Raw genomic sequence first — 72,089 nt, 5'->3', positions numbered from 1 at the left:
AATAGAAGAGGGAAGGAAGCCATCTGTCTGTTGGGGCCGAGGCCCCAGGACGTCTCGCAGGAGCTGCCTGGAGAGAAGCCCGTGCCTGTGGGAAGCAGCAGGAGCGCTCCCACCAGGAGTCAGCTGCAGGGAACCCACGTGGGTCCTGGTCACCTGGGAGGCTTTTGTGGTCCTGGGCCATCTTTTGGTACCAGGACCTGCGCTCTTCCTTCCTGAGTCCCCTATGCCCCAGTCTATGGCTCTCAACTCACAGCCACACTGATGTTTTCAGCCACACTGGCCAGTCCCATCCCAATGGGTTCAAGCAGAACCTCCCCCCACCCCTTTTTTTTTCATTCAGTCCACAAATCTGTGTGGATGCTGCTGTGTGCTGGGAGAGACGTAGGGATGAAACTGAGACAGACCCTCATGTCCTCTAGTCAATGAGATGTGGCAAATGCACAAATAAACCCAAGTCGTGTCAATCCATCATGTCACTCTTCTGCTGGAAAGTCTTCAGGGGCTCCCTGTGGCCTGCATGACAGTGTCCAAAGGCCTGAACTTAGCAGCTGAATCCTCTCCCCATCATCCATAACTAATCCGCTCCTTCTCAACTCCAGCCCATTCCTCCTCATCCCCTCATCACTCTGCCTCCTCTATTCCAGCCTTGCTGAACGCCAACTTGGCCATGCCTCTGGGTCTTTGCCCAGGCTCTACTCCTCTCCATTTGACAAACTTCTACACCTCCTTCAATATCTTGTTCAAATGCTCACTCCTCCACCTGTCTTCTCAAGCAACCCCAGGAATTATGGTCCCTTTTATGTTTGTGTTTCCAGAATACTGGATGCAAATGTTTATTTCAGCACTTATCATCTATTTTTTTATGTTCATCTTCCCCACTAAGCTGTGTGCTCTTTAAGGGCAAGGTCCATGTCTTATTATGTCTTAACTAGAGGCCCGATGCATGAAATTCGTGCAAGGGGCTCGGCCCCCCGCTGCTGCCGCGGCCACCTCTGCCTCAGCCCCCACCACCGCGGCTTCAACCAGAAGGTCGTCTGGAAGGACGTCCAGAAGGATGTCCGGAAGGATGTCCAGTCTAATTAGCATATTATGCTTTTATTATTATAGATAATATAACAGCACCTGGCACACATTAGGGGTTCAGTAAATATTTATCTAATGAAATACATATACACAATAAATATAAGAAAAAATGCTCAACTTCTTTAGTAAGGGAAATGCAAACTATAACAAAAACATGAGATGCCATTTTCACCTACTGGAGTAGCAAAAATTGTAAAAGATTGATAATAATCAGTTTTGATGAAGATGTGAGAGCATGGGCTGATGGAAAGGGCATTGCTACAATATTTTAGAAATATAGCTCCATCTGCTAACAATTAAAATGTGTACACCTGTTTGCTCTTTAATAATGCTATTATACATTTATCCTATAGAAATAAAAGTGCCAGCATGTAAGATGTGTTAGTTTTCTATTGCCATGTAACAAATTGCCCCAAAGCCCAGCAGGTTGGAACAACACCCAGTTTCTGTGGGTCAGGAACCCAGGTACTGCTTAGCTGGGTCCTCAGGCTCAGGGTCTCCTGTGGGGCTGTAATCAAGGTGTCTGCTGGGGTTGCAGTCATCCGAAGGTTTGACTGTGGAAGGATTGTGTCCAAGCTCACTTACGTGGTTGTTGGAAGGATTAAGTTCCTCCAGGGCTTTTGGACAGAGGTCCTCAACTCCTCAGTGGTGATTGGCCAGGGGCTGCCACAACCTTCGAGGCAGGGTTCAGGGTCTGAAGGAGGGGATGACGCACAAATGAACATGCTATACAAGAAATATGAATTTAGAAGGCATTGGGGGCCAGGTGGAGACCTCTTTCTTAAAAAGGCACACCGACTTCTCAGTACTGTTTGTTTTTTATTCACTTGAATACACATTCACCCTTTAGCAATGCATACAGGCATATCAAAGGTAAAATTTGATAAACAGTAAAAGGATTATCAGGTAAAGGAATTGCCTTGAACCACCACTATCTCAACACGAACAATCGGTGCTTAGCGTCAGCCCTGCTAACACCCAAGGTCCATCGGTCTTCCACGTTCCTTGGTGCACTGACAGTATTGGCAAGTGGTGGCTTCCCACAAGGGGCCACCCTCAGTTCCTCACCAGGTGACCCTCTCTGTCAGAGCAAACACATGAGAAGAGTTATAGAGAATACCAAGAAGGCAAAAGTTACGGTCTTTTGTGACTTATTCATGGAAGTGACATCCTATCAATTGTGTCGTATTCTATTCATTAGAAACAAGTAACTAGGTCCAGCTCCCACTCAAGGGGAGGAATACACCAGGGCAAGACTACACAAAGTGGGGTCATTGGGAGCCATGTCAGAAGCTGTCTCCCACAGTGTGTGTGTGTGTGTGTGTGTGTGTGTGTGTGTGTGTGTGTGCATCAACCATGAAGAAAGCTATAAAAAGAACACTCCAAACCCTTAAAAGGGTTTACTGGGAAAGGGGCAGGATTGCAGAGGAAGGAAAAGTAGAAGAAGCAAATTCTTGATTTTTTAAAATAAATCCCTTTTTTGTTTGACTTTTTTAAAAAGTAGGTATTTGCTTGGTAACTTAAAAATTAAATAAATATTAAAATGAGACAGTCAATGCCAAAAGAGCCATGGGAATTAAAAGAGAAAATCCATCCTAGCTTGGAGAGAGAGGGGGAGGATCAAGGAACTCTTCATGGAGGAGATAGTGTTTGGAATGAGTCTTGAAATTTGAGTTGGGTCAGGATGTACAAAACCAGCAGAATGACAGGAAGGGAAGAGGACAACAGAAGGCAACTTAACTGTCCCAGGGCCAGTTCAAACTACTTCTAAACTCTAGAGTCACGAGCACCAGTCCCATTGTAAGAGGTGCATGGGTAAGCGGCCCTTAGGAGCCTGAAGCCTGGCCAATCAAGTCTCCCCAGGACACAGCCAGGGGAGGAGAAATACCAGCATTGCCTTTCTCTCTCCGTTTGTCCCAGAGATGGAGTCCACGCTCTGGTTGTTCTGTAGAGCAAACCCATTTATACCTCCCCAGCCATTAACTTCATTAAACTCACCCAGCCTTCCCCAGGGAGCACTGGCTCCATCAGAACCGCAGGGCTAGGGCCGGCCTTAGCTCCACGGTTCCTTCGACAAAAGGGAAATTGGAAGCACGGGGCTGGACCTGGGGCAAGGGTTTTGGTTAGAATGTAAATGTAAACCACAAGAAAATCTGCCCCAGATCACCTGCTGGGCCCCGGGGAAGAGAAGAGATTGAGACCCAGCTCCCTGCCCTGGTGCAGCCCTGGTCCAGGTGGGGGGTGTGGACCTATATCAGATTATTCTCAGCAAGGTAATGTGACACATAAGGAACAATGGCAATCAAGGAGGGTTTCACAATGGGCAATCAAGGAGGGTTTCACAAAGAGGAGGAGACACGTGGACTGGGTTTTGAAGAGTGAGTAGGAGTTCGATGAGAAGTAAGGGAGGACAGGCACTTCCAGCAGAGGAAATAGCACTGGCAAAGACAGGGCATCTGGATTAGCAGTTCAGTGTAGCTGGAACTTGAAGGAGGATGGGGACGGAGGGGCAGGATTGGCAAGAAGTGAAAGAGGAAAGGTAGGCTAGGGCCAGCGGGTGAGGGACTTTATAAGGCAAAGTATAGCAAGGTTTCTTGACTGTAACCTTGGAGCTGATGGCTCATTAAAGATGATTTTAAGAAGTGCAACCTCTGGAGTGAGATATGGAGGTGGGTGGAGAAGGGATTACAACAGGAGGAAGAGACTTTTATATCCTTCAGGGTTTTTTATAGCAAGTCTGTATTACAATACATTGCTTAGTATTTTAAACTTTCTCTCTTGGCTAGGATCACAAATAATTGACAATAGCTGCCATTTATTAAGGACTTATTCTAGGGTTTTAGCACATTATCTTGCTTAATCCTAATGCCAACCCTCTGAGAAGGTACTATTGTCTGCATTTCCCAGATGAGAAACTGAAGGCCTAGGAGAGGAAGTAGCACTGAAGGTCACACACACAAATGAGTGAGCTGGAGGTCACACAACAGGCGGATGCGCTGGGTGAGCTGGGATTTGAATGTGAATCTGGTGAGACCAAGCCCATACTCCCAACACTCCACTCCACAGCCTCCTGATAGCACACACATGACAAGAAGGCAAGGTCATCACGTTCACAGATGCCCTGAGGCCAGGAGACAGAGCAAATACTTGGGACAATAGAGCTGGCTTCAAACCATCTGGATGGGCTGGGGCCCTGGGCTGGGGGCCAGTGTGCCAGGATGGAATGTATCAGGCACAGATGTGAAGTCCTGGACTTGGGAGCAAAGTCCTGCCCAAGGACAGGTGGGAAATGTGTGTCTGACCCTGCTGATCCCAGAGGCTGTCTCTGTCCACCCGGACCCTGGGCCAGCAGAGTCAGGCTAAGAAGCCCTCATCCCATTCAGAGCAGAGGGCAGTTGGTTGGCTTCAGCCTATAGTCTCAGGGGACTCTTGGGCTCTCTGTCTCTACTGTCCTTATCCCCATCCCTGCTGGTGTCTTCGCTGGTGTCTCAGATGAAGCTGGAGCCCAGGCCTAAGCCACCCCAACCAAGAGACAAGCTGACACAAGGTGAGGCTCCTGGGGACGTGAAAGAACCCACTGTGTTACTTCAGGGAATTGCCCTAGGTCGATGGTGCTTACATGTTTGTTTGTTTTTAAGCTGCAGATCCCTCTCTTCCATGGAATCTTATCTAGAACCCCGTCTGTAAACTGGCTAAGGTAGGAGTGCCTCTGGTTGAAACTCCCCACCCCCAGGGGTCCCTGAGAGGTCAGAAGGGGTCAGCTGAACACAGTGTGAAATCCACTGATCCAGATCATTCCAAAGGCCCCAGCCCAGAAATGCTCTGACCTTCCAATTCCAAGTGAATAATCATAGAACAAACACATATTGAGCACTAACAATGCACCAGGCACTAATCTACGGATTTTACACAAGTCCTCTCATTTAATCCTCATCACAAACCTATGAATTAGGTTCTATTACATGTCAGAGACTGCCAGCTATCCACCAAACTCTACTCTCCCTTTCCTTCAATTCCTTAGAATTGAAGCCAGGGGCATTGCTAAACTACATTTCCCAGCTTCCCTGCAGTGAGATAAGGTCATGTGACCAAGTTCTGTCCAATAGCATGTGAGCAAGGGCCAAGAGGGCCACTTCCAGGCCAGGTTAAGGGAGGGAGTGAACTCCCCACACTCTCTACTTCCTGCCCTCTGGCAGGGATCAAGCTCCCTGAGTGACGGGAAGCCTGGTGTTGAAATGGTGGGTTTGATCGCTTCTCAGCCTTTTGGCTACGATCAAGTGTAGTATCTGTTCTTAATCAGTTTACTATCTGATATGTCCTCTATTCGAGGACAATATATTAAGTGGATTTTTGGAATTAGGAGATGGAATAAGGAGCTTGCTCCATCCACTCCACGCATCGACCTGGTACTGCAGTACCTCCAGAAAGGGTGCACCAAAAAAGAAAAGAAATGGTGGGCTCGGGTCCCTGAATTACCCAGTGTGGCAGTTGACTTGGAGCCCACCCGACCTGTACTATTACTGAGAGAAATTTCTATTCCATTTGAGCCATCGCAGTGTAGCCTTTCATATCCCCATTTCTCGGAGAAGGAAAGTGAAAGAGATTAAATAACTTTACAAGATCACCCAGCTGGTGGCAGAATCTGGAGCCACTCAGGCTGATTCTAAAGTCCCTGCCCTCAAACCATGACACCTCCCAGGCATTATGAAGTTAGTAAATGCCAAAACCCAGAGCGCCCAAGATGTCCTTCAGTAGGTGAATGAATAAGTAAACTGTAGTACATCCAGACAATGGAATACTATTCCGTGATAAAGCGAAATGAGCTATCGAGCCAGGAAAAGACATGGAGGAACCTTAAATGCATGTTACTAAGTGAAGACGCCAACCTGCAAAGGCTACATACTGTATGATCCTATGCATAGGACATTCCGGAAAGGGCAGGACCCAGAGCCAGTGGTTGCCTGGTGACCAGGGGGGCGGAGGATGGGACACATAAGAGGCTCACAGAGGATTTTGAGGACAATAAAACTACTCTGGATGATACTGTAATGATGACATTTGTCAAAAACCACACATTGTCCAACACCAAGAGTGAACCCTAATGCACACAAAGAACTTTAGTTAATGATAGTGTATCAGTTTTGGTTCATCAGCTGTAATAAATGTACGCCACTCATTCACACAAATGTAAATGATAGGGAAAACTGTGGGAGCAGCTATATGGGAACCCTCTGTACTTTCTGATCTATTTTTCCATAAACCTAAAACTTCTCTAAAATAAAGTCTCAACTATACAGACACACAGCTTCAAGAGAAATTCATGTAGCCCTAGCCAGTTTGGCTCAGTGGATAGAGTGTCGGCCTGTAGACCAAAGTGTCCCAGATTTGATTCCGGGTAAAGGCATGTACTTTGGTTGCGGGCTCCTCCCTGGCCCGGGCCCTGGTTGGGGCGCATGCAGGAGGCAACCAACCGATGTGTTTCTCTCTCACACATTGATATTTCTCACTGTCTTTCCCTCTCTCTTCCACTCTCCCTAAAAATCAATGGGAAAATATCCTCAGATGAAGATTAACAAAACAAAAAAAAGAAAGAAAGCTTGTGTATGAAAAGAATTAATAAGATTTGCCATGCGCCATACACTTCCATTAGCACTCGTTTTATCTTCCCACCAATCTATGATGTAGGTACTGTTACTACCCCGTTTTTCAGGTGAGGCACAGAGAGGCCAAGCAACTTGCCCGAGCCAAGACAAACTATTTGCTTGGCTTCCTACCATCTTCCCTCCCCAAGACCTGCTCCCTCTACCTTCCAGGGACAGTTGCCCTCACCAAGGCAGGTGCCAGGTCCCCAGCCCAGAAGGGCCTACAGGTACCACTGTGCCAGGCTTCTTTCCAGGTGAGCCATGTTGATGGAAGCTCACAACAGCCCAGTGAGGGGGCTCCAAGGTCACCTCCAGACTCCCTGTTCAGTGCTCTTCCTCTGCAGAGCACTCGCTCAGAATAGAGCAGTCCCAGTGCCCCTACCCCCCCCCACACACACACACCCCGCAATAGGCACGCGCGCGCGCGCGCACACACACACACACACACACACACACACACACGCCCTTCCACTTTGTCATTTGACCCCCAGACAGACAGACTTTGGATATCCAGGGGACAGGACTTACACAAGTCCTGAAGCATTTCTCACCAAGAACTGAGGGTCATTCAGGGACGTCTTTTTTTTCCTGGAGATTGTCAAGCTCTCCTTCAAAATGCAAAACCACACCTCACATTAGCACAAGGCATCACTTTCCCTGCTCTCTGTAACCCCTGGAGGGGAGCTGAAGGAATGGATCAAATTCTTAATTTAAAAAAAAATCCCCGGCGCCTGCGTGCGGTGGAAGGGCCATTTCGTATGTTGAAGGTGTCATGAAGAAAGTGCTGCCTGGGAAAATTCCGATTTGACTCCAGTTTCTGAGATGCTGGGCCTCCCCCGTGGGGGGAAAAAAAAATAGGACCTGATCCAGCTTTGGCATTTAAAGGACATAAATGCAACCCAGGGACAGAGTGACGTCTGACGGTGAGGGCTGAGGACTATCCATTACCTTACACAGGGGAAGATGATTCAAATCCTGCCAGGCTGTATTAAACATACTGATTCCATCCCACTGTCTGAGGTGAGGACAGCGGCGGGGTCCAGAGAGCAGCCTCAAAAGCTAGCAACGCTTACCAGAATGAGACGGCCCCAGGCTGCAGCCTCCTTTTTCTAGAAGGGCCCGCCAAGGCTCTGGCCTCAAACAAGCCTCACCATTTCCTGGCTGTGTGATCCCAGACATGTTACTAGCATCTCTGAGCCTTCATTTCCTCCTCTGAAAAAGATTGTCGAATACTTATAGGTTTCAATGAGAGAATGCAGGTAAAACACATGGAAACATTCAATAAGCATAAGTGGTTTTGTGACAACAATGACTACTTGAGAGCTAGCCAGATTCTTACAGTTTATCTCATCCAATCCTCTCATTATACAGATGGGGAAATGGAGGCCCAGCATGAGGAAGGGACTTGCCCAAGTGCACACAGCAAGTTAGAAGATCTAGGACCAGAACCCATGTCCCTGTTGCTTAGACCAAGGCTTTCTCTACTGCACACACTAGTCGTGTTCTGCAAGCATGTTAGAAATATAAAGAATATCCTAACAGCCCAGCCGCCATGGCTCAGTGGGTGAGCATTGACCTGTGAACCAGGAGGTCACGGTTTGATTCCAGGTCAGGGCACATGCCCGGGTTGCGGGCTTGATCCACAGTACGGGGCATGCGGGAGGCAGCTGATCAATGAGTCTCTGTCATCATTGATGTTTCTGTCTCTCTCCCTTCTCCTCTGAAATCAATAAAAATATATATTTTTTTTTAAATTATATCCTAGCCCTAACCAGTTTGGCTCAGTGGATAGAGTGTTGGCCTGCGGACTCAAGGGTCCCATGTTCGATTCTGGTCAAGGGCATGTACCTTGGTTGCAGGCACATACCCAGTAGGGAGTGTGCAGGAGGCAGCTGATCGATGTTCCTAACTCTCTATCCCACTCCCTTCCTCTCTGTAAAAAAATCAATAAAATATTTTTAAAATACTCCTTTACATTATATATATATATATATATATATATATATATATATATATATATATGTAATGTAAAGGAGTATTTTTAAAATATTTATTTGTTAATAAATATTTTAAAATATTTATTTATTAAAATATTTATTTTTAAAATATTTATAAATATATATATCCTAACAGCCACGTGAGTTCTACAGCAGAAAGACTAGAGGTCCTATTCCACCAGCCAACCTGGAGTTCCCATTCAGCTGCCCCAGGGCTGGACCTGCCGTGGCCCCTCTGCGGGAGGCGATGGTTGGTAGAAAGTGAGGAGCGTAGTAGGGAATCATTTCTGCCTCATGTCACAGGTCCCCACTCCTGGAGAGGCCAGCAAGAGGACATGCAGGTGGGCCGTTGACTCTCAGCCCAACCCCACTCAACAAATCAGTCACCACTTTCTTACACTGCATTCCAGAAGTCAGCCCTTTTCTGCCGGACCCCCAGTGGGCAGCTCCAGTTTTCAGAACTAAACCACGCCTTGAACCTCTGCAGGTCTCTGCATAGACACGGAAAGACCAGTCTCAAGCCTACCAGGAAGGCCCTGTCTGCAGCGGTGACATCACTCAGGGTCTCCCCAGATCACTCCTTCATGTCCCCTTCTGAGCTCTGGGCGTGGGCCCTGATCCTTCTGAGCGGCAGCTGGCTACTCAGCTCTCCTCCTGTTTTATGTTGGGAGCACAGAATCGTTAAATGTCACAGATCCTGTCCCCGTGAGTATGAAAGGGAAGGGACCCAGGCACGTGCCCTGCTGGGTTGGGTGGGGTTTGGAGAAAACAATTGGCCTTGGTTCCTTTACTGAAGATATCCATCATTATTGCCCCCCCCCCATGGCCCCTACTGAAGGGGACCAGCCACGTTCTGTACCATGTGACCCCATCACCCCCCGCCCAGCTAATTGTTGAGAAGGGAACGCCAGGCCCAAAGGCAGCCTATTCACTCATTGGCTTGTCAGCCGTCCTAGGAGCTGGTCACAGTCCAATATGGGGGAATTTGACCTAAGAGATTACAAGGCGTATTTCGAGGTGGGCACTGGAGCCAAAGGCTATGTGGATGGGGGGAAGGGTAATGGAGAGGTGGGCAGCTTAGAGTCATTGAGCTCAGATGGCTGGAAGAAGTATTTACACGAGTGGAGTGTTGGTGTTGACGAAGGTGCTGAGTGAGAGTCCCAGAGGGACCCCTGGGGAACACTGAGCCGGAGGCAGCCAGGTGCTCAGATTAACAGGAGGCAATAGGAGCTAGAGTTCCTCTCCCTGGGGGGTGGGAGGACTCCCAAAACAGTCCAGAAAGAGACTCCAGAAAGAGAAGCAATAAGGCCTTGATGGCATCCACAGAGCAAGGAAAGCTAAGGGTGTTTATAAAGAGCGTGGCGGTAATCCCCAGGAGAGGACATTCCCACCAGGCAAAAAGGCATAAGGAGCGGTTCCCGAGATTGAGAATGGATGGATACAAGAGAAATTCTCTGAAACCCTGACCGCGGTTCATCCCCAGGCTAAGGCACTTCCTCCTCGCCGGTGGCAGCTGCTTTCAAGCACCTGAGTGGGTTGTGTGTTTTTCCTGCAGAGAGAAGCCGAGACTTGGAAGTTAAATTTCTGAAAATGAATCAAATGGCAGGAGAAACCCTACTGCACCCTTCCTGTGTTCAGAATGAAGGCAGGCAGAAGCAAGAGAGAACAGGAACTTTTCACAATGAAAAGGGAGAGGAAGAGAGAGATAGAAACATAAATAATGAGAAAGATTCATTGACTGGCTGCCTCCTGCATGCCCCCCTCCTGCATATGCTCTGACCAGGAATCGAACTGTGATCTCCTGGTTCCTAGGTCGAAGCTCAGGAACACTGAGCCGGAGGCAGCCAGGTGCTCAGATTAACAGGAGGCAATAGGAGCTAGAGTTCCTCTCCCTAAGCATTTCTCACCAAGAACTGAGGGTCATTCGGGGACATCTTTCTTTTTTCCTGGAGACTGTCAAGATCTCCTTCAAAATGCAAAACCACACCTCACATTAGCACAAGGCATCACTTTCCCTGCTCCCTGTAACCCCTGGAGGTTACAGGCTGAAGCAAGAGAGAACAGGGGCTTTTCACAATGAAAAGCTGCTGTGGATGATCAGGCTGCACAGAAGGCTAGAGGGAGCCCGGAATTCTCACTGCTGATGAAGCTAAGTGGGGAGGAGGGCAGGAAGGAGGTGGCGTGATGGCTCAGAGAAGACACGTTGGCTGCAGAGTCGGAGGTGAAGGTCTGGCTTAGGCCCTGGAATAGGGGTCGTGCTCAGCAAATTGAGGTCATACCCCACAGCACTCCAGGGTTCTGGGACTAAAATAGCTCAGCCCCAACCCCCAAAACTAAGCCCCAGGGTCTAAACAGAGTAGGACCAGTCAGCATGGGGAAAATGGAGAACTGTTCTCTGAGCCACTGTTGAAGAATCTACTCAGATGGGCAGCCTGGTTACTAGTCCCCCGGGCGTGGTAGGGGGCCCCAAGAAAATTGGGAGATCAGCACGGAAGGGAGGCTGAGCTCTGCAGGCCAGAGAAGAGGTTCATGTGAACATATTGGTTTGATACAAACACCTGCTCCTCCTGCCTCTATAAGAGAGTCTGGGGCAGGAGGTGGGAACCAGGGAAGAGCAGGGCACAGCTGTTGACAGCTGGAAGGGTCTATGAGAATATGGAGCAAGGATAGACTCCTGCAGAGTTCATGAGCTTAGGGAATAGTCTGGACTCCAGGATCTTCCTCCTCTCTAAAACAGTAGGTGTCTGCCCAGCTGGCATGGCTCAGTGGTTGAGCTTCAACCTAGGAACCAGGAGATCACAGTTCAATTCCTGGTCAGGGCATATGCCCAGGTTGTGGGCTTGATTCCCAGTGTGGGGCGTGCAGGAGGCAGCCAGTCAATGAATCTCTCTCATTATTTATGTTTCCATCTCTTTCTTCCTCTCCCTTCCTCTCTGAAATCTAATAAAAACATTAAAATAAATCAAACAGTAGGTATCACACTCTAGAGAAGGTCACCCCAGAAGAAAAGAGGACAAGCCTTTTTTACTCAAGAGTGGGTCTCGAAGTATGCCTGAGCCAAGCACCTACTTGGACTGGGCACGGGAGATTGCATCATTACAGATTAGTGACCAGCAGGAGAAGATTAAGAAGCAGTTGATCAATAGGATTAGCCCTGAACTCATTGTCCATTAGCCATTCCAGCTGTGTTAGAGGGAAAGTGATCTAGAGAGGCCCAGAAAGGTCCAGATGGTGAGGGCTGCTGCACACCGTGGTCCACTGAGCAGCGTGGACAGGTGATCAAAGACACTTGACAGACGTACCCCATGGCAGATACTTGGGACCACACCCTGCAGGCACTCCTGACACCGTGAGGTCAACCCCCATCATGTGGTCAGAATCCCATTCTTGTCCACCACCCTCTCCCTCAATCCGTCTCCCTCTACATGCTCAAGCCTTGGGTTCACCTGTGACTTGAGCACCCTCCTACGCCCAGGAAGACTGACCTTCCCCATTCCAGGAGCCACTATGACTCCTTCACATTTATTCAAGGTTTAGGCCTTTCTACCTCACCAATTCTACTCATCTGGGCTGGAATTAGACCCAAGGTTGCAGTTCTTCCTGGCCACCCTCTCTCCCCTTGGAGAAAAAGAAAACATGCAAATCTCACTGGGACCTCTCTGTCCAAACAATCAAGAAGCCAGCAAGGACCCAGGGCACTGCAGTTTTCCTCTCTACGTGGCCCACCTTTGGGAGAAGCTACTAATCAGTCACTTGGAGAAGCCAAGCGCATCCCAAGTGGGACTGTGAAGGGGAAACTGGTGGAGAGGCCCATGAGAGCCAGTGAGCCTACGTGGCTCCAACTCCAGAGTCTGCAGCCACGTCCGGTAGTGGGCCTGGGCTGCCATTGGGCAGGCATCCAGAGAGAAGAGCTGAAACCTGCCAGGCATCTCTACATCTGTCACTCCTTCTGACTATGATGACCTTCCAAGAGTAATGGCTGCTGTGTCCAATCCCATATAGTTTCGTCTTTAGCCAACCCTAATGGTGGTCCCCATAGAAAGGGGGTTCCAGACTAACCAAGTGGACTCAGTGCAGACCACAACCGATGCATTTATGGGGAGAACAGTCAGGAGACAAAGCCAGGGCTATCCCGGAAAGGCTTGGAAGTATGCCCACCAGACGTGGCAGGGGGCCTTCTCCTATAGGGCAGACTTGGTTTAAATAGCTCCAAAAAAGTTCGACTAAGGAAGACAGTGTGGGCCCTAGAAAGTCAGACAGACCCGGTTTGATCCCAGTCCCTCAACTTTACAACTGTGTGAGTTTGAACAAGATGCTCAAGTTCTCGGAACCTTAATTTCCCTCTCTTTAAACTATGGGACAATAACCCCGGCTTCATGGAGCTGTAGCTGGTGTGGTGCCTGGCACCAGGGTTGGTACTCATTACACTCAATTTCTTTTTCCCTCAACTCCAATTGGTGACTGTGCCTAACGTAGAGATAAGCCAGGTGCCTAATGGAGTCGCACAGAAAATATCTGCTTAATTGTGCCAATTACAGGGAAGCAGATTTTGGCTGAACTGAAGGAGAGCTAGCACCAAAGCCATCCAGTCCTGGCAAAGGTTCCCCTTGGGGTAGGGAGCTTCCCATCACAAGAGGTGTGCAAGCCTATTGGGAAATCAGTGGGACTGGGTGAGTTCCAAGAAGTCCTATAGCTCTAGTAAGTTATGGAACTCTACAAAAAGCTCAATAGGTTTATGGAGAAGCACTCTCGCCGTCAATTTCAGAAATGCTGTATGTTCATTATAAAGTGCCACCTTCGTTCACTCCTGACGGGATTATAAACTGACGCAAACTTTCTGAAGGGCAATTTGGCACAATGTATTGAGACCCTTTAAAATATCCACACCATTTGACCCTGTGGGAATTGGTCCCAAGGAAGTAATCTGCAACGTGCCCAGAGATATAAGTACTAGAATGTGGCTTATCATTTATAATAGCATACAAAGTGGAAATAATTGAACTGTCCAACAATAGAAGAATGATTAAATAAATTAGGGCACAGCCAAAAGATGTAAAACCACGCTTCTATTAATCTTGTCTTAAAAAAAAATCATATGTCCAAACATAACATGAGGATTTCTCTCACAATTATCCTTTAGAAAAGAGAAAATCTCTTTAAGTTCAAGTTCTGACAAAGAGTCTCCTATTAAGCACACTCTCTCTTTGTTATTTTATTTTAAACAACAAAGTACTGTTTGGGGAAATCACATTAGTCCTCCCTGACCTCAATCAATGCTAGTTTTGGAGGTCACCTGCTGGAATTGACCAAAAAAAAAAAAAAAGAATTTAACAGGGATTTAGTAATTATTCTTGGGGTTACAACCTCACAATTGCAAGTGTCGGCTGTCATTGTAAACAAGCCTTTAAAGATCATTTTCAAAAGCAACACAGTGAGTGGTTATGCTGTAAAGATCACTAATACACGCTTATGGGACAAATGAAAAGACTGCCCTGTTATGCAAATAGGTACTTGTGGCTTGGAATACATTTTCAGAGACAACATCATACACAGATGTTGCAAGTGTTGCATCTCCATCTCAAGATGGAGTGCCGTGCTCAGGACCGCCACGGTGGGCAATTCTCAAGGCAGCTCCAGGGATGAGGAACCCGTCAAAGGTTCGGGTCTAGTCCATTATAATGTGACAGTGGAAAAACTCATCTAGCTAAATTTAACATATTTCATGTTAGCTGTGACTTTGAATATTTATATGTACCCAAATTTATAAATTAAACATCACAAGTAAGCATTTGATGATTTTTATAAGTATCTGTATATTGAAGTTGGCCCCAAAACTTTTTATTGAATCTTCCATTTGGGAAAACTGGGACTTATGGTCTTGGCTACCCTATACTTAGACCCATATGATATATAGTGATGAGAGATAACATCTATGAAATAATATTAAATAAAAAACATACATTGAAAATGTTCCAGTGTGGTTCTAATTTTGTTCAAACATACATACACACACCAAAAAACAACAACAACAAAAACCTGAGGACATAGAAAAAAGACCAGAAAGAACTATACCGAAATGTTAACTATTTATATCTGGTGGCAAGATATGTGGCTTTTTCAAGGTGGTTTTTGTGTGTGTGTGTTTTTTAAAGATAAATGAATGTTTTAACCAAGGGAAATCTTTTTTTTTTTTTTTTTTTTTTGTCTTTTGTAAAAGTTCCTCCTTTCTTAGGCTCTCCCTTGGGGCTATTAGACTATCTTTTGTCCCTTTCATTCCCTACATCTTCTGGGAACAGCACTATCTGACACGGTGGGGGTTGTGATGGAAATCTATGACTGACAGGGAAAGATGTGCCTGACACAATAATGAGGGGGAGGCAGACTACTAAGCGATGTCAACAATGTGTACAATAATGTGTGTGTAGTACGGGTCCCCTCTGAAAGAAGAAAGGTGGGAAATATAAAATATAAAGAGTGTGTGTGTGTGTGTGTGTGAGAGAGAGAGAGAGAGAGAGAGAGAGAGAGAGAGAGAGAGAGAGAGAGAGAGATTGCATAGGCATAGAAGGAAACCACCAAATTGCTGAGCAGCCACCCCGGGCGGAGCAATCCTATCTCTTTTGTAGCATTCCGTTTTCCTTTGGGCGGTACATGTTTATAACAGAATGCAATCACTTTTTGCTGATTCCACTGAAATGGTGGGAAGGCTGAGGGCGAGACCCATTCATGTGCATGGCTTCACTGCTCTGCACGAGAGGGTACAACCAGTATTTCTTAGAGCCCCAAGTCTGTGGGGCCCAACGGAGTTTAGTCACAGAGGCATCTCCAAGGCTCGAACCCCCATCCGCTATTGTAGGACTTTTAGTCCCAGAGAGGACTCAGAGACACAATTGAGCATGAGGAGCTGTTGGCTGACGGTTTCCTACATGCCGGGACTGTGCCAAGTGCTTTGCATGCCTTAGCTGGTTAACACACACCACAACCTTCTATCCATTTTGCAGGTGGAGAAACTGAGGCATTGAGAGGAAGCGGTTGCATAGCTGGTCAGTGACAGCTGAGACTTGACCCCAGGCACCCAGTGAGTGACTCCTATGTGTCACAAACACATCCTCTGCCGTGTTAATGTCTTTTGTTTCTCCCCTCTTGTGATCTGTTCCCATCAATCACCAAGGCCTTAGCTGCCCAGTGAGCCAAAGGAATAAGCCACACCCCTGTGATGGCAGCCCATATCCACCAGGGAGGGCACCAATATGGCGGGGGGGGGGGGGGCGCGCAAAGGTCTTATTTCCCAAGGCCCCAAGGCTTCCAGCACCCTCCACCACCACTGGGCTGGGGCTATGTGACTAGAGTGTGGCTGCAACTGGGCCAGTCCCAGAATTTCCAAATCCAGTCTTGGCCCAGCCACCTGCCTCCACCTCAGAGGCCTACCAAGAAGTGACACAGGGCCAACACCTTTTTGCTCACTGGTCTCCAGTCCTGACCCCGGTGCCAGCATGCGAGGCTGGGCCCAGAACTCCTTTTCCCAAACTAAGCTGAGCCACCCCCTTCCCCAACCTCATCTCAGACCTCACTGCTCAGAGGCAAAACCAGAGCCAGACCCACCTTACCCCCTGGCCACCAAGGGCAAGAGAAAGAAAACCACCGAGAGGCAGATGCTAAAAGAGAGCCACAGCCCCAAAGCCTGGCCCCACGAGCCCTTAGCTGGGCTGCCCAGCTGGGGAAGGAGGAGAGAAACAGAGGCAGAGAATTCGACATTCTCCCATTTCAAAAAGCACCACCCCAGGGCCCATTCTGTCTCCTGCAGGGGGTGGAAAAGAGAAGGAGGAGCACACCCACAAGCCCTAGAAGTGGCCTCCTGGAGTCCTTAACTCAGGCAGCAAGCATCCTTCTTCCTTTGGGAGTGGGCAAGGGGCACCGTGTCTTGCCCTTCATGCTGACCCATCCTTGGCAGTCAGGGGAGAGGGGAACCCCACCTCAGCCACCTCAGGGTTCCCGTACTCCTGCAGGTGGCCCTGTCACTGCGGAGCCATCAATGGGACAGCAGGGCCTTCAGCACACTGAGACCACTCTGCATCCTCTGAAGCCCCCGTGCCAACCTTGGCACAATCGCCCCCCCCTCCCTTTTGTGCCACACAATCTAATACAGATGACACAAGCTGGACCCTAAAAACAAAACACCTCCTTGTAGACTTCCACTCCCGTCCCTTTCCCAGGACTGAGACAGGAGCCCAGAGGAGGACAGAACGGCAAAGCTACTGGATCCGCTCACCTCCCTAAAGACACTTTTCCACCTTGTTATGTCCACAGATGCCCTCCAGCCAGCTCCCCGTACCCTCCAGCCCCGCCAGCCCTTGCCTGAACATACCTAATCCCAGGTGAGCTCAGGCTGGAACAGCCCTTCCGCCCACCTGCCTCACAGCTGTAACCGCTTTCTCCGTGACATTGGAAAAGGTCAGAGAAGCACGCAGTCACGTGCTCTGCAAGGGCTGGGCTTGCAGTCTGCAACCCCTTTGGAAATATGAGAAGGACCTCAGTGTCTCTCTGGAAACCAGCATCCATTTCTGCCTTTCAGACTCTATCTCCTCCACGGTCTTCCTTTTGATCTTGTTTTCAAGCCCGAGATGAGCATTTCCACGTTGACTCCGGCTTGATTATAACTGACTCTGAACCTTTCTAGTGATTAAAGTAGCCGCGAGGCAATGTTCTCCAGAGATCTGTACTGCAGGTTGAATAATTCAAGGCATCCCTTCCAGAGGCTGAGAAACCTGGGAGGGGAAAAAAAACAGACAGCAAAAAAGTTTTCGTTAAGAAAAAAGTCATTTCCCCCATGCTGACTACACAATAAATACTCGATAAACGTTGATTAATTTTGATGGACATAAACACTCAAATGGAAATCAAATGGAGAACCAGGCAGGGACCTGGCAGGCCTGGGACAGGATACTGGATGCTTCCAACAGGTGGGGCGATTCAGGCGACTGGCTTCCTTCCCCTCCCTTGTTATAAAATAACTAGAGGCCTGGTGCACAAAATTCATGCACAGTGGGGGTGGGGGTCCCTCAGCCTGGCCTGCACCCTCTCACAATCCAGGACCCCGCAGGGGATGTCTGACTGCCAGTTTAGGCCCGATCCTGCTCGCAATCCAGGACTACTGGCTCCTAACTGCTTGCCTGCCTGCCTGCCTGATCTCCCCTAACCATTCTGCATGCCTGCCTGATTGCCCCTAACCACTCTACCTGCCTGCCTGATCACCCCTAACTGCTTGCCTGCCTGCCTGATTGCCCCTAACTGCCTCTGCCTCACCCCCGTGGCTTAGTCCAGAAGGACATCTGGAAGTTCATTCGGCTGTCTTATCTAATTAGCATATTACGCTTTTATTATTATAGATGTGTGTGGGAGCTTCTGATATTTCCCTAAGTTGGAAGGAAGTTTGACATGAGGACAATAGAAGGATGTCATGAGATGGCCTCTGTCGTTCTGCTCAGCCTAAGGAGCTGAAGTTGAACCCAGTGGAGATGGGATAGGCCCAGAAGATATAGGAGCTATTTTCACAAAGGCCTGACTGTGTGCACTATGGGTTCAGGTTGGGCTGTGTGGGTGCCCACAAGGTCAGGTTTGGCATGGAGAAGAAGAAGAAAAGTGAGCCTTCTCTCCACTTCAGCTCTGGCTTCCCGTGGCAGAGTTCAGGGGTCACGAAACAGTGGTAGAGCAGAACCTGGGCAGATGCCCCGGAAGGGGCCTTCTCACCGAGGGCATCAGCAGCAGTGGCAATGGCCAGCTGCCACCTTCAAGTGGCAAGCAGAGGGCTCCCCAGGAAGGAGAGCTGAAGAAGAGGCGTGCCTCTGAGGGCCTGCCCCCCGGGGCAACCCAACATAACCAGGGAAAACTTCACTGGGAAGGGGAGACCGCCCAGGAAGCAGGTAGAGTTTGCAGCTCTTCCAATCAAGGACCCATGACATGGTGGCTGCCTTCTCACCCACAGGCCGGTGCAGGATGGATGGTTCCGGTTTTGGAACTTCCTACACAGAACTGGCCCAAGACAGAGAGAGAGAGAGACTGAGACCCGGGCCCACCGAGTGAATCCGCGCCAGTGCCTCGCGTCAGGCCCTGCCCAGTGTTTTGTCAGCACCTCGCCACGCTGGACTCCCAGCTGCTGCCTTTGCTCCCTGAGGTTGCACAGTCAGCATCCACAGAGCTAATTCATCTACCTGTGGTTTAATGAGCATCAGATGCTGCGACCAGGGACCTGGAGGCCCAGAAAATTCCAATTCCAAGCCCACTCTTTATAGTTAATTAGCATCGCAACCCCACACCCTAGAGAGTCCAAGGACACAGGAGCCACAGCAACAGCAGCTGGGACCTCTCCCCAGACAGGGAGGCCCAACCCTAGAAGGACAGCAGTCTCAGGGTTCCAGCATCACGGATGTCTCCAGTCCTGGGAAGTAGCCGAAACGATTGGAAAATCAGACCTAGTGTTGGTCTGGAAGGAGAGGAGGAGTTCCAGCATCCTGGGCAGGACAAAGCTTCAAGGAACAGACACCCCTCCTACTTCCAGAATCACTGCAGGTTGGCGAATAAGACTTTGTTAACTCGGGAAGAGCCTGGACAGAGAAGTTCGAATCGGTTAGCTGTGCCACACCTACTGGATTCTCTGGCCAGCGCCCCCTTTTCTGTAACCTCCCTCTTCTTCCTCCATGTGGTCAGAGCAATGGGCCCCACCCCTTTCTAGTGTCCCACTGACCACTATGGCTCCGCCCTTTTGACCACTGTTCATTGGATGAGGAGTGGGCATCTGGTCTGAGCTGGACCAGTCAGAGGCCCTTCCCTGAGGATTGTGGGAAACTGGTGATGGAGGTGGGGACAGACAGAAAGGAAGAGACTGTCTCCCTGGGTACCCAGAGCTTAGAAACTGCGGGGGGCCGGAGGGATTTTTCCACCTACCCCGTGGGACCAGAGAAGCAAAGAAATTCTGCCTTCAGAGAAAGAAGCAGAAAGGAACGGAAGTGAACAATTGGGAGTTTGGGAAAATCCCAAATCAGCTTTCTGTAATGTCCCCCCACTGGTCCTCTGGGGCTCTGGGCACATTGCTCTGTTTTCGGCTGAGTTGTTTCTCTTCTGGTTTCAACATCCTTAGTCCTTCACCAGCCCCTCATGGATGTGGTCTGGAATGCTGCCCCATGTCACGCAGCCCTGGGGTCTCTGTTCCCTTCGGAGAGGAGCCTCTGGAACTCACCCACATCTCTGAGCTCAGGTGCCCCGAGCAGCTGTGAGAAGAGGTGGGGACCTGCACCTCCCTGCTGCTGGCTTCAAGAGCCCCAGCCCGTCTGCCTGTGGCAGCCATGCCACTTGGTTGGTGCACACGAAGCTCACGCTCCACTAAGACCCTGTGTTTTCTATGCCTGCTTTTGTAAAGCTGCATTTTACTCACTTTTCTCCATTTCATTGGGGTACATTTTGAGATGCCGCTTTCTCATCATCTGTCTCTTTCCTGCTCTCGTCCCTTCTTCCCCAGGCTTCCTGCTCTGCTCTGTCTCCTATAACACCCCACACTGAAGCCAGGGGAGCTGCCCAAGTCACAGATCTGATGGCCTTGCCCCCAGGGTAAGCCTTTCCAGGGCTCCCCTGACCGATAGGGGAGAGTCCAAACCCCTGGGAATAGCAGCAGGGTCTTCCATGTCTGCCCAGGGCATCTCTCCAACCTGTCTCCCTCCTCCTGTCTGCCCACGCTTAGCCTCTGTTGCCTCAACTACAAATTGGTAATGAAAACATCCACCTTGCCGGGCTATAGAGAGAACAGATCGAGCATCAAACCCAATGCCGAGAGGTGCCTGGAATGTGCTTACTACACTATGTGCCCACATCGTGTACATCTAGAGAATTCCTACTCATATATCACAACCCAACTCAAGTGTCAGCACACCCATGAAGTCTTTCCCGATTGCCCACTCAGTCCTCGGCTCCCACAGAGCTCCTGCCTCTAACCCCATAGCAAATCAACACCCTCCTGCCTGACTGCACGCCCCCTGCGTGATCCTTATCTGCATCCGGCTCTGTCTCCCCACCCTCGCGTCTGAGTTCCTCCAGGGCCAGGTCCAGGCACGACTTCTCTCCAGCCTCCAGTAAGAAGGCCTGGCACACAGGAGAGATCCGCAGATGTAGCACTGAGTCACACTGAGTCATTCACATCTTACCGAATTCCGTCACTTCCCCTGCCATTCATCACAATAATAATAACTACACAGTATTGGTTGCTTCCTCTGAGCAGGCCCCTTCCAGGTGTGTATTTCAGCATGAATTCAATCCCTGCAAACCCCCTGTGAGGAAGGCACTGCGATTAGCCTTGTGTTCCAAATAGGGAAACTGAGGCTCGGAGAGTTGTGTTTCATTCATATCCTAAGCCAAACACCCGGGACGTGGAGGAGCCAGACATGAACCCATGTGCTCTGTTCCCTTGTTTCTTTTTCTTTTGGCTTTTTATTTTTACATAATTTTAGATTTATAGAAGAGTTGAAAAGATGGTGGAGAGTTCCCATACGCCCTTCACCCAGCCTCATCTAATATTCATGTCTCAGAGAACTATGGGATAGTTCTCAGTATTAAAAATTAACACCGGTACAATATTATTAACTAAACTACAGACATGAGTGGAATTTCCCCAGTTTGTTTCGCTGATGCCTTTTTCTGTTCCCGGACCTAATCCAGCACCCGCACACGGCGTTTAGTCCAACGTTCCCTGTCTCTAAGCCGTGACCCTGACACTTGGGGAGCGTAACAGTCAGGTATTCCATAAGACGTTCCTCCGTTGGAGTTTGTCGGGTGTTTTCTCTCGAACGTTCTGAGGTTACGGATTTGGGGAAGCTTATCACAGAGGCACAGAGCCCATCTCCTTGTGTGACAATGGGCGCTTCCCCCCCCTCCGCCCCCTCCATAGCGGCATGACTTGTTACTGGTGATGTTAACATTGATCACCTGCTCTCCCCACTGCAAAGTTAGTACTTTTCCCCATTTGCTCTTCACCGCCACCGTCCAATGCTCTCCATCAACGTCACTGGTGCGGAGATGGTGCCGGAGAAGAATGTGCCTCCCAGGCCCGGTGTTCAGAGAAACAAAAGGCCAGAACAAAAGGATCTGGAGTTGCCTCAGGCAGGGCCAGCTGCCGGCTGCCCGCACAGCATTTAGAACAACAGCAAAGGGCGTGCTCCCCACCGCCGCCGACCCGTCCAGAAAGGCTTCCCAGGATGGCAGCACTGAAGAGGGATTGAGACAGGTGGCAGGGAGGGAGGGCCCTGCCAGGCAGGGAAGCGGCACCAGCGTGGGCATCCTCACAAGGAGCAGCCAGCAGGGTTGGGACCTAAATAAGACGGCAGTGGCCAGAGGAAAATCACATGAAGGTCAGCACCGCCACCCCCAGTCTCCAGGCGGGATGCCCCTAAAGCCGGCCCGGTCCCCTGGAAACATCTGCACGTGTACAGCCTGGAAACAAAACAACCGTTTCCAGAACGGAAAGCCTCCAGGCAGCGCAGCATCCCACGTTTCTCCCCACTCCTCCCCCTCTGCGCTCCCACCGCACTTGGCTCCCCCTGGCATTTATCACAGCTGCCTTTGTTTCTAGACGAAGGCAGGCGTGCCAGTCTGAGCTCCCCCCCCACCCCCCAGGCTACCTCCACGGCACTGCAGGAAGGGCGGGGCCCTGCACAGTCCTCCTGTCCTCCCACCCGCTTTTCCTCTGGGCACTGAGCCCGGAGCCTGACACACAGTAGGGGCTTAGCAGATGTGTGCGGGAAGGTGGGAAGATGGCTGACTCACTTCTGCGAGAAGCTTTGAGAAGAATAGTCTAAAGACATGTCGTGCCGCCCATCGCCTTCCAAGGCTCAAAAAATCATTTAAAAACCTGATGACTGTGAAATTTCAATTATGTTCACAAGGAAAGCTGGAGTGAACTGCTAGAAGGACAGAACAGCAGCTTGGCGTTGGACAGGCCAAAAGAGCCTGAGAGAAGGGAAAGCAGGATGGGGACCAGCCTGGAAGCCACACCCGTCTGTTTCCAGAGACCAGCTGCACATCAGACGTGAATTTATAGCCCTTGGAAGAGGGTACAGCTCCAGGGACGGTAGAGAACTGTAAGGGTGGGTAAGTCAATGCCATGAACCCGCCATCAAACATAACTTAGTGCTCAGAGGCTACATTAATAGAGGTATAACATTCATACAAAAGGAGGTGATAGGCCTGTTCTGCTCTATGCTTGTTAAATCACAATCAGAGACTGGGTTCGTAAAGACAAACTGGATTTTGTGCAGAGTTGGTCTTAATGGATAAAGGTCTGGACTTAGCCAGTGAACGGATGGGAAGACTATTCCAGATGAAGGATAGTATGTGTGAAAAATCTGAGACAAATGCTAACCGCGTCTGAGGAACTGAGAAAGGCCAGCATGGCTGAAAGAGAGAAAGCAAGTTGTAGCCAGACTTGAGGCTGGAGAAATGGGTGGTGGCCAAACGGGCAGGGTCTCATGCGTCATATACAGTTTGGATTTTATCCCAGGAAAAAAGAATCCTTAATCTATTATTTCATATTGTCCCGGGACCTACACTGGGCTAAGTCCCCAGACAACACACACACACACACATGTGCGCGTGCAACTTGTCTGTGTCCAGAAGGGACACTGCATTGGGAGAGCTTCAAAGAAGCCACAAGTGGGGGATCCCCTGAGCCTTGACCTAATATTTGAACATGGCCCAGTGAAGAACGTGGCCAAAGCTGCCATTAGGTTATCTGGCCTTCAGGGATCTCAGAGGACCAGCAGCTGGCAGAAAAGGCAACAGAATTACAAGATTTGTGCCTTTTTTTTTTTTTTTTTTCAGGAAGGGGGAGAGGAGTCTTACCCTGAAGAAAACTAGGACCAGAGCTCATCTCTTTCCTGCTGCTACACTTCCCTTAAAGACAAAAGAAGTAACCATCCACTCCACTCTCCCTACAGTGTGCGCGGCCGGGTACCCACAGAGTAGGTACACATCTGCCTAAGGAGACCTCTGTAGGAGGTTCACTACAGCAAACCACACATCACTTCATCCCTGGGGGAAGAGGGAGTCCCACTGCCCTCGCTCCTTTGTCACATTTCCCAGACGCTGCTGCTGCTGCTGCTGCTGAAACCTCCACCCCCCATTCTCCAGAAAGTTGACCATGTTGCTGTTGCTGCCCCCACACTGAACCAGAATGGACTCCTGACTCCCAGGTCAAAGTCCAGGAGCGGGGTGTCTGACTGGTCCTGAGCCTGTGCCCTGACAGCAAGGGAAGCTGGGAAAGGGAGTTTTCAGATGCTCGGCTGAGGCTGTCTGGTTCCCACCAAGACTCAGAAGATGAAAGAATTCTCAGACATGGAATGGTGGTTCTGATGCGGGGAGGCCAACAAGTATGGTAGATGCCCGTTGCCGGTGGTTTTAACAACCCAGCCCCTGGTACCCATTTCTGTCCTGGCCAAGGCCCTCTTGATTTTAAGCAGCAGCAAGTTCAAGACTAGGAGTGATAGGGGTTGGGTTACAAGGCATCTGTGAGGCTCAGAGAACAGAGGGGCAGGAGCCAGCCTCTACCCAGGCAAATCCCTTAGGGTCTATGATCCCGAAACTCCATAAGACCCAGAATCCTCATGATCTTCTACTAGAAACATAAGGAAGGGGTTTGTGGATCCCCACCTGGACAGACCCTCCATGTTGAAACCCAGTGTTCACTCCCAGTAGAGGCAGAAGGTCAAAGCCACTGACAGAATCTATGTGATGAGCTGAGCTGCCTTCCTTCCCCGCAAGGTAGTCAGTCTTGGGGGAGCCAAAGACAAGAGTTGTAAAGACTTTGTCTCAAAGACTAAACTAAGACTAAGAGGCACTCTCTGTCCCCTGCCTGCCCCCAACATATGCCTGCAAGTTCCTACTCCTTTCATCCCACATCGAGACACAGGAAGCTACCATGAGGCTGACTTCACCCTTTCCCTCGAGTCCTAGGCTCCTAACCCCTTAGAGTCTGTCTGTCGGCACTCCTGTACCCTTCAAAGATGGAAAAACTACCCATGAGGCCAGGCCATCTGTCTTCTGGAAAACTCCTGCACCTTATAAAATCCCTTCCTGAGACCCCAACTCCAGAGGACGCCCCCTTGACAACAGCAGGATTCAAAGGCCAATGTTCTGTCTCCATGCCCGCCCAGGAGGGAGCAGCGTCTGCCCACCAACACTCCCTCCCTTTCTTCCCAGGTCCTTACCTAAGACCAGGTAGAGGCTGGGAAGAAGGGCTCCCCCAGGGAAACATGCTAAAATTAAACCGCAATGAGAGCAGGATGGCTAAAGCTACCCCCGCCCCCATGATTAATTTAGGGCACGCCACACCACACTGCCCGTCTCTTCCCAGAAATTAGATGAAACCCTTAGGGAAGAGGAGCGATCGTGTTACATAATCACACACTTGAGACACCAACACCAACCCCCTTCCACACCCTCCCCTTTAGCCTAGAGAAACGAATAATAATAATAATAATTAAGCCAGTCTATTTACAGTTCTGAAAATCAGCAGTTCCAGGCCACACCTGCTAGGGTCGAGCTGAGCTGTGGAAAGACTCCACGAGACGTCCCCAAGTCTGCCACACGGTAGCGGGCAAGAGGCGGGAGCTGCCAACATCCCCCCTTCGGGGAGAACACGAGGGCTATTTAGAACAGCTCGTGGAGGAGGTCAAGGAGAGGAAGCCGCGACTCTGAAGGGCATTTCATGTTGTGAAACCCAGCCAGCGGCCCAGGCTCATCACTCAACATAAGCCACACAGATGTATTTATATTTTGCACAAAAGAGGGAAATTACTTAGCCGTAGGGATCAATTCTTCAATCCAATGTTTCTAACTTGGCAATAAATTTATTCCACCATTTCCCTTTCCCTTTTCATCTTCTAGCAGCTAAAAGAAATAAGCCACCCTCTGGGGAGGCGGGGGCGGGGCCATGAAAGGAAGGAGGCTGGGGAGAAGCGAGGCACCACTCCAGGAGGCCACTCCCTGGGCAGCCTGGCTCTGTGGAGTGAGCACTGGAGTTGGGAGTGCAGAGACCAGAGGTGCAGACCCTGGTTCGGTTGCTTTTCTGCTGCGTGAGGCATCCCGAGTGAGTCAGAACTCCCTTCCTTAATCCCTGCAATGGGGACAGCTATCCCAGGTCCCACCGGGGTGGTGTGAGAAGAAAATGAGAACAGATATATTCAGGTTTCCAGTCCAGCAACCCATACATCACCATGACTGATTGAAAATGAACTTGAATCTGATTGGATGGTGTGTCCCACAGCTTCTCCCTGCCCGGGTTGCCTGGTCTGTGATGTGACAGAGACATCATCGCTTGAGTGAGAGAACATCTAGGCCATTTCCCAAGGCAAGAGACCACTTGGAGCCCCCTCCCGTACCCCAGCCCCTCAGAGACAGAGTGAAACGGCGATGTGTGTGACAGCCCTGGCCTCAGCCACCCAGAGCCCAGGGAGGCCTCCAGCCACGGGCAGGTATGAGGAATGGTCCCTCCCCCCTCCTCCCCCCGGCGGGGCACACCTTTTCTCTGGTGAAAATGCAGGCCATGTAAATGCACCTGCTGGTCAACGCGAGGCCGTGGTGGAAAAACAGCAACCTGGGAGGAAGCAAGCACATAGGGCTCAGGGCCGGGGACGGGACAGGAAACTTGCTTGCTGAGATGCCTGGAGCAGGAGGGGTGTGGATTGTCCAGGTGGAGGGAAGAGCCCGGATGAAGACAAGGAAGCAAGCAGGTGCAGGGTCTGGGGGATGCTCAGGGTGGAGAAAAGGAGGAGAAAGACCATCCTTCGAGGCCTGTGCCGAGTGTCTCCTCTCCCAGGACCTCTGGTTGTGCTCCTGCTCCCAAGGTGACCACTGACCCTATGCCTGGAAGGCTCCTTCCCACTGGCATTCAAGACCAAGTCTAGCACAGACCAGCCTCATCCCCATAGGTTCTCACTCCCGACACTCAGCCCCTACCACCCAGCTCCCGGCCTTTGCTCCGGGCATGGCCTCCACTGCCTTCCTTTTTATCCATTAAAACTCCCAGGGTCCTGCCATGTCTAACTCAAATGCCCCCTAAAGCTTCCTCCTGAACTGTTGTCATCTGCTGCCCAAATCCTCAGAACATTTGTCCTTTGGGGGGTTGGGGGGCTCCTTGTGTACCTTGTCCTGTTGCACCGACACCTATTCAAAACCAACTATTTGCTGAGGGTGGATAAATACACGTGCCATTGCGTACAACGGAACACCACTCAGCAATAAAAAGGAACAAGTCACCTGTACATACATCAACATGGGTCTCAAAAATAGTATGCTGAGTAAAAGAAGCCAAACATAAGAGCACATGCTATGTGAGTCCCTTTATAGAAAGTCTTAGAAGAGGCAAACCTAATCTACGGTGATAGAAAAGCAGACAGTGGCTGCCTTTGGGGACAAGGGCATTGACTAGAAAGGGATGGGCAGGTCATGGGGATGCCGTGGGGTGATGAGAATGTCCTGGTCTGAGCTGGCTTAGCCACGTGTGGTGACTGAGCACCCGAAACATGGTTGTCTGGTCTGAAGTGTGCCGTAGGCATAAAATATACCCTGGTTTTCAAAGACTTGGGATGAGTAAAAACAACATAAAATATCTCATTAATGAATTTCTATACTGGTTACATAGTAAAATGATAATATTTTGGATATACTGGATTAAGTAAATATGCTATTAAAATTAATTTCACCTGTTGCTTTTTAAAAAAATATATTGTTATTGATTTCAGGGTGAGGGATAGAAAGATAAAAACATCAATGAGAGAGAAACATCATCCATCAGCTGCCTCCTGCATGCCCCCTCCTGGGGATCAAGCCCACAACCCGGACTTGTGCTTTGAACAGGAATCAAACTGTGACCTCCTGGTTCATGAGTTGATGCTCAACCACTGAGCCACATGACCCAGGCTCACCTGTTTCTTTTTACTTCTTTAATAAGGCTACTAGAAAATGTTAAATTACCTACGTGGCTCACATTGTATTTCTTGGGACAACACCACTATAGAACCTGATTAAGGTGCTGGTTACATGGGAGGACACATTTATCAAAAACTCATCAGAATGTACCCAAAAGACCTGTGCATTTCACTATATGTAAATTACACCTCAATTACAAAAAAAATTTCTTGAGCACATACTATGTGCTGTCAGGATCTGTATTATGCATTTTCTGTAGAAAAAACAGACCCAGTCCCTGTCCAGTCTAGTCAAATAAACTGACTTTAATCAAATGATGGCTCTGAAAAATGATCTCCTCTCAGTCCCAAGTTAACACTGTTGAGGCAGGAACTCATTTGGACATCTTTGTCCCCCTCGCTGCTAGCCCGGGGAGGGGTGCATACTAGGTGCTCAGTAAACTCTGATGCACAGAATTGAACTAATGAATCAGCTAAAATTTGTTTTCTGAACAGGCAGGTAAGCAGAGTCTACCTGGGGAACGTTGCTACCTTTGAGCCAAACCAGCTAGCATATTGGAGCTTTAGTCTTTCTGTAAAATTTCCAGGGGCAGAGTCTATCACTGTTTTCGGTTGCTCCTTTGGGATGTAATCTTGGTATAAATCATGAAACCTTTTGGTTAAATACTCTGAGCCTCCTGGGTAAATACTGTGAGAAGCAGGGCGGTCGGAATTAATCAAAGGAAATAGATTTTCCTCTTTAAATTAGAGTGTGTGTATACATGGACCACTTTCTTTTTTCCTAGAGATTTTGGAGGTAACGTGTGTTAGCAAATGTCCACACGGAACAGGTGCTTCCCAGCATGGTGGACACACGTACGTAGCGTTTTAGGAAAGGCTTGTAAATAGGCCCAGTCGGGTTTTTTTCCAAGATCCTCAGGCCTTGGTAGGAGAGTCTCTCCTTGCCTATCAGCTCAGCATGCTCTCTTGGCAAAGCCTACATCCACCCATCTGAGGACTAAAGGAGAACCACTCAAGCAATCCCCGTTAAAGAAAGCCACCCCATGGCCGGTAGAAGTCATTGAAATGTGTGGATCCCTTAGAGGCCACTGAAATAAGAACCCAACTTGTAGCTGCAGAAAGAGCTTTTCTATGGACTCACTTGGGCGCAGTTATTGACTCCTGCCCTGAGCTGAGCCTGCGCAGGGTCCAGGAGTCCAGGAGACACCCAGAGGGTCAGGCGAGGTCCCTGCCCTCCAGAGTCACACATTCTAGTGGTGGAAGCATAACGTGCACAGTCACTGCCAAGTCACAGGTAAGCAGGGCCCAGTGAGGGCTTTGGGGGGGCAAAGGGAAGGGTGAGAATCATCCCACTCTGGGGGAAGCTGGGCAGGTTTCTGGGCACAGCCTCTGTGCCAAGCATGGCGCTGGGCTCAGGGTCTATACACACGGCTCAGAACTGTCTCCTGCTTCCTCCCTAAACCTCGGGCTCCCCGCAGCAGCCGGAGAGACCATTTAAAATCATAAATCAGATCATGTCACTCTTCTCGTTAAAAACATTCAATGGCATCCAACGGAACTTAGAATAAAGCTCCACTTTCTTGACATGGTTGCATTAGTCAGCTTCTACTACGTAACAAACCGCCCCAAAACCGAGCGGCCTAAAACCACAGCAATGTATTATCACACGTCTGTAGGTCAGCCGGCTCAGATTGACTAGGCTGACTGTGTTCTATGTGTCTTTGAGCCAGAAGGTCAGCCTGCATCATTTTTTTCTCATTATGGCAGATGCAAGAGAGCAATCAAAATATACAAACCTTCTCAAGGCCTAAGCTGGGAACTTCCAGACAAATACCATTGGCCAAAGCAAATCCCATGGCCAAGCCCAAGGGCCAGGGGCCGCAAGAACACTCCACCACAATGAGCCATGGCAAGTGTGCAGGTCAAGTGAGCGGTTAAGGATGGGAGCCAATAACGCAATCACGATCTATTGTCCACCTCCACCTCCAGATTCACCTCGGATCACGTCACCCCCTTTCTTTGTTCCAACCACCCTGGCCTTGTTCACGGCCTCAGAGGCAACAAGCTCTCTCTCCCATCAGAGGGCCTTTGCAGAGTTCTCCCCTCTGCCTCCGAGAGTCTTTTCCTCGCTCTTGGCAAGATGGCTCTCGTCCATCCTTCTACTCTCCCCTTAAATGCCACTTCCTTAAAAAGGCCTTTCAGAGCTCCCAACTAGAGTCCTCTCCTTCTCCGCGGTGCCTTTCAGCATTCCCCTCACAAGCTGCGGTTATATTTGGGGTTTTAATTGTTAATTGCCTTTGTCGTCACTAAAGAATAAGCTCCGCAAGGAAAGACCACGTGTCCGTTTTGTTCACCAAATCATATCCCCAAGGCCTGGCGCAGTGAGTGACTGGCACATAATAGATGCTCAATTTTCAGAAAACTACTCCAAGACCATGTGGATTCCTGCAACAGAGAGGAGTTGTCAGGTCTGCTCCAACCACGAAGACAAGAGGAGAAACAGTCCAGAGATGGAAGACTCTGATGACGCCTTGCCACGCTAGCAGTCAGCAGCTGTGCGTCGATGCAGGTTGCCCAGGACCAAACCAGAGAGGGTCGGACCTGCATTACCACCATCTGTCCATCATCCAGATATCATTGCTGACATGTACACATAAGGAACTATTTGACATTGAAACTGGGTCTCAGAATGGTTGGACATTGAAATTGGGACTCAAACTTTTTTGTTATTATATGTTTTTTAAAAAAATAGATGCTCAGCTCACATTGGAATACATAAATAAAAGCGTCATTGAGGTTACATTTGAGCGGACCTTTGAGGAAGGCTGGAATTTGAAAAGCAGACGGGAGAAAAGGCGCTCGGCGCCGAAGCAGCAGCCCAGGCCAGTGGTTCTCAAAGTGTGGTCCCTGGGCCAGCAGCAGCAGCATCCCCTGTGAACTCGCCAGAAATGCACACGCTCAGGCCCGGGCACAGGCCTATGAAACCATGGCCTCTGGGGGCGGGGCTGGTCATCTGTGTTTTAACAAGCTCTTTAGAGGATTCTGACGCGGGCCTGAGCCAGGGGCAGGAAATTTATTTTCTGTAAAGAACAAGATGGTAAATATTTTAGGTTTTGAGGCTCATTGAGTCCCTGCTACAATTACTCAACGCTGCTGTTGTAGAGTGAAAGCAGCCACAGACCATGTGCAAATGAATGGGCGTGGCTGTGTTCCAATAAAAAAAAAAATGTTACTGACAAAAGCAAGCAGATTTGGCTTTCGGGCTATAATATCCCCCTCTCCCCCGCTTAAGCAAAGGTATGTGTGTTACAATGTACATTATTTATGCTCACAATTAATTCCTTTAGCAAAAGGAATTAAAATTTCAAAGCTAAAATATTTGTATATAAAAATACTATTTCTTCAACAAATTAGTCGGTGCCTTCTCTGCACCAGGCATTCAACATACAAAAATGAGGATGTATCCACAACCTTCCTAAACCGGAACTCAGCTGAGCACCGCCTCTGAGCCAGCAGCTGTGGAGGTCTCAGGGGGATGGCCGCTCCCTTCAGAGGACCCTGTGGTCCCTGTGCCTGCCAGGCCTCTGCTCTGGGTCTTGCCCACTTGCCCCTGGCTGGTTGGGGAAGTGTCTAGCGTGGAAGCTGTGCTGGTAAAAGGAGGGGCAGGAGGCTTCCGGCTGAGCTACGACGGTCACATTCTGGATACAGTTTTTATTTAATCTCTACAGTGTTTTGACATTGTCTTTGGAGCAGAGGGAGACGTGGCCCTGGGAGGGGCCAGGCGACAAGAGAGAGAGAATGTCAGGCGGGAACTTGGATAAGCAGATGATAGCTCTGGAGAAGAGGCCGATGGGAACCCATTGCTGGCTGTCCCCAGGAGCCAACACCCCCTCACACACCTCCCCCGCCCCAGCTCCGAAAGGAACTGGAATGACACTAGTGTTTGGGGAAGCTCTTTGTTGCCCCCTTTCTGGGGGAGCCAGTCTTCCGAGGGATGCTTCTCTAAGACCAGGCCTCAGGTGGGCCAGGATGGGACAGAGGGGAGGACCCCGTGGCTGTTGTGCAGAAACAGGGTGAGGAGGGGACCTGTCCGTGGCTCCTGTGCTTTCCCTGCAGAAGCAGCCTCCCCAGGGCTGGACCCCCTTCCTGGCTCAGTGCTCCTCAGCCCCGTTTCTTCCCAAAGCCACGTCCAGCTTCGTGCCCAGTTACGGCAGGAACAGCATGCGTTCACTCCTGCAAAGCTAACCTGCCACAAACGGCATTGCACTGGCTGGCAGGGGAACCTGGGGGTGCCCGCTTGCTGGTCCCCGGAGACCCCACCTCTTCTGAACCGGCTGCCGCCAGAGATCGGGGCCGAAGCAGCCTCTCCGGTTCCCTGACAGCTCAAGCTTCTCCTTAATTTGATGATTCTTGAGATAGTGGGAAGCTCTTAGCTCCCTTCTTACAAGGGCAGGTTTAAGTGAAACCAAATGGACTTCCAGCACCGTTTCAATCACCTGTCTGCAAGGCTTGATTGAACTCGCTGGTCAGGAAGACGGGATTCAATCAATGTTCATCCAGAGGAGCAAATTCCTCCTAAAAATTGCTTTGCATGTTATTAACTAATAGCAATGCTCCCCGTCTCCCGGGGAACCCCAGGTCGCATCTTGAGAAGAGGCACACGATGCCCTGGAAGGCGTGATTTATCTTGGCAATTACGTTTGGATCCATTCCGTAGCTCTGTTGGCAGATGGGACGAGGGGCATTTGACTTTCTCGAGGGCAGAAGCCGCAGGTGCCGGAGGCAGGACTGGGTGGGGCGATGCTGACCAGGCCCTAAGGTGGCTTTCATAAAACAGTCCCAGTCCCTCTGGACTGACTGTGGGATCCTCCCCCTGGGGGACACGGCCCTGGCTTTGGAGTTGGTCAGTTGGCTCTGCTGGCTCCTGGCTGTGTGGCCTGAGATGCGTTGCTTTGCCCCTCGATCCTCAGTTTTCTTAACTGTGAAATGGGGAGAATGCCACCCCCTGGTAAGGCTGTCATGAGGAATAAATGCGACTCCGGCTCACCTGTGCTCTATGATTGCCTCGCTGCTAGATAGCTGGTCTCCTTTTGTCCAGCCAGGGTTCAAACCTATGGGCTTCCTAAGGGTGGGGCTTATGTCTGTTGCATTCACAATCTAGCACAGAGTAGGTGCTCAATAAATGTATTGAAACTACAAGTGAATGATAGGACCCAGGATGGCTAACGTGAGCTCAAACTACCACCAAAGACACCCACTGGGACCACTGCCGAGGGGCGTCCGCTCTCAGCCTGGCCTTTCTGCACCCTGGGCTCGGGTCTCCCTGGGCTGGGGTCTCCCCAGACTCTGGGCTTTGAGGAAACCTCAAGAGGATCCAAGAGTCAGGCTTGCACCCTCATTGGGGTCTGTGGGAACAGGAGCCTCGACCTCCTGTGGTTTCCCCTGCCCCCTCCGCCTCTGTGGTTGGAGACTGCAGTTAATTATGCCGTGTAATTAGATAAAGAATATTCATTTCTCATTAATGGTGGTACACTCTGGCTCTGTGGCTGAGTTCCTTATGTTTTAATTAAGCGGGGCTCCTGAAAGCTGCGTGGCTCCTCGCGAGTGCTCCCTCTTAGAATGAACAGTCACTTAGAGTGTTAAGTGAAGAATTCCCTCCCCGAGTTAATTACCTCAAAATTAGTTTAATCACAGCTCATTTAAACTTATCTAAACAACAGCACAAGGAGTTCCAGGAAACAGAGGTTCTGACATTGCTTGTTAGAGTTTTAAAAAGTAATGATAACATAAAAGTCCCTCCTGGAGGGCAGCAGCGGCCCCTGGCTTGTGGGCTGAGACAGGTTCCCAGCATCAGAGTTTAACCACGAGCTTGGACATTTGGCCACATCCTGGGCCAACAGCCCATCTGGAGCGGACCGGGGGGTGGGGGGTGTGCGAAGACGGGCAGGCACAGGGTGCTGAGGACCCTGGCTGCTCTCAGAGGGAATACAAAGCCTCAGGCCTAAGCCCTGACTGCCTCTTAGACCAAACACCCCATGCATCCCCATTGGTTCTCAGGTCAGAGGTACCTGGGGATGTGGTCAGGTCTGGCCCCTCCCTCCTGGGCATGAACAAATGAGTGTCTGTGCAGAGAAGGTAACAAGGCCCTGGACTCTCTCCCACCCAGCACAAGGCCTGGCACCCTGTAGGCACTCAATATGCACTTATTGAATGAATGAATGAATGAATGCCCAACCATGTGGTCCTAGAAGACAGAGCTAGGATCAGCAGCTAAACTGCCAGGTTTTAGTTCCCTCAAGAACAAGACTATCTTCCAGAAAAGTCTTTCTGAGTCAGTGGCTTTCAACCTGTCTCATCTCATGGCGCACATAAACTAATTACTAAAATTCTGTAGCACGGCAAAAAATACATGTTTTGCGATCTGAAAAACAAATAGGTATAATTTTAATGCATTCACATTATTGTTGTGTTGGCTCTTATCATTGTCTTATTTGACAGTCTAAGGGGAAAGAGGTCAATGCCCCTGGCTAAATAGTCATGTATTGCATGGTTTTTTGTTTTGTTTTTTTAATATATTTTTATTGATTTCAGAGAGGGAGGACGAGGGAGAGAGCGATAGAAACATCAGTGATGAGAGAGAATCATTGATCAGCTGCCTCCTGCACGCCCCACACTGGAGATCAAGCCCACAACCCTGGCATGTGCCCCAACCAGGAATTGAACCATGACCTCCTAGTTCATAGGGGGATGCTCAACCACTGAGCCACGCCAGCCGGGCAGGTATTGCATGTTTTAGAAATTCATGTGCCTGCTCCAGCTCACCGGGTGAAAATCACTGCCCTGGGCCGTCCTGGACGAACACTGATGAAGGCTGAGTCCTTTACATCAAGCATCTCATTTAATCCTGCAGCATAAGGACGATCATCATCCTCGTGTCACAGATGGGAAAACTGGCACAGAGAGGTGACAGAGGACTAATACCGTCAAGATGTAAATTAAATTAAATTTTTAAAAAAGAGGTGACAGAACATGCCCAAGGTCACATTGATAATAAAAAGGCTTTGAGCCCAGACAGTCAGGCCTCTCTGAGGAGTGAGTTCCGGGCCTGGGAGTGTGCGAGCAGAGGCTCGAGGCCCACACGCCTCAGGATGCTCTGGAGCAGGGGTGGGGAACCCTTGTTCTGCCAAGGGCCATCTGGGTACGTATAGCGTCATTCTCAGGCCGTACAAAATTATCAGCTTAAAAATTAGCCTTTTTAATTAACTCACCCCTAATGCCTTGGCAGGACCAGACCAAATGATTCCGTGGGCCTTATACGGCCCGCGGGCCAGACATTCCACACCCCTGATCAAGAGGGAAGCCCTGGGTGGAATGGAAAAGACTGAGACTGGGTGGCCTGTGGACCCCTGTTGTGCGACCGGTTGGGAGGGTTTGAAGCATCAGGCATCCCCACCTGCCCTGAGAACACCCACTCCTACCCTGGGGGTTGGAAGGGGACTGAGCGCCCCTGCAGATAAGCACCTGCCCGCAGGGGCGAGCAGCCAGCAGGAGGCTCAGCTCTCCCTCCTTGCAGAAAGCCCAGGGCCTGGGAGTGGAGGAGGCTGGAAATTATTTATCTGCATCCTCTGTTCCACACAATTGGCTTTCCTTTGCCAACTCCCTGTTGGGGTGGGAATGCACAAAAAGCCTGGAAGGGGGCATCGAGCCATCATAAATGACTTTCAAAAATAAAGAGGCCCCCTCCCTGCTGTAGAAATCATTAGCTCTGGCAGCCCCACCCTCCCTGTCCCTTCTGGCCAGTCCCAGGTCACCCTGGCTCTCCAAAAGACCCAGTAGCTCCCAGCAAGGGTCCAGAACTTCCCAGCCATTACCTGTCCCCTCTTCCACCCCCGCCCTCCTCCCCCAGGAGAGGTGGCAACACTGCTGAGACACCGTGTAATTCTGGCTGTCACTGCCCTAATTACACCTCATGGTCCCCGCCACCACCGTGCACCCTGTGCTGCCTGCTGCCTGCATAATGGGCCTTTTTTTTTTTTTAAGACACTCTCTCCTTTTCACAGCAGCCTTTTGAAGGCAAAAATTTCTCACACAATGTCGCTTAATGACAGCACAGCTCAACGATTCCCAGCCCCCCTGCCCCCTTCCCCTCTCTCTCTCCTTTCTCTCACTCTCTCTCCCCTCCCCCCCCCCTTTTTTTACTTGATAATCAACATAATTGTCATAATCACCCTGGAGTTAAAGAGAACTGTGCCTGGGACATTTCAATCAATTATAAAGTGACCTAATAAAAGGTGAAAGTGGTCTGTGTGAGAAGGAGGCTGCAGGGAGGGGAGGCAGACACACAAGCCCACAGGGGCCAGTGCGGACTCACACAGGCACACACGTGCACACGCCATGCCGTGCACACGCCACACACCAGGCCCTGACGCCTGACAAGAAGGGAATCAGAGACCAGCACAATTTCCTCTTGATGCCTAAGAACCAAGGGCAAGATCAGATCCTCTGGGAGAAATCCAAAGAGCCCACCTACACCAAGCCCCATAATTAGCAAAAACCCCTTCTCCGGGCCAAACCCTGCGCAGAGAGCCTCCGAGCACAGAGCGCAGGTAGTAGACCTGAGTCTGTCCCTGTCCAGCCCCTCTCTGGCTCCCTGTTTAGTCTCTCCAAGCCTCGCCACACACATCTGGAAAATGGGGTAGCAAACCGACCCAATAAGGTTCTGGTGAAGACCCAATGTTCTGAACACATTCTCCCAAGTAAAACCTCTCTAGATTAATCTCTATTCCAGTGTATTCATTTGCTTCCTTCGCAGCACTTACAACAATTATACATGTAGCTGTTCACTGGACACCTCCTCCCACTCTGACTATCAGATCCTTGAGGGCAGCTGTATTCACAGGGAGAGCATGCCAGGTTTAAGAGCACAAACTCCAGCTTGCTGAGCCACCACCTCGTAGCTGTGTGACCTTGAGTAAATTACTTAACCTCGACATCTGTAAAATGGGATAATAATAGCACTCCCTTTCAGGACTGTGAAAATTAGACGATATGTTATATATCAAGTGCTGGCTTGTCGTAAGTACGGCATCTCCCAGTATGTCATTTGTGGTGGTAGCCTCACCCCAAACACCTCCAACAGTGCCTGGCCTTGTGTGGACACGCAATAGAGATACAGCTCTCAGCACTCAGAGTTTAGTATGCGGTCAGCATTCGATAAGTTTTAGCCAGAGACTTGTACCAGGACCACAGGAATTTATCATCTTCATCGCCATTATTCCTACCTCCAGGTACAGTTCCCACTGCATCAGGGATAGCTGACCCCATGGCTCAGGTGAGAAGTTGAGGCCAGGGTGGCTTTCTAGGAATGTCCCGCTGGGTTGGGGCAGTGAGGACCCGCCCCTGTCCTCCAGGCCTCGGAGCTTCCCCTACTCGGAGGCCTTGCCAGCAGCTGGCTCCGGAGGTGTTTAATAAACAGCCTGAGGCTCCGTTAATAAGCAGGGGTGCCTCTCCCGCAGACACCCGCCAAAGCCCAAAGTCAAATCTGCTTTTGAAGTGTTGGGGCCTCGTAGGAGTGAGCTCTGCCAGGGGCTCTGAGCCATCTGCCACCAGCCTGGGCTGAGGGTGCGGACTGAGCCAGCGGGGAGCAGCAGCAGGTGGAGGGCTGTGCCCCGCAGCCTGGGCCGCTGTCTCGCCAGCAGGGAGGGCTGGGAGGAAGAGCTCAGGCCTCTGTGCGCACCACACCCACCTGTTGGGTACAACACCACCCCCAACCCACGCCTGTCTCAGCGGTCAGCCCCACTGGGGAAACAGCCAATCAGGAGGCCCTGGGGCTCAGCAGAAGCGGGCGGGGTCTTGGCCAGAGCCTTGTAGCAGGACCACAGGAAAGTTCTAGGTGGGAGGAGCCCCTCAGCTCAAAGCAAATAAGGTCAAGCCGGGGTCAAATCCTTAGATGCCTTAGAAAAAGATTTTAGTACCATCCCCTCTCCCGCTGCAAAATCCCAAATAAAATTTGATTTTTGCCAACGACACACATCTTACAGGAATTACGAAGGCAGATGTGTCATCATCATGGGCTCTGGAACCAGTCAGCCTGGGTTGAAAGCCTGACTTCAGGCCAGTGACTGGAATTTCTGTGCCTCCGTTTCCTCGCCTTTGAGTGGAGTTGACAGTTACTTCTTAAAGTGGTTGTGAGGATTAAGGGGATAGTATACACTAAGTTCTCACTTAAAGTCATCGACAGGGTCTGTGACTTTAAGCAAAACGACTCTATAACGAACCCAATTTTACCACAGGCTAATTCAGGGGTCCTCAAACTTTTTAAACAGGGGGCCAGTTCACTGTCCCTCAGACCGTTGGAGGGCCGGACTATAGTTTAAAAAAAAAAACTATGAACAAATTCCTATGCACACTGCACATATCTTATTTTGAAGTAAAAAAACAAAACGGCAAAAACACCGCATGTGGCCCGCGGGCCGTAGTTTGAGGACACCTGGGCTAATTGATACAAACAAGAGCTCATTCCTCCAGCATCTCATCGTTATAATGACATCTGAGGACCTGCTGCACATAGAACAAAACCTGCCACAGAACCAACGCCCATGAAAGGTTAGTATTATCATGTGTTTTAAAATTAAACTGTCTGCTTTGCAGGTCTCCAGATTGCAAAACCCTGCATAGGTTCATTGGGGCTGCGGGTTTCCCCTCTGTGCCTGCCCTAAGCACACGCTCAGGCTCACTCCCCGGCACCACCAGGACCTCTGAGACCAGCAGCTGCCGGGGTCCCAGAGCCACAGGAACTGGGGGAGGGGCATCAGCAGTCCCTGGGGCCAGGCTCCATGCACAGCCCTGAGAAGGGGCAGGAGGGGCGGGCACAAAGCCCTTCCTAGACAAGCTTCAGGGCCAGGCAGGTTCCCACAAGCGGGGAGGGAAGGCGGGTGGGGGTGGGGGGAGACAGAGGGACCCATTTGCCAAAACCAAGCACAGGAGCACCACAGGGGAAGAGGACTCAGAGCAGCCCAAGGTACTAGGCTTCAGTCCCTCCTGGTGGGAGCAGGGATGCCCCCCCCCCGACTCCACCCCCACCCCCACCAGCAGCTGGAGCAGGAGAAGGGGGCTCTGTGGTCTCCTCCCTCCTAGGTCCCCTTCCAGCTGCAGGTGAAACACGGGGGCCTGAGCTCTGTCTTGAAGTGCAGGGGAAAGCAGATTTTTCTAGTCATCTTGGAACGGCATAGTAATTAAGCACCCGAAAGGAGAGCTGTCTGCTGAGAACTGCTCTGGGTGGCCCCCCAGCCGGCTCCATCTCTAGGAACTCTCCTTCCCCGGCCTGCACGGGGCTGCAGCTGGGGCTCCCAATGTGGGCTTCCAGCAACCATGACCCTGTGCCCCCACCCTGCAGCCATAAGTGGGTCTGGGGGCTGGGAGGACCTCACTCTGCAGGGCCGATCAGAGTTACTCTCCAAGAACTTGGAGTCGGAAGGGAGGGACTGCAACCCCAGAGCTGCAGGGGCCGAGTGCTCTGCCGTGTGGGCCAGAGAAGCCAAGGAAGCTGGTTTGCAGAGAAGGAAAAGAGCAAGACAGAGGCAACGATGTGCAGAGGGGCAGAGCCGAAGGGGTGCAGCTCCGTTCCCTCCGGGACACTCTCGGCGTTCTTACGGGTTCCCTTAACGGCTGAGCTGCTTTGAGTGGGTTTCTTACCTTCCACGGAGACGCTAAGTGTTATGGTTCCTGCTCTCTCTGCCACCATTCGCCCTAAATTCCATCATGAGCTTATTTACCATGCACACCTCGGTTTCACAGGCATCCCATTCTCAGAAACAAGATGTAAAGAAGGGGAGGGGAGAGCATTTCTTATGCGATCCGAATGACCGCCTCTGCCCCAGGTGGCCGGTCCTGCCTTGGTTCTACATTCAAAGAAACACAGTCTGGCAGCCAAAAGCAATTAAAAAGGAATTTCAATCTTTACTTGAATCTCTCAAAGCATTGCAAAAGGGATCCAGTTCAAACCCCGCAGACTCTTACAAACCCCTCTCCTCTTTCCTCTTCCTCTCCCCAGAGCCTGGCATCCTCCAAACCTTTGCATTCTTCCCCTACACTCCCAGCTCTCCCAGCTCTCTGGCCTCTTCCCCTCCAGCCTCTTTCTCGGCAATTCATTACATAAATGTTTGAGGCTTTGGGCTTGTTTGTTCTCTCCTTTCTCCCTTTACCCGCCCCCCCCCCCTTTTCCACCACAAAGAACACTGGCTGGGACCCTGGCTCTCCTGCCTCCCCTCAGGCCCATCCCTACTTGCTTCAATCCCGACTCACAGAATCCTGAGAATAGGCTCCACGCTCCTGAGAGGGCGGTGGAGAGGGAGAGCGGGGGCAGGAGGAGAGAGCAGGCAGGCCGAGGGCATCTCAAGCCAGCCAGTCCTGGCCTTGCCTCCGTGAGAATCCTGGACATGCTATTCAGTGTCCCAGGAGCAATGTCTCACCTTCGCCTCTATCTGGGACATACAAATCCAGGGTGCCCAGCTCCCCTCTGGCCTGTGTCCCAGTGGCCCCACCCTGGCTCCCACTTACACAAGGTCAAGTGCTTGCATCTCCCTAGGTCCCCTTGCCTGCCACCAGCTGGACACCAGTCAAGAAGTTTCCCCAAGGTCATCTCTCCATCCACGCTCAGTGTCTGCCCAGGACACCCATCCATTCCATTCACATCCATGGCAACTACATAGAAGCTTCATTTCTTTAATATGAACTTTTCTCCTTTCTTTCCTTTTTCATTCAAACTGGCCTCACCCAGCACCCTGACTCACCCACCGCCTGTTCCGTGGAGTGACCACTCCGTTAAGCATTAAGGTCTCAGGACAAGGAGACTCTGGTCAGCACCAAATAATCTTAAAGCCTCGGGTCTGTTGACCCCAGAGAGTTTAGGTCAAACTGGAGATAACATCTAGGCCTCAGCTGGGTTTCAGCTACAGACTGAGAAAAATGGCAAAACAAGTCGAAGTGACATGGTGGCTGACATCAGGACCAGCTGCACTGATCAACTACCCCTACCCATGCACAGGCCAATCAGTAGAGACCACGACCCTGACCGCGACCCTAACTTCCTTAGTCACGGCGATTAATGATTTTCCCCTATATACCTACCCCCTGGAAGTCATCAGAGAGCCAGGTTTCTGAGCATTAGTCACCTGTGACTCCGGGTGTGGGCCACTCCCTAAAAACAAACGCCTACTCTCTTTGTTGCAAGCTCCTGCTCGTGTCTTATTGGGCTTTGGTGCACACAGGCAAACGGACTCCTTTAGTGCAGTAACACCATCACATCGCTGGGGCACAGTCTCCTACCGGCTCCTTCCTGCTAGTGTCATCCATCCAAACTCCCAGAGAGCACCCTGCCATCTCTAAAGCAGGTGTACGCACAAGTACACATGCACACACATGCACATGCATGAACAATGGAGACTGATATTCTTTCTTCAAGAAACATCACTTTTGTTTTTCTCTTGAGTGGCTCCCACTGCCTGGTGGGTAACTTATCCTTTCCTCTCCTGGCATGCAAGGCCCTCCAGCGTGGCCTCTGCTCTCAGCCCAACCTCCCCTCCCACCTCCCTGACCCAGCCCTGCGGTCCCACTCAGCTCACTTGTCTCCCTTGGGGAAGCCTTTGCTCAGCTGGTCACCACCTGTGATCCCACCCGCACCTGGATAAATCCAGCCCCAGCCTCGGGGTCCCTAAGCTCACGTTCCCTTCCTCAGGCACATAAATGTGACTGAAGGACTCCCATTGTCCATGTCACTCCAACGGCAAGCTCTCCGGGGCAAGTGCTTGGTTCTTCTAGTCTTCGCGAAATACAAAAAAAAAAAAAAGCAAATCGCAGAACAGGAAGTCTAGCACAATTCTATTTCTGAAAAAACAAGTAAGCAACCAAAAAGCCCACGTGGGCGTGTGCATAAACGTGAGCAGATGTGAGTGAGGGTGTGTGTGTATACACAGAAAACAGTCTGCACATCCACACAGCCAACTTTGGACACTGGTTTTCTCTGGAGGGTAGGGTAGGAGATAGGGATAAAAACAGTTTCACTCTTTCCTTTATATGCCTTTAGTGTTTGCATTTATTACTGCAAGCAAATACCACCTGTAACTTTTTCCTTTAAAATAAAAGAGCACTTTTTAGGAAGCCAGAGATGTTGGTTCCAGTCCTGGCTCTGCCACTAACTCAGCATGTGGCCGTGGCCAAGCCCCTCTCCCTCTGCTGGCTTCAGTTTCCCTCCCATGTCAGGTGGGGACTTGCGCAGTGCGGGTGGCTGCCCGGCGTTCCCAGGTGGCCGTGCGGCGTGAGAGGGTGCTGGGCGGCGGGGCTGAAGCCCCTGTGCCTGCATCGCCGCCAGCTGGCCTTTACTCTTCGGTCGGTTTTCCATGTTAAATGTGCAGTTCTCCAGGCAGACGTCTGAAGACCACCAGAGTCGGTCATGGGGAACTTCAGGTGGTTTTTGGATGTGATTGACAGGTCAGCTCTACACAGAAAGAAGGCGCATGTACTACATCGCTGGTGGGAGCGTAGATGGTAAACAGCTTGGCAGTTCCTCCAGACGTTAAACATAGACTTAGCACATGACTCAGCAATTCCCCTCCTCGGATCCAGCCAAAAGGGTTAAAAGCAGGTACTCAAACAAGTATTTATACATGAACAGCTGGCTATTCACAACAGCCAAAAGGTGGAAACAACCAAATGTCCATCAACAAACGAAGGTACAGACAATGGAATATATTCACCCATGGAAAGGAATGAAGTACTGACACACGCTGCAACACGGATAACCCTTGAAAACATCATGCTAAGGGAAAGAAGCCAGACACAAAAGGTCACATGTTGGATGGCTCCATTTTCATGCACTTTCCAGAAGGTGAATCCAGAGGCAACGCAGATGGTGGGTCTCCAGGAGCTGGGAGGGGAGGAGGATGGGAATCAGATGCTTAATGGGTATGGGTTTTCTTTGGGGTGATAGAAATGTTTTGGAACTGGATAGATGTGGTAGTTGCATAACATCGTAAATATACTAAATGCCACCGAGTTGTTCATTTTAAGTGGTTTGTTTTACGTTGTGTGAATTCCACCTCAATAAATGCTTTAGAAAGCGGGCAGGCTGGTGGTGACGGGGCCTGGGCTGGAGGGGACTGAGCAGTGGTCAGCAGGCTGTGGAGAGGCAGCAGGCCAGAGACCACAGGGCAAGAAGGCAGTGGGGACAGGCAGGTGAAGGACATGTGGGGTCAGCTGACAGGGAGGGCAGGGAGCTGAGGGAGGGGGCGGAGCCTGAGGAGGGGAACCACCAGCTTCACCCAGCTTCAGAGCGGAGCAAGGACAATGAGGGCAGGGAGATCCCTGAGACCCGAAGGTGGCAGTGGCCACTCAAGGAACACTCAGGGGATGTTCCTGACAACCCCTTGTCTGGGCCGGCTTTGTCCTGAGCACCCCAGCGCAAGGCAGGACCAGATCCCGGCCAGGGAGCACCCTGCTGCTCGGCCCAATCACCGCCATGCCTTCCTTCCCCGCGGTACCCACCCAGCACCAGGATAGATGGAACACATCTGCCCATGTGGCTCAGGGAAGAGGGCAGGTCCCCTCTCCTGAGTCTCCCATCATGGCCCATAACTCAGCCAAGAAGACCTGGGCCTCAGAGAGCAAGCACTTTCTATGGGAAGAAAGGGAAAAGGATTCCGGAAGGACCTCGGAGGTGACCTAGGCCACCCTCCTTGAAAAGATGGGGATGCCTAAGGGACAGGGAGAAAGACAAGGGGGTGGCTTGAGAGGACGCTACACAGCCCAGGGGTGGGGGGTCTGCAGCTAGGGAAGGACTTACCATTTTATAAATATTAACGAAATGTAGGAAGCGGTTATAGGGTTAAGCCTTGGACTGACCTGCTGGCAAAGTCACAAACAAGTCCCAGCTTGAAGAGCACAGTCCTCTAAGCATAATTAAGCTTGATCTTGTGACTGCTCCCTAGATCTTTCCTGGGTAGCTAGTGGGCTGTGGGAGGGGCAGCAAGTGCTGCCAAAACAAGTGAAACTTACAAGAACATTGTAAACTACCTTGTTTGTCCCTTACTATAAATAAAGCATCAGCTTTGCAGTCTGGATGGGTTCTGTGGCCTCAGCAAGGCGCAGAAGATCCACCTAGACCCAGTTTATTCTCTCTGTCTGGCTTTTTTCTCCATCCTTCGTCGCCCTCCCTCAGGCTCGCCGAACCCTTGGCTGTGCTGGCGCGGCACAACGAAAGCCTCCGGTGACAGAGGCCCTGGGGACAGAGGCCCCTGCCTTCCTGCGCCACACAGCCCTAAGCTGGGTGACGGGAGGCCGGGCACAGGGAGGCAGAGCTGAGAGGCAGGCCAGCCTTTCCTGTGGAAGCCATCAAGTGAGCCTCCTTTCCTCCCCTCTACATGTGCACACGTGTGTTTGGTGCATGTTTCCTATGTCAGCAGCTGTCTCAGGTCCCCCGTCTTCCTCTGTCCTGCAGCCCCACCCAATCCCACAAGCACACAGTAGGTACTCAAGGCAGATTTGAGGACATAGTGCAGTGTCACAGTTGGGTGTCTAAACTTTAGAATGGGACCTGAGTGCAAATCCCACCCCAGCCCCTCACCCAGGACGTCTGATCTTGAACGCCATTCTGGTTATTGGGATTATATTTGGTGTGGCAGTCCCATCCCAGCCCCTTCCTTCTTGTCTCCATCCCATCCCAGGGTGAAGGGGGCCCCCTCTCCTGAGAGACCAACAGAGATCCTGCAACCTTCCTTCTCCCACTGCAGGGAAGGGCCCTATGAGGGCCTTTGACCCCCCACGCCATGCCATCCTCCCTCCCGATGGCCCTCCCAGGGTCACCACATAGAAGGGTGAGTAGAGGACTGAAATCCAGGCCACACGTTGTTACCAAGCCTGAGCCCCACCCTGATCGGTTGCAATTCTCTGGAGAAAAGCTCTTTCCCTACTTTTCCCAAAGCCATCACAGTGAGCCATGGAGGCCCCAGGCCAGGACAGAGGGCATCAAAGCCTGGCCTTACCCAGGACACAAAGACACTCCGGGAAGGGCTCTAGCCTCTCCAAATTGACTTGAAGCTCATTATCTGGACATAGATTCCACCTGACCCAGAGAAACCCCATCCCACGCCACATCCCCAGGACCAGGCCGACCTGCCCTGACCCCAAGACTCACAGCGAGATCTGTCACAGGCACGCGGAGGGGGTCTCCAGGAGCCCAAGTTTTCCAGCATCACACTGCACCCCTCGCTCCAACTGTCCATATGGCTGCCTCCTCACTGGACTGTGAGTCTCTCAAGGGCGAGGTGTGTGTCCTTTGTCTCCTGGTCTCCGGTGCCCAGCACAAATCAAACTCAGCGCATGGTCAACGTAGCCACAAGTACAGGCCCCGAAGCCAACCTGTCTGAGTTCAACTACAGTCTCCACTGCTATTTGCTGTGTGCCCTTGGGCTTGTAACTTCACCTCTCTGAGCCTTGATTTTCTCACCTGTAAAACACAGCTAATAATTGTACTAATCGTTTAGGATTGCTGTGGGGGTTAAAAGAACTGATGTATAGCCAGTGCTCAATATAGATTAGCTATTACTATTTCTAGTACTAACATTACTTCAGCCCACATTTACTTCCGAATTTGATTTCAAAAAACTATAGGCTCTTTTATTCAGAAAAGCCTCATTTTCAAATAAAGAAACTGAGGCTCAGAGATGTTAAGAGACTTGAGCAAGGTCACGCTGCTAGGAAGAGACTAAACCAACTCTAGAAGGCAAATTTCCTAGCTCAGCATTTCCACTGCAGCATCCCCAAATTCTATCTCGTCTCCCCTCTCATTGTGGCTTTGGTTCATACATAGTTTTGTTTTATTGTTTAACATCCTCATGTGGGTGTGCAGGAGTGTGCATCGTGTTTGTGCGTGCCTGTGTGCGAATGTACACGCGTCTGACAGTTGGTGGGGCTTGGTGGTGTGTGTGTTTCTGGGCATGCTCAGGTGTGTGCGCTCACATTTGTGTGAGTGACTGTGTTTCCATGTGCATGTGTACCGGCGTGTACGCGAGTGTGAGCACGTTTCCTTGTACACTCAGTAAGTGTGAGTGCTTGCAGAAAGGTCCTGCCGTGTGCATGCCCATGTGTGTAACTGGAGGTGTGTTTCCTTCCCAAGTGATGGTAAGATCACTGAAGACAGGGCTGTGTCCATCACTTCCTGGTATCCTCACTGTGCCTGGCACGGTGCCTGGCATGCAGTAAGCCTCAATAGACACAAGTGGAATGTAAGGGAGCATGTGCCCCTCCCCCCAGTGGAGAGGATTTTCACCTCTTCAGTAGTCCCTGCTACTGAGCTCAGCAATAGGAGGAGGGGCGCTCCCTCAGGGCCCCCTCTAGCTGGGCCATCCTGTGCCTTCCCTGAATCAGGCAGTAAGTGCAAAACAGTTGAATGGAGCCATCCCCTGGGGGGGAGATGAAGTGGGTGCCCAGGGACATACCCCCAGCCTGAAGGTGGTTGCTTAAGCGGCAGTAAAGGAAACAAAAGATGAAATTCATCAGCCATTGGCAGCTGTAAAAAGAGCAAAATTGCTCAGCAGAAAGCCACTGCACTATCCATCATCGGGCCCTTCTCCACTTCAACTGCCAAAGCAAGAGGGTTTTTTAATGGCCTCTAATTCATTTGCATTCTCACTGCCACTCTTTTATGGTATCAGGGGCTGCCAAGAAGATCTGAGCAGTTTTTTAAAGATGTTGATAAACCATTTCCACCAGAGAATAAAAGTTTTTTGGGGGGAAAGGAAAAAGAAAGTTTTCCAAAGTAATGCATTCCGTGTGCGGAGTGATGGGTAAGTGATTCTGCAGATGTATTGGCCCCATAAAACCAAGCGAGGAGTTTGGCCCAAATGTGCTCTGTGCTGGTGAGACGAACAGTTCATTCATTTTGCAGCTGAGTTGAGACCTAACACTTTGCAGAGAGTCACTGAGAAGAGCTTCAAAGCACCCTGCACCCTGTGGGTGACTAAGACTTGAGACCCCTGGGACACATACACACTGTCAAGGTCTCTGTGTCTTACAGGCCCCTCCAGGAATCCCCACTAGCTTTGAAAATGTAGCAAACAGAAAGTGACTCAGAGGGAGATTCTCCTTTCCCTTCCCTTCCATGGGTCTGAGAGTCTAGTAAATAATCAGGTGTGAACATCACATTCCCTTACCATCCCTTACCTTCCTGCAACACTTGACTAAGCACTACCACATGACCTTGTTTTGCAACCAAACTTTGGCGTCAAGTCCTTTCTGTATCTGTGCTTCAATGCCTGCGTCAACCAAGTGAACACATTGGTCTAAATGTTGGGTCTGTTAGGCAGTCAGGTTTTATTATTCCCACATTGTAGGCAACTAAGGCTCAGAGAAGGGAAGGTGCTTGTCTACGCCCACACACCTGGTAACAGCATGGGCAAGACTTGAACATGGGCTTCCTGATTCTCAAGTAATGGCTTTCTCCTTCCTCCCTTCCACATTTATTGAACATGTGCTAAATGGCACGCCTTCCTGGAACCTGGGGCAGGAGAAAGAGAGAGATGGAATAATGAGAGGGCTACATACTTCACCAAAAGACCTCCCAACCAAAAGAGTATGAGGTCCTCTGACCCCACTTAATCTCAAGTGAAAAGTTCCAGATCCTATTTCAGTCTGACTTCATACTCATGACAGATGTCCACACATGAAGACGTAGTAGACAACTTCCAAATGTGTTGGTCCAGCCGGCACCAAGAAAGATCTCTCTGCCCCTAAGATTGCTGTCCCACAGTCCCACCATTGGTCACTCCTGTGGGTCAAGGCATTGTTGGAATACAATTAAAATTCAAGTGACATCTTCATGGAGGAACTCAATAACTAACAATGTTCTTCTCCTTTTTGCCCAAAAGGGACAAAGGTCTCTAAAACACAAAGAGGTTGGAGCACATATGATGGACAGGTGGGTACATACAGGATGTAGCAAAAGTAGGTTTACAATTGTTCATGTGGAAAATAATATAATAATTTTAATAAATAATAATACAAGAATAAACTCTGTGTCCCATGTACTCACACCTGTAACCCTACTTTGGCCCCACACTGTATACCGTACAGGGCTAGTGGGATGCGAAAGGCTGAAATAGGAAGGAGGGTGCCAAGATAACAAGGGGTGTCCGGATTCTGGCCGCAGGAGCAGCTATAATGGTAGCCATTATTTATTGAGCTCTTACAATAGTTCATCATTGACCTGTTTTATCTCATTTGACCTTCACAACAACATACTAGGAGGTCATTTTTAATCACCCCTTTTACATGAGGTAAGTAACATTCCCAAAGTCATTCAACTAGCAAGTTACAGTGGAGTCAGGATTCAAGTTCTACAGTCCAACTCAGTACAGGATCACAACTTCTGACAACTGAGTACACCGTCACGTCATAGAGTCATAGTTTGTGGCAGATGTTGATGCCCTACCCATATCCAATTAGAGGCAAGTGCCTCCAGAGACCCTTATGTGCCTATGCTACACACTCCTTCCCCGGAGCATTTCCAAGGTCTAATTTTTGATCTTCCCCTCCTACCCACAAACTCTTAGATCCCTCTTGTATTCCAAGGCAACCTGGGAGTCAAATTAGACTCCTCCTTGTCACTTCCTCTCACACCCAACCACTCACCACGCCTTGTCTTGTCCATCTCCTCCTTCTCCCTGGAGGCACAAGCAGCCTGCAGCCTCAGACCCAGGCAATGCCCTGAAATGAGATCTTCCACCACCTATCTCACTGATCACAGAGCGGAAAACAGTCTGCACAGCATCTTGGAGAGGGACCTGGGCTCTTCCACTTGCTAGCTTGTCCTGTTGGGCAAACAGCTTCCTTTCAAAGCCTCCGCTTTCTCATATGAAACCTCCCATCTCTTCCAGCTAGAGTGAGCAGAGGTGGATAAGAGCTAATTGTTGCATTTGAGGGGCTTAGAGTACAGCAGCAAGACAGAGGTATGATAAGACCATGAAAATAGTCTGAAAAGGCTTTGGAAGGGAAGTGTATAGAACAGAAGGAGCACAAAGGAGGGAGCAATTAGGTAGTTCATAATGACAGCTACTGTTTATTGATTATCTATAACGTGCTAGGCATCTTACTTGCGGGAGTTCATCCGATTCTTAGGTTGAAACTTGCAAGAAGATATAATTATCCTACTGCTTAGATAAGAAGGGATAGGCTTAGAGAAGTAAAATAATTCTCTCAAGGCTACATACAGCCAGATGTCCTTGGGGTTTCCATCACTGATTTTCTTATACTTCTAATACAGTCTCATCCATGACCTCCTCCATTGATGTCTGGGTCAGCCACAGTTTCCCCATTTACCCATAGAGCAGTTAGCATGAGGTAATTTCTCTGTGACCTCTATTTTTTCATCTATAAAATGGACATAATAATAAAACCTACCACAAAGGGTGGTACTAAGGCTCTAAAGGAGTTTAATATATGAAAAGCATTTGGAGCAGTGTCTAGCACAATTAGGGCTACATGGCGATATATTTTTTTAGTAATATTATTTTTATTGTTATCTCCAAGGGCACCCTCTTTCCAGGAGCCCATGGACCACCTCGGGCTCAGTGAGGGGCCCATCATCCCTGTTTATAAAATCATCCACATGTGAGTCTCCTGCACTAACCAAGTTCTGTCCAAGTTGAAGTCTCCAGGCCCCTCCCACCCAACCAGCTCTCCCCCAAACCACTTTAAGCAGACCTCTCACATACTCCTATTTCCACCGTCACTGGGGGGCTCCCAGCCTCCTTACTGCCCCAGCCTCACAGGCCTAGAAAAGGGAAGCCAGAGGGGCCTGGGAGAGGCCAGTGCAGAAAGGAAGGCTGTTTTCCCACAGAGGGCAAAGCGCGGTGCACGGTGTGCTGCGCTCATGAACAAAAGCCCTTCTGCTTCCAGGAGCGCCGGGTTGGCAGCTGTGTCGCTGGCCAGCCGAGAGTCTCATGTTAGAAACTGCCCATCTCTTGGCCTGGCTGGGCAGGTCAGTTTGTTAGAGCATCGTCCTGATATGCCAAGCGGCGGGTTCAATCCCTGGTCAGGGCATATACAAGAATTAACTAATGAATGCATAAATAAGTGGAACAACAAATTAATGTCTCTCTCTCTCTCAAATCAATCATTAAATGGAAGGAAGGAAGGAAGGGAGGGAGGGAGGGAGGGAGGGAAGGAGGAACGGTGAATTTCAGTGAGGTGTTCTTTCTGCGAAGAGGAGGAAAGCCATCATTTAAAAGATGAAGGCTACCCAGCCGGCATAGCTCAGTGGTTGAGCATTCCCTATGAACCATGAGGTCACAGTTCGATTCCCAGTCAGGGCACATGCCTGAGTTGTGGGCTCGATCCTCAGTGTGGAGGAGGCAGCTTATCAATGATTCTCTCTCATCATTGATGTTTCTATCTCTCTATCCTTCTCCCTTCTCTGAAATCAATAAAAATATTTTTTTAGATAAATAAAAGACGAAGGCTGCTTTTGCTTGGCAGGATGGCCTGCTAGAGCAAATGCTGCCTTGGGGGACAGGAAGAGAAGGCTGCGGGCCCCACCCCCCTGCAAGTTACATGCAGTGCATGTCAACAAGATCCCTGCCCCTGTGCCTTGTCTTGGGTTGGGTGCTAGGACACAGGGCTGTATAGACGCTGCCCCACAAATAAATAGGCAATAGCTAAACAGTCAAAATACCAGGATAGAGATGGGCACAGCTCTGCAGGGACAGGGCAATGGGATTACAAACCCAGCGAGGGTTTTCCAGAGCAGAGAGCATTTGAGAAGAATAGGCGTTCACCGGGCAGAGAAAGGGGCTGGGGGTTTATGAAAACCCAGACTATCAGGAAATGATGTACTGTAAGAACTTGTGAGAGCACAGGGGAAGATGTGAAAGTGGAAAAGAAGTTGGGGCCAGGCTGTAAATGGCCTTATATGCCACGGTAAAAACACACACACACACACACACACACACACACACACACACACACACACACGTGGATTTCCTGTTTTAAAGAACAGAACAATATGATGCATTATATGCTTGAGGAAGCAGGGTGCATAGATTACAGGAATTGTAAGAATGGGGACATTCTTGTCATTTCTAGATTTCATGTAGTGAAGGGTCCGACTTGAGGTCCCTGAAGTGAGACTTGGGAAAAATAAACAAAACAAAAATATGTTGAAGACAGTTTAGCTGAGAAATGGGTGAATCAACACAGGGGAATACCTAGGGTCAGCCTCAGGGCACAGCTTGGCCAAACAGATGATGGAGAATTCCCCAAAACCAACAGAGGCCTGGAGTTGTGGGCCAGCTGGGCTGTGGGATCTCAGACCCTAGAGTAGCAAGAGGTGGGCCTAGAGCCAAAGCGCTCAGCCCTCATTCCCCGGCATCCAGGAAGGCAAATACATTTCATCCTACATGCCAACTCTGATGGATGGGTGGTGTCTACCTAAATTACTATTTGAAAAGGATTATAAGACCATATCTGGGCCAAATGGGAAAGAGAACCCTGATTGATTAGCAACGTCTGTCACGGGCACTGGGTCGGGAGGGGTAGTACATGTTTCATACTTGTTGTCCCTGCACTTCGTACTCAGATTCCCTGCCAAGAATGATGGAGATGAGTCTTGGGTGCCTCTCTCGATCAGCCCCGTTCACAGCGAGCAGCGGTGCCCATGGGAGGGGGCAGTGACAGTGGAAGTCATGAGGCTGGAACCTGTGTTCCCCGGACCGCCCGCCAGTGGAATCTGGAGGAGTGCCAGGCAGCATCTCCATCTTCTTGGATTGGTCCCCGACCTCCCGAGAGGTATCTTAGAGACCCCTCCTGGGAAAGCTATGGAATCCCTCAGACACTGACCAGATACTAGAGCATCGATTATGCCTAAGTGCCCAGAAGTCATGTCAAGAGGCCATACAAGCCATAAAAATAAAGAAGGGGCGTCTTTCAGGTTAGAAATTCCTCACCTGGGACCCAGGAGACTGTACACCCCTTGAAATCATGTGCAAATTGTTCTAAGGATGTGCGTCTTCCCTCAAAGGAGATCTTCAGTTTTTGCCAACCTCTCAAAGAGATCCATGACCCAAAAAAGGCGTCAATCACTGTGCAAGATGCAGGAAAGTAATGCGGTGCAAGGGAATGCTGCTGGGGTGGGAAGACAAAGGCTCCGTGTCTCAGTTGGGAGTGAACTTCTGGAGCCTCACTGGTCTACTCAGCTATCCTATCCACTCAACCTTAAAAAGCATCTTCTAGACCTAACCAGTTTGGCTCAGTGGCTAGAACGTCAGCCTGCAGACTAAAGGGTCCCGGGTTCCATTCCAGTCAAGGGCACATGCCCGAATTGTAGGACCGATTCCCAGTAGGGGGCATGCAGCAGACAGCCAATCAATGACTCTCTCTCTCTTCATTGATGTTTCTATCTCTTTCTCCCTCTCCCTTCCTCTCTGAAATGTGTGTGTGTGTGTGTGTGTGTGTGTGTGTGTGTGTGTGTGTGTGTTTAAGTGCCTTCCAAATCTAGGTGCAAACCTGGGGCTACTTTTGAGCATTGGGTACTTGAGAAATCCAGGTGACATTATTTTTTTTAAAAGTATGTTCTTAGTTTTTATCAACCTCTCAAGCAGATCCCAGTGGATTCTTTAGACATTTGGGTATCTCCAGTCCTTCTGGGTCTGATGATGAGAGGGAAGTGGATAGATGGATGGGAAGGAGGTTTGGGGGCCTCAGAATACCAGGCTGTAGATAGATTGTCCCACACTCCACTTCCCCTGGCCCATGTCCCACCAAAACACTAAGCACCAAATGCCTCTCTTCCTACCATCCTATGTAATAAGAGGTAATATGCAAATTAACCCTCACAGCCTCACAAGATGGCTGCCTACAACCAGGTCGGCAGGGGAGTTAGTGAGGGATGACCAAACAACTGAACAGCAGGCTGCGTGGGACAACCAGGCCATGGGGGGGGGGGGGGGAGGGCCATGGGTGCAGTTGGGGGCAACCAGGCCAGCAGGGGGGAAGGTAGAGGCAATTAGGCTGGCGGGGGGGCAGTGAGGGGTGACTAGGCTGGCAGGGGGGCAGTTAGGGGCGACCAGGCAGGCAGGCAGGTGAGTGATTAAGAGCCAGTAGTCCAGGATTGTGAGAGGGATGTCCAACTGGCGGTTTAGGCCTGATACCCAGGATCGGGCCTAAACCAGCAGTCGAACATCCCCCAAGGGGTCCCGGATTGGAGAGGGTGCAGGTTGGGCTGAGGGGACACCCCCCCCCCGTGCACGAATTTCGTGCACTGGGCCTCTAGTCATAAATAACATTAATGGTAACGAACACTCTGTTGGTCTTGTCAGTAGTGGAGCAAGCGATGCACCTCCTGTAAGGAATAATGACTCTGAACTCCAGGTCACATTCCACACAGGCACATCCAAGTAACTTCTGCCCACAAGCCCAACTGTGTTGAAATCCATTACAAATTAAAGACAGCATGTCTCCTTGAAAACGTTTGTGTCAACTGCCATTTTGCTTCAAGGTGGCAGAATGAAGACATCATCACAGTGGCAATCTTGATCTTTGTGTTAGTCTGCAGATGTACCCAAATAAGCCCATTTCTTCTAAATTTATCAGTGTTGACAGACAGAGAAATGTCAAGCTGTCAATTAAAAGAGATCTCACTTCAGCTTTCAAAATAAATGCGTTCCAAAGAAGCTCTACGTTAGAAATGATGCTGGACTGAGAATCAAAAGACCCAGATTCCAGTTCTTGGCTTGGTCACCACTAGCCAGGTGGATTTAGGAAGCAACTTGACCCCTCTCTGAGCCTCAGACATCTCATCTGCAACATGAGGGGCTCGGACCAGAGGATACCATGCTGAGAAAAAAAAAAGTATAAAGTTTACTGCATCTTGATTTGCTCCCATGCAAATTCTCTTGACTGCGTCATTGTCCTCTGCCCTCCCTCCCTCTGATTGTCCACTGGCAGAGTTTCGAGCGGATTGGTCCTTCTTTCTTCCTCCTTCGGATGGTTATACTATAAGTGAGCAGGGTGGGGCAGGGCAAAGGAAAGGGTTGTCTGCAGCCCTCAGAGAGCTCATTAGTGAGAGAAGCTTCTCGACGGGTGACTTCTGACCTTCAGCCCTGATTCACTCAAGCAAAGGAGAGGAAACAGAGGAGCTGGAGAGAAGTGTTGTCAGGGCATCAGCGGCTCAGGAGGATGGGCAGCATGACTGGCTGGACAGAAGCAGAGTCCCTCCAACCCAGGGCAAACTTTGGCGACTCCTCACATGAAGACGGAATCCCTGGCTGGGCTCGGGCCCTGAACTAAAAATACAGGGGACCCAGAGGTTGATAAGGATCACCCGACAACAAACTAGACCCTTGAAGAATGTGAATCCTTCAGAGACTCCCCCCAGGCAGGTCAAAGTCATGGGCATCCCTCTGGAAAAGGAGCTTGAGAGCTGTTGGAAGGACTTCTCAGGGAATGAGCTAAGAAGGGAGTTTGCAAAGGCTCTTCAACCAGAGCGATGGGTGGTTGGGAGCTGCAGAAGGGTCCCACACCAGGAAGGCTGTAGAGCTGACCTTGGTGCTGGTGGCCTGTGCCTGAGGCTGTCAGCCCACACCACATCCTGAATGACCTTAGCCAACTCCTGCCCAAATTCATGCCTGCACTGGCCTGGGCTGACACTCCTGCCAGCTGCCTGCCCAGATTCATGCAGTGACCTCCGTTACCTGCTGCCTAAGTGTGTGGTCTGTTTACCCCAGCTTTTCCCAACCTGGCAGCCTCATTCTCCACCCAGTTCCTGAAAACACAGCTGTAGGTTGTGAATAAGTCACAGGCAGAGGCCCTGGGACTTGGCCTGGCACCCAGAAGGCCAGTCTACAAGATCCGAGGCAGAACAGACCCACCCCTCCCTGCGCCCTACCAGTGCACCCTACAGATGGCTGAGCAGAGCTCCCCTGACAACAGAAACCCATCCCCACCCATCGTCGGGCTAAGCAGGAGCCCAGCACAAGTGGAAATTCCCCAGGAGTCTCCCGCTGGCCCCACTCCACCCCACTTTGCCCACAAGTTCACTGTCTTTCAGGAATTTGGGAAAGCTTTGCAACCAGCAGCTCTCAGGTGCCCAATTGTGGAACAGTGGGTCTTCATTAGGACAGAGGGGTACCCCTTCCCTTTTGTGTACCCCTTGCCCAAATGACCTTGAGCAAGTCACTGAACGTCTCTGAACCTCAGTTTTCCCATCAGGGTTGCCACAAGGCCATCCTGAGATCATGGAAATGAAAATGCTTGGTAAATTACAGAACATGGAGCAAGGGGCAGCTACTGTTACTGTCCAAAGCCTATCCAGGCCTGCATATTACTCTGAGCCTCGCCAAGGAGGATCCTGGAAGCTAGTTGGTAAAAGAGAACATACAAGTATTTGTATGTGCCAGGGGCTTTCACGCACGCTGTCATACTTAATCTGTGAGGCAGATTAGTACTGGCACCATCTACAGATGAGGTTAAATTACTTGCCCAAGGTCATGTGGCTTAGGGGTCACCAAGCCAGGATTTGAGCCCAATTCCGTGTGGCTCCAAAACCTGTGCATTTTATTTTACCCTTTGCAACAGCATGGATGGACTTAGAGGGTATTACGCTCAGTGAAATAAGCCAGACAGAGGAAGACAAATACCATATCATTTCACTTATATGTGGGCTCTAAAGAACAGAATAAAGGAACAAACAAAATAGAAACAGACGTATGGATACAGAGAACAGACTGATGGATGCCAGAAGGAAGGGGGTTTGGGCACGGGTTGAAAAAGATGAAGGGATAAAAAAAAAAGTGCTAAGTGGTAGTTACAGAATAGTCACGGGGATATAATGTTCAACACAGAGAATATAGTCAATAATATTGTAATAATTATGCATGGTGCCAGGTGAGTACTTGAAATATCGGTACTTTGTAAAGTATACAATTGTCTAACTACTATTCTGTACACCTGAAACAAATAAAAATTAGGCTGAATGCTAACTGTAATCAAAAAATGAAATTTTAAAAATAAAATATGATTTAAAAAACAAAAACCTGTGCAGTTTAACCACCCCTGTAACCATGTCCCTCTGGCCGAGGGACCACAGCTCCTTCCATCAGTGCCAGACCTTTTTTCCAGAAACTCAGAGAAGGCCTTGATCCCACCTGCCCCTCGGATCAGATCTCTGCGCTGCGCTGTGTGCTGAGCCAGACCTCGCTCTGGGGTTGCCAGACTGTCCGGAACTTGGCTTTGGCCTAAGGCCTCCTGGAAGATACAGCCTTCCTCCCCCTGCCCATCCCAGTCACTTCCCTCAACCATCTCCGGGTACCCCGTGCCCCAGCCACGTTCTCCCCACCAGCACGTGCCCTTTGGCCAGCGGTCCCCAGACATTCTGGTGCCTGCGGATTACTAGGGGAATGCCAAGGTGGTTCCAGTGCCTTCACTGCCCTGGACTCGCAGGCCTGTGGTCTTCTCCCTGGGCTGGGAGGGGGAACCGGTTGTCAATCCTAAATATCACCTTCCTGTGCAAGTTCCCCTCTCACCCTCACCCCCGGCGTCACAGAGGAAGGAATTGAGGCCTAGGGAAAAGGTGATTCCTTCAGTATCAGACCACTGGTTGCTGGTAGAGCCAGGCTGGGGCCAGTACATTGTCCAGGAGGCTCGGCAGAGCAGGGATGGTGGGAGGTGAAGCCATGGCAGGCAGCCCACAGTCTTGGGGTCACTTAGCTGTGGGACCAGGGGACGACTCAGCAGGGACCGGAGCCTTTCACACTGATTTATGAGGTGGCCCCACTGGAGGACTGCTGGGTAGAAAAGCCATTTGTTACTTCCCCGAGGAAGGCTCCAAAATGATGATCACAGCACATGGCCAGGGCCCACACACACATACACACACACATACACACACACACACACACACACACACACACACACGTGTCTCATTAATAACTCCCAGGCCATCTGGTTCAGTAGGCACCAGGGCTCCCAGGCCTGGGTGTCAGGTGCAGGGGTGAGGGGTGCAGGGTTGGACTTTTCCTGCCAGGAGAAGAGGAGTTTGTGCAATGCACTGAATTAGAAGTTGGAGAAAACACAGGTGCACCCAGGCCAAAATCTGGAGACGTATGAGACCTCCTCGGAGCTCAGCTCATTCACCATCAAAGGTCTATAAGCTCTGGCCAATAAAACTTTCTGTGATGATGGAGATGATATAGAAATAACATAGGCATCTGCTCTACTAATCTAGCCACTAGCCATGTGTGATGACTTAACTCTTGAATATGGCTAATGGGACTAAGGAACTTATCTATTTTATTTTAATAAATATTAAAAGGAGTTAAGAAGTTTAACTCATTTAAATCTCACAAGAGAACTACAAGTAGATGTTATTTTCCCCATGTATAGAACGAGAAAGCTGAAGCACAGAGAGGTCAAGTAACTTGTCCAAAGTCACACAGCCAGTAGGTGGTGCGACTGAGGACTGAATCCAGGCAGTCTGGATCCAGAGTTTCTTCCAAAGCATTAACCCTTTGCACTCGCTTGCTTTTTTCTCGATTCCTTTATTCTAATGCTAACCGTGTCGAGTCACACTCAACATCCGAGTGCAAAAGGTTAAGCCACCCCCCTGCTGGCACGCTGCATTCCTAACTCACAAGCCAGGGCACTCTGCAATGGGCACGTGTGCACATACACAGGTCTGAGCAAGGAGCCTGAGGAAGCACCAGGCTGAGAATGGACTCCGAGCTCTGCTCTGTAGGGGAACCCTGATTTGATGGAAGAGAAACTCCCATGGCCTTGGCCAGGCTTTGGTCTAATGAATAGACCATCAGCAGTGGCATTTGAAGCCATGACTCAGCGAAAGAGACACAGGTCCTGAGTGATGGGGTGACCGGTCTGATGGGAGAAGCCGTGGAGCACCTCCCAGGCAGATGGAAGAGGCAGGGGGACCTCAGGGGGTCGGCCTGGCAATGGCATGAGTCTGGAGAGAAGTGTCCTATTGAATGGAGGCTCCCTGACTCCATTTCAGCTGATGCGAAGAAAGTCTTTGGGGTTCCTGGGAGCCCCGGGATCAGGCCTTCCTGAGCCTCCCTGAAAGGGAAGGCTTGGAGGAAGTGTGGCATCTCAGATGATCACTTCTCCCACACTCCGGGGTAGGGGAGCCACGAAAGCTAATGGGGAAACACATGAAGAATATGACTTACAAATGGCCCCACAGTCCCCCACATCTCATTTGCATTGAGCTGTTGTTACCTTATCGATTATGTTAAATTAGGAGATAGTCACACTGTCTGCAATACAACAATTATCATCATCAAACCAATTAGTGCCAAATGGGATGTGGTCCCCGTGGCCTCAGCGCTGCACTTGGCTATTTCCAACACCGTCCGCCTGGCCTTGGGAAATAATTGCGTTTCTATTGAAACAGCGACAATCAGCAGAAATCTCCCCGAGAGGCCACTGCTCTCTCCAAGGCTCTGTGTCAGGGTACCTTGTCACACAAGCACAAGCAAAATGATACAACTGGTATCTCTGGTAGCACAAGTCTCAAGGGGATGGGTTAAGGACAAACTGCACTGGGCCACCGAAATCCTTGATGAATCTGTCACAACGATTCAGTCACAGACATGTTCACACAATAGCAAACCCCCCACAATCCACACGTGCTCACTCTTATCATCCACACACTCTCACAACCAGAATATACACACAAAACACATTCAGACCCACTCCCATGCAAGCACACAATCAGCTCCATGAACTTCATGAACACACACCCCCAAGTCAACCCCAAGCAAAGGCACACATACTCACACTCACACACTGTCACTCACTGCCACACCTCCATACAAGCCGACACCCAGCACACTCGTGTACAGCCACTCACACAATTGATCAACCAACATGTACAAGCAAGTAATCAAACCCAAGATACAGATTCAGACACACCAGCACAGCACAATGATTTATCACAGGCAGACACCTCACAGCACGCTCGTGGGCACACACTAGTTTGAGAGACCTTCTAAACCAGAGATTTTCAACTGGTGTGCTAAAGAATTTCTAAGGCATGCAATAATTGAATATTTAGTCAAGGACACTGACCTCTTTTCCCTTAGATTGTCAAATTTAAAAAATGACAATAGCCAACACAACAATGGCCATCCGGTGGGAATGCCCTGTCCTGAACTATCTTACCTAATAATAGACAAACATGTAAATTGACCATGCCTCCGCTACGCCACCATCCAATCAGGAGTGATGTGCAAATTAACCCAACAAAGATGGTGGTTAATTTGCATACACAGGCGCATAGTGACGGGGGCAGGATGCAGGCATTCTGCCCCACACCCGGTCTCTCAGGGCCTCTGGGCAGCGTGGGAAGGCAGGGCCGGAGCGGAAAGAGGCGGCTCTGGGGCCTGAATAGAAAGGGGCTAAGCTGGAGTGGAAAGGCGATGCCGGCAGCCAGGGAAAGGAAAGCCCATTCTAGCACGAATCTTCATGCATCGGGCTTCTAGTCTATATATATAAAAGGCTAAGTGACCGACTGTACGTCCATCTGACCGTCTGACCGTCCAACTGGTCGGTACATATGACACACACTGGCAATTTAAAAATAAACATTCACACAAGACACTGTGGGGGTAGGATGAGGGCATGCGACAGGGGGTAGGGGAGGCTGGGGGAAGGTAAATGGGGGGAAAAAAGGAGATATAGGTACTATTATATGTAATACTTTAAACAATAAAAAAATATTTTATTAAAAAAATAATAAAATCTCCTGCCAAACTTGAAAAATAAATAAAAATAAACGTTGACTCGTGCATACACAATACATATAAAGCTCTTGCTAGTGCCAGTTGCACGCATGTGTTTCAATTGTCGATCGTGAATTTGGTGGACACTTCTATTATAGAGAAAGGGTGAATAGCGATATTAAAATATTTCTTCTAATTAATTTCCTTTCAATGTGCACGAATCTGTACATCGGGCCTCTAGTAAATATATAAGTCATATGACAGAAGTGCATCTTATTGGTCTCATTGCATAATAAGGTTGCATCTGATTGGTTAATTCTTGGTAATGGAAATCCTTATATACAAGTATAGGCAGCTGATTTTTTTTAAGTCACTTTGGAGCAAAAAGGGTAGGTAATTACTTTTTTTGTAAATCAATCAAAATTATACCTATTTTTATCATATCCGCAAAAAATATATTTGGGGGGGATGCCGCAGAATTTTAGTAATTAGTTTATGTGTGCCATGGCATGAAACCCTCATCCTTGGTCCTCACTGGCACAGCGCCACCCCAGGTCTGAGTATCTCCTCTCGATGGTGTGGTCTGACTCCTCGTCCAAGATCACTGTCAGCCTGTGGTTCTCCCTCTGAAGGACTGGGGAGGCGGGCAAGTGAGCGGAGGAGGGCAGAGACCAGGTCTCCTATGACGCGGGGGCCTCTGGAGAGAGGCATGCCATCAGGTTTTTTCATTCCATCGGTGCCTGTTCATTTGCTCACAGTTTCAACCCCGTCGCCATTCATTGAGCAGCACCCTGTGCCTGTCACGGGCTCTCCCTCCATTCATGCAATCGCCTCCTGTGGACTGGGGGCTGTTCTCGGCACGGGAGGCTCCACAGTGAACCAAAACATCCCTGTGCTGGGAACATTCACAGTCTAGAGCAGGCGTCCTCAAACTACAGCCCGCGGGCCACATGCGTGTGTTTTTGCCATTTTGTTTTTTTACTTCAAAATAAGATATGTGCAGTGTGCATAAGAATTTGTTCATAATTTTTTTTAAACTATAGTCCGGCCCTCCAACGGTCTGAGGGACAGTGAACTGGCCCCCTGTTTAAAAAGTTTGAGGACCCCTGAATTAGCCTGTGGTAAAATTGGGTTCGTTATAAAGTCGTTTTGCTTAAAGTCACAGACCCTGTCGATGACTTTAAGTGAGAACTTAGTGTATACTATCCCCTTAATCCTCACAACCACTGTGAATAAAAATAAAGCAAAGAGGACAGAGTATAGGGAGAGGACTGGAGCTGGAATGCAGGAGGCCACCAGGAATCTGTCAGCCCTTCTCTCTCTGCATCTGCGGTCCGTCTGATCGCCTACCCACTCCCAACTTCTCAGTGGGAGACCCTGACCCCGCCTCCGCCCAGTCCTGGCTCTGTATGTCCAGAAAAGAGAATCTGATTGACTCCATTGCAGTCTGATGTCCAATCAGCCACGAACCAGGAAACCAGCTCATGGGAGGCACACGTGGCCCCTGAGCTTCTGACTTCTTGCTCTGATCCATTGTTGCCCTCTCCTGGTTCACCCCCACCCATGACTGCGTCCCCCGTGAGAGTGAGGCTCTGAGATGGGAACGAGCAGGGTGCCCTGTCTTCCAGGGCCTTGCAGTCTGGCCTACCCAGACTCTGTAGTGGGTGAGGAGGGCTGGACCCCAGCAAGACCCTGCGCAGGGGACAGCCGTCTGGAGAGCGATGCAAACGCCGCCTCCTGCCACACAGCCTGAGCTTGGCTTCACACGTGCACACCCACTAGAAAGGGGACATCTGACGCTTCCGTGCGGTTCCAAAAAGCTGGAGACATCTCACACCCACAATAATAATCATGATCCTCTGTAATTATTATTTGTGTATTTTGCATAATTGTCATAATTATTATCATCAGCTCATCAGTCTCCCATCCCAGTGTGCTCTCTCCCCATCCTCAGCCCTGAAATCTGATCACATGAGGTACCCTTTCCTGCCTCTGACTTCCTCCCGGGAGCTGGATCTTGGGGACCCCCTCAGGAAACGGAATGGGATGCTCCTGGGAGTTCTTCACTGGAGGATGGGCAGGGGGATCAGGCCGGGTGCCGGCTGGACACTGGAGGGTGGCCAGAAGATGGTGGCGGCGGCCAGGGTAGTGGCGGTGCCTTTATGCGGCGTGAGCTGCAGGTGTGCGTGTTTTCCCACGCTCCACAGCCAATCCGCGGCCGGGGATGGACAAAGAGCCGGACCCCGGGCACTTGGCTGGGATAATGATGCCCCACAAAAATTGGCAAAAGGGCTTCTTTTCCCAGAGAGTTGGTTGTTAAACATTTACCAGCACACCCTCAAACCCGCCCTCCACACCACAGACCAGGTGTTCTTTCAAGACTGAAATATAACAGCGTAGGCTCCTTCAACAACTCTAGGTCACCCAGAGGTGACGTTCAAACTCTTCAATGTGAGGCCTCCTGGAAAGCCCTGCGTGGGCCAGCCCCAGCCCACCACTCTGGCTCCCATCCTTACCACCTCCCCATGTCCTTCCCGACGTCTCCGGATTATACAGAATAACCAGGGACCCATCGTGCTGGAGGGGCTGCGGCGGACTGTTCTACGCCCCAGAGAAGTCATCTCCAGGCCCCACATCTGGCCTCTCTCCACCACACACCAGCCCTGCCTGAAACTTCCTCTCCACCTGCAGCCTGCTCCCCTTCCTCACGCGGCCTTGGCCTGGACACCACGTCTGTCTGGGAGGCTTCATTGACACCCTCCCCTCCCCCGCCCAAGCCGGGCTTAGAAACCAGGCTCGATGCTCCTGTACCCACTCTCATGGCAGCACATATCTCATCACGTGTCTGTCTGTCTGTCTGTCTGTGGCCCCACTGAACTACTGGCAGGAGTCAGGCCATGTGGAATGGAATGGAATCAACACCACGACTCAAGAGAGGCCGTGCTCAGTGCCCTCACAGAGCCCGGATAAAGTGCTTTGGGCCCCGGCCAGTATGGCTCAGTTGGTTGAGCATCATCCTGTGGACCGAAAGGTCGCAGGTTCAATTCCCAGTCAGGACACCTGCCCAGGTTGCGGGCTCAATGCCTGAGGGAGGCAGCCGATAGATGTTTCTCTCTCACATGGATGTTTCTCTCTTTCCCTCCCTCTCCCTTCTTCTCTCTAAAAAAAAAAAAAAAAAGAATAAAAACATTTTTTTTTTAATGAAGTGCTTTGGGAGGTCGCAGAGAGCAAGGTGCTTCTGAGAGATAAGTCAGGGCAGGCGTCCTGGCCACGTCCCCGAGGAGGAAAGCCAGGTCTCCCATTAGCAGGCAGTACGGGCGCTTCTGCTCAGTGGCAGTCCCTGCCCCAACTCCCTGCTTCCTGTGTGTCTGCCCTCTCAGCGGGCACCCGCACCAATGCCCCCCTCACCGCTCCTGCTGGGTCTACAGCTTCACAATTCCTTGGGTACAGGAACCCCCACCGCAACCACACACACCTCCAACTTAGCTCCAAAAGTGGCTGAGGCTGAATTTCCCAGATTCGGGGGGGTGGGGGGGGAGGCACGAGGGAAAGAGGCGGGCGGTTGAAGCTCAATGTCAGACAGTGTGTGTGTCCACGAGATTGGCACAGCCTGAACGAGGCCCCTTTTTCTAACTCACAGAAAGGCGGTATTTATTTAGGTTAACCGTGGCCTTGCAGAGCTGGCTGAAATTTTCAAACCAAATAACGCCCGATGGAGTCTATGGGAACAAACTTCGTAACGGTAAATCATCTTCGTCCTTACCATGAGTGACAAGGCACCGGGAAAACTCTGATATCAAAGGCCACTCCCAATAAATCAAAATGTATGTCATACTCGGTGTGTGCAATAAATCCATTAGGCAGATCACAGTTTTACCAATAGAATAAATATCACTTTTACACACACATACGCACGCCCCAAATACCCGTTGAACAGAAACACAGGAGTATTGATATAAAGTGATGGCAGATAATTGGCCTGCCTGGGATGGCCTTGTGTCTCCATCAGGCTCTGCTTAGCTCGTTCCCTCCTACCGCTTTTCCAAGAGGGTGGGCAGGGAGGTGGGGGGGGCGGAGGGCCTGGGCAGACGGTGAGCACAGGGGGCCCGTGCCTGCTGCTGGCCACATCCGCTCTGAGGAGGCTCTTGCCAGCAAGACCAGCTGCCCACCTGGAGGCTGACTGAGAACTTGGTGCCGGGCAGGCCTGCGGTGGATTTTCTAAGTCCACACTTGACTCTGTGCACACAGAGCTGGCCTGCGCGTGGTCTGGGGGAGGCTGCACGGGAGCAGCATATTGATCAGACTAGAAGGCGAGAGAGGAAGAGGAAAGTACCTTCAAATAGCAGAGCTTCAAATCTGTCATTGGGTCCTAAAGACCCACGAACACAAGCACACACAGGCCAGCCCCGAGACAGCCACACGCGTGAGGCACGGGGACGCAGAGACACACGGGCGGGCACAGAGGCAGCTCGCGGCAGTGAGCAGAGCAACACACATGTTAACCGACACACACGTGTAGCACAGAGGCTAAAGCACACGTGTCCGTGCAGACAGGTCAAGCCCAGAAGTGCCTGCACGTGCCCAGAGGGACGCACTTCCATGTAGAGGGTGCCCAGCACCTTCACACACACACACACACACACACACACAGAAGTGCTTTCATGTTCACACACCCTACCACCCACTCTGCAGTCCTCATCCCGGCCACATGGGAGCAGGTATCTCCTCGGAGTGTCCTACTCACCAGCTTCTCTCGGCCTCCAGATGTCAGGGGCCCAGGGCCCTCGGACCCCCTGCGGTCATGGCCATGAGATGCTAATGAGGCAGACCTGCCCCCAGGAGGGAAAAGAGAGCCCTGGCGTTTGTAAGGGCCCTGCCACCAGGTAATTCAGGGTTCGTTAGAACCACAGGGGGGTGGAGCTTAAGTCACTGCCTGGGCGCCACCCCCAGAGGCTCTGACCCAACTGATCTGGGGAGGGCACGGGGCATGGGTGTTTATCACTCCCCAGGGAGTCCAGTGCGCTTCCATGGTTAAAATTGCTGGAGGCGGGCCCCAGCTCTCAGGCAGGGCTGCCCAATAGACGAGATCCTGCGGGTGGGAAGGCTGTCTCCCCCTGCCCTTCCACTCGCTCAGGAAGCCCTGACATCCTCCAAAGACCCTTTTTTAGTGCCCCTGGTGCTCAGCCGAGCTGCGGTAGTGGGGCGCGCCCATCCGCGCACTGCGGCTGCCCCCTGCTGGACGGAGCCGGCAGCGCACAGCTGCCTCCCTGACCTGCTTCTCCCCGCCAGGGCTGATCCCTGCCTGAGATATGGGGGGGGGAACCAGGAGAGCGCGGCCCTGAAGAGAAGTCCCCAAACCCTTTCCAAGAGGCCCAGACCTTCAGCTCTGCACCTCCAGCCACCTCTCCGGTCCCAGCCATCTCGGGCCTGGCCTTTGCTCATCCGCCCAGTGGGAGCCAGTAATGCCAATGACCTGGCTGGCCATGGTGTCTGGGGTGACAGGGATGAATGAAGAAGGACACCGACAGAGGAGGTGCCTCCAGTCCTCTCCATCCATCCTCCCGCAAGCTGACGGCATTCTCGCCTACTGCACAGCCTGGTTCTCCCACGGCCCTTAGAATGAAGCTCAGGCTCCTGAACACAGCTGACCAGGCCCTCACACCTGGCTCCTACCACCCAGTCCCCCGGAAGGCCTTCCACCCTGGGGCCGCCTGGCAAACTCTTAGTCGCTGTTCCACATTCTGTTCATGCCACCTCTTCTAGAACGCCTTCCCTGACCACCTCACTTCACCACTCTCCACATGCATTAGTCACTTCCTCCTATTTTTCCTGAACATGACATACCGCCTCTTATAAGTCTCTGTAATGTGTCTGCCCCGCTGCCCCCCACCAACCCCCACCAAACTAGGGATCCCAAGGGCAGGGACCAGGGGCCTGGGGTCAATAACAGCTTGTAGAATGAATGAAGCTTTCTCCAGCCTGCTGGTCGATCGGGAGCTCTCCCCATTCTGCTCCCCACACAGGTGGGCTGAGCCCCTCAGTCAGAGAAGCAATCCCTAGAGCAGGAAGAGAAAACTAAGAATCCTGACGCTAACAAAACACTTACTTACCAAGGGCCAGAAGTATTCAGTCCCAAGTGCTTTACATCTATCAATCCATTTAACCTTCGCAACATTATCCCCATTTTGTAGATGTGAAGATGAAGGCACAGAGAGGGTAAGTAACTTGCCCAAACACACAGCTGAGCGGTCAGGAGCTGGGATTCAGGCCGGAAGTGGGCTCGAGAGGCCACACTGCTCCCTCTTAGGAAAAGAGACGGTTGGTGAAGAACCCTGGCACACTCTAGCCAGGCCTGCCTCCCCATCCCACCCCACCCCAACCCCCCCCACACACACACCCCTCGCGCCTCCTGCGGGACACTAAGGGCCTTCCCAGAAGAGGCCAGGACCAGATTCTCTCCCCAGCCTGCAGGTTTAGGGCTGTGGCTTCCTTCACTTCCTTCTTAATTTTTCTGACAAGAACAGATGCCACTGCAGCTGACATCCAGCCTGTCGTTGTGAACGGGAAGGCGGATCCAGCCCCTCGTTTGTCTGGTAAGAAAATGGAATTGGACAAGGAGACAGCTGAGCTTTGAAAGACCTGGAGGCCCTGGGTGTAGTGGCAGGAGCAGGAGAGCTGCCAGCAGGCGGGGAATGGGTGCAGACAGGACAGGCGGTGCCCACAGACCCTCAGGGCCAGCCCTGCCTCTAATCCCTCCTCCCTCCCTCCCTCCCCCCTCCTCTTTCTTCCTTCCCTCCATCCAGAATTGGTGAACAACTGCCATGTGCTGGGCCTGTGCTGGCTACTAGCAGCACAAGGACAAAGTCATCACTGCCGTCCCCAAGGAGGACAGTCTGGGGAACCGGCAGGGACAGACATCAGATCGTGGCGCGGGGAATGCTTTGATGGAGCAGGACTCTGAGGCCCAGCTGCCTGGGTTCCCATCAGCCTCCACCCCTTGTGAGCTGGTGAATTGCACAAGTTCCTTCCGCTTCCCATCTGTAAAATGGGATGCTAACGACACCCGACGCCCGCTTCACTGGGTGTTAGAGGATTGGACGAGTCCACACGAGCAGCGCTTGGGAGCAGTTCCTGGCACACAGCAAGCCCTTCCCCCCACATTCAGATCCCGGAATAGCAGCTGCTCACCAAGCCCCGGGAGCCCCACTGCTCCCCTGCTGTTCCTCACACCCCCTCACACTCCAGAAGGGCCCTGAGGTCTAGCTCCCCCTCCTCCTGCTGCAGGCCCCTTACCATCCACAGCAGATGTGCACACGCACCACGCGTAACGTGCTCCGGGCTGAGCTCCCGTCTCCTCTGCCCGAGGCCGCCGGGCAGGAGCCCCGTGTCTCTGAGCCCCTGGTCTTGGAAGAGGGTAAGAATTCTGCTTCCTGTTCACACCAGTCTGCCTCACCAATCTCTCAGGCCCGGGGCAGTAAGTGGCACCCTGACTTCAGAAAGCTGCCGCCTCCGCTGGACCGTCCTTCCTGATGGCTGACCTCAGGCTCTCCGGCTGCAGTGCCCAGGGCCACGTCCTGACGGAGCAGAGGCGCTGCTGGGGTGGTCTGTGCAGGACGTCCCCCTGGCTCAGCCCCAGCCCTGCAGCCCACAGTCCCGGGGGGCAGAATACGGCGGCGGAGCTGGGGCACACCTCTGGCCTCGGCAAGGCCCTCCGAGAGGAGCGCCCGTGTGGGCCCGGCGCGGTGACGGTGTCTGGAGGGGCTCTTTGGAGTGTTTCCATCGGTGTGTGTACGTCCGGACGTGTCTGGGGGAAAGGGGGCGGGCGGTAATTGTGCTTGTGTCTGTGCTTTGTGTAAGTGCAGCTTACACGTCCATGTATAACCGTTTCTCCAGGTCCCGGCATGAGTGTGTCTGTGTCCCCGGCGAGCACTTTGTTATCATCACCAGTACCAGCATGGCTGTCATCCGCTGAGTACTCACTGTGCCATGTGCTTTACCTACATGTTTTCTTTATTCCCCACTTAAAAATAAAAATAAAAAGCTTCCTGGCTCCAACCCTTTCCCAAGCCCCACCTATGAGAGATCCCAGAGGCAAGATCTAGCCCAAATTCCAAATGAGTGTAGTCTTCAAGGCCCCTCACCATCTAACCCAAAGCGATTTCTTCCGCTGTGCCTCCCATCCTCCTCTCTCCTCAGTCTGGATTCTTCCTGCCCCGCCTCTCACATCCTGGAAACTACTGCACACCTTTCAAGACCCAGCAAACATCGCTCCCCCTGGAAAGTCTCCACTGATGGCCCTGCCACCTCCTCCAAGAAGTCTTCCCTGACTGACCAAGAATTGGCACCTTTGGCCTGAACACTGCTCCTCTGATGCTCCCCTGGGTGGTCATTACTTCTTTTTTTACATTCTTATTGATTTTTAGAGAGAGAAGGAGGGAGAGGGAGAGATAGAAACAGCAATGAGAGAGAAACATCAACATAGATCAGCTGCCTCCTGCATGCCCCCTACCAGGAACTGAGCCTGCAACCCAGGCATGTGCCCTGACAGGGAATTGAACCAGTGACCTCTTGGCGCATGGGTCAACGCTCAACCACTGAGCCACGCCAGCCAGCAGTCATCACTTCTCACACATAGTTCCCCATCTGACTGGGGGCCTGATTTCCCGGTGAGTCTGCAGCCTGCCGGCCAGGAGGCGCTCAGGAAATGCCGGCTGAGCACGGCTTAGCTGGCTAGGGGAGAGGGAAGCAGGGAGGTGACCCGGTTTCCAGTCCCTGAGGCTCCCTGCCCACCCCCCTTCACTCAGGGATGCAGCTCTGCTCCCTCTCCTGGCTCATCTGAAGGGTCAAGGTGCGTGGTCCAAAGCAGGCTGTCCAAAGCCACCCAGACCTGGAGGAGCTGCAAAGGGGCCTGCTCAGAGCTGGCACAGACCTCTGCTGGGGTGAACTCTCCCCTTTTCCCCAAAATTGCTGCTCCCTCCAGACCTGAGATCAGCCGTGGCCACCGCCACCCCCCATTCCTGCGGTCACTGTCACCACCAAGGAGGTCTCCCTCCAAGGGGGAGGGCAGAGGCAGGCGGAGGGGAGGGAGGTAGGGGCAGAGGGGAGGAGAGGCCAGAGCGGGGGGGGGGGGTGGGAAGGGGGGTGAGAATGGGAGCGGGAGGAAGGGAAACTGACCATCGATTTCTCTCCAGGTTTGCAGGCTGTCGCTTCTCCCTAGTTAACAATTGCTGTCCAAGCGCAGCCCCCAGCCCCTGCTAATGACTATGATGAGCACTGAGCGAGCTGTCGCATTTTATATTTTATAATTAAAGCTGTTGCTGTCATTAGCACTCTGCGTCGCCACTGGCTCTGAGAGTGAGCAGGGAGCGGGCCCTGGGGAGCTGCGGTTGGATCCCGGGGCCTCCTCCCCTCTCTTGGCGCCCCCTCCACCACCTGCCACCTCCAGGAGCACCAGCCTGGACAGCTCAAGGTGTCAGCAGGCTCGGTGGCCACAAGGAAGGAGCTCGTGGGACCCCAGGCCGACCCCCTGCACCCTGGGAAAAGCCAGAGCCAGGCCTCGGGGAAACTGCCCAGAGGGGCTGCCAGCCCAGGGCCCTGGCTCAGCCCCAGCTCTGCAGCCCACAGCCCAGGGAGCAGCGGTCTACCAGGCCCAGTCACCTCCAGACTTGACCTTGTCCCTTTGCCGCTTGTGAGTGCCAGGCCCCCCAGCCCCACAGGCAGGTCTCCTGCCAGCACTGTCCTCCCTGGCTCCCTAGTCTCCCACCGCCGCCCAACGCAAACCTCCCCAGCGGAGCGCCTTGGTCGCCTAGCCCTTGGGGTTCCTGTTGCATTGTCTGTAAAATGGGCTGTCTTGGCTCAGGCCACTATAACAAACTGCCACAGACTAGCTGCTTAAGCAACAGACATTCATTTCTCAGTTATGTGTACTGGGCTGTCTGAGGTCAAGGTGCCAACAGATTCCGTTCTGGCGAGAGCCCTCTTCCTGGCTCGCAGAAGGCCCTTCTCACAGAAAACACGTGTGCACACAGCTTTTCCTTGGTTCCTGCACACGGGGAAGGGGGAAGGAGAGGGAGGGGACGGGAGGGAAGCAAGCTCTCTGACGTCTCTTCTTATAAGGGCACGAATGCCATCATGGGAGCCCCAGCCTCGTGTCCCCATCTAAACCTCAGCACCCCAAAGGCCCCACCTCCAACGCCACCACACTGGGAGGGAGGACTTCAACGTGTGAATGGGGAAGAGGAGACGCAATTCAATCCACAGCCTGGGCTTTATGCTGTCTGCAGAACCTCAGGAGTGCCTTTGAAGATGAAATGAAATAATAAACAGGAAGCCCCTCAAGCATTGCCCAGCACTTAGGAGGCCCTCCATCACCAGGGGTTCTCTTCAATGCTCCCCTGAAGCAGAGGATGATGGGTAGAGCAGGAGGATCCGCTGAGGAGCCTGGGGAGGGGGCCAGGCTCAAGGCCGTGAAGATGTGTGAACCATGATGCCTGTGGCCCAGAATTACTGCAAGAGCCTCCCAGCTGGTCCCCCTGCCCTTCAATGTATTCTCAGCACATTAGCCAGCGTGGGTCTTTTAAAGCATAAGTCCCCGAGCACAGAGGGTTTTCAGGGCAGTCACACTACTCCGTCTGATACTGGAACGATGGATATATGCCCTCAGACATTTGTCCAAACCCATAGAATGTACGACACCCACAGTGAACTCTAAGTTAAGCCATGGACTCTGGGTGATAATGATGTGTCCGTATAGGTTCTTCCGTTGCAACAACTGTACCATTTGGGTGGGGACGTTGGTAATGGGGAGGCTGTGCTTGTGTGGTGGGTAGAGGACATGCGGCCAATCTCCGTACCTCCCTCTCCCTTTTGCTGTGAGCCTAAAACTGCCCTGAAAAATTAAGTCTTTACTTGCCCCCAAAAGTAATTTTAAAAAATGCTTAAATTAAAATTTAAAAATAAAATAAAAAACGTAAGTTCTACCATGTCATTTCTCTGCTCAGAATCCTTCATAATCAAAGTCAAAGTCCTTATGATGGTCTCCAAGGCCGCGTTACCCATCCTCCTCCCTCACTCTGACCTCAAACGTGTCCAACAGAGTCCTGTATGGTTCCACTTGTATAAGGTTCCTAGAGTCACCCAGTTCACAGATACAGAAATAGGATGGTGGGGGCCAGGAAGTGGAGGGGGAGGTCAGGGGAGTGGGTGTTAATAGAGTTTCAGTTAGGGATGATGAAAAAGTTCCGGAGAGGGATGATGGCGATGGTTGCACAACTCTGTGAATGTACTTAATGCCACTGAGCGGTACACTCTAAAACTATGGAAACAGTCGTTTCTATGTATATTTTCCCACAATAAAAAAATTTTGATTAAAAGCAAAGCAGAAAAAAAAAAACTTCCAGAAAATAGAAAGATTGGTGTGTCTCTAAGTCCAAGAAGTGTTTCAAAGCAGAGTACAGGGGTGGATACAGGCAAATGTCCGTCCCCACAGGGAGCCCCCCAAGCCACTGGCATGGACTGGCCCTGCCCCCCATTCACCACGTTGGGATTTAAGGTTGGCTCGTGGTTATTTTCTGGGGTCCATCCATAATGACTCTGCGCCCCTAAAGCTCAAACTGCACAAAGCACATTCCCCTAAGAGGTTCCTATCCCCTTGTCCTAGTCACAACTTGGAAATCGGCAAAAAGACGGCTGTGAGTCTCCTCCGTGTCCTGTAAATTGGCCAACACGCCGGCTAGAGCGAGCAGGCTCTCTAGGGCACGCAGCTTTGTTTGACGTTCTAATTACTATTGATTAGGGCCCCTGCTCTGTAGCATCAGATGTTCACTTGTAGAACACTGATAAGGTACAAGTGATTTCCAAACAGGAGAGGAAGCAGTCTCAGAGGTTTTATTGCCCTATTGCAGCGATTTTCAACTGGTGTGCCACAGGAATTTTTAAAACATGCAGTACCTGACTACGTAGGGGCACTGACCTCTTTTCCCTTCGATTGCCCAATAAGAAAATGACAGTAGCCAACACAATAGCCATCCCGTGTGAATGAACCAAAACTATACCTACTGAACCAAGATGGCAGCGTAGGCAAATGCCTGTACTCGCTGCCTCCCACAACCACATCAAAATTACAACTAAAATACAGAACAACCACCATCCAGAACCACCGGAAAGCTGGCTGAATGAAGTCCGACTAGAGGAGTAAAGAAGAAAACAACAGAGGCTGGTAGGAGGCGCGGAGGTGCGGAAAGGGCTGGTCCGGCACCCACGTGTGCCACCTTTTTAATCAGGAGGGAGATCGTCTCTGCGGAGGCCGCCCAGAGGAGCAAGGGGTCCAAGCCCCAGACCAGAGCCCCGGCCACAGTGATTGTTTTAGGGATGGGGGCTCAGTGACACAGAGGCTGCTGGAGACCCAGCTGCCCCTCTTAAAAGGCCAGCAACACGAACTGAACTTACCAAGCTCCTGCTTCCTCTGAGCTCCATTGGCAGGGTGAGGCTCTGGGGAATCCAGACACACACGGGGAGGAACTGAACTGTCTGGCATCAGGGCAGGAACTCGGGGGCGGCTTTCTTCCAGACGGAGGTGCTCACAGGGGTCATTGTTCTTGTGCTGGGACCTCCCCAGTTGCAGGGCTG

Source organism: Cnephaeus nilssonii, assembly GCF_951640355.1.
Source record: "Cnephaeus nilssonii genome assembly, chromosome: 7".
NCBI lineage: Eukaryota > Metazoa > Chordata > Mammalia > Chiroptera > Vespertilionidae > Cnephaeus > Cnephaeus nilssonii.
The sequence above is the reverse complement of the archived record's forward strand: the minus strand, read 5'-3'. Positions refer to the sequence as shown.